The sequence below is a fragment of the Oryctolagus cuniculus genome, chromosome 18, assembly GCF_964237555.1.
Source record: "Oryctolagus cuniculus chromosome 18, mOryCun1.1, whole genome shotgun sequence".
In the NCBI taxonomy this organism is placed as follows: Eukaryota; Metazoa; Chordata; class Mammalia; order Lagomorpha; family Leporidae; genus Oryctolagus; species Oryctolagus cuniculus.
The window spans coordinates 30,340,907-30,412,995 of NC_091449.1; the positions used below are offsets into that span (position 1 = coordinate 30,340,907).

At 42.4% G+C, this 72,089-nt stretch overlaps 1 protein-coding gene and 1 long non-coding RNA gene across 5 annotated transcripts in view; both read right to left on the reverse strand.

The window, feature by feature from the left end:
- Positions 1–9,524: 9,524 nt before the first annotated feature.
- SHCBP1 (SHC binding and spindle associated 1) lies at positions 9,525–48,457 on the reverse strand. Its single transcript, XM_002721561.5, has 13 exons — positions 48,299–48,457; positions 43,196–43,363; positions 42,910–43,025; positions 40,674–40,882; positions 35,608–35,700; positions 30,934–31,167; positions 30,674–30,842; positions 30,246–30,366; positions 26,821–26,952; positions 26,130–26,248; positions 13,274–13,360; positions 12,761–12,902; positions 9,525–10,727 (listed from the first exon to the last, which is right to left on the reverse strand). The coding sequence occupies exons 1-13, from the start codon at positions 48,399–48,401 to the stop codon at positions 10,402–10,404; spliced, it is 2,019 nt and encodes a 672-aa protein (XP_002721607.1). The 5' UTR covers positions 48,402–48,457; the 3' UTR covers positions 9,525–10,401.
- A 23,112-nt stretch (positions 48,458–71,569) lies between these two features.
- The window catches only part of LOC108175510 (uncharacterized), a 23,444-nt gene continuing 22,924 nt past the window's right edge, over positions 71,570–72,089 (reverse strand). For 2 of the 4 annotated variants that reach the window (XR_007914676.2, XR_011384314.1), the window contains one exon: positions 71,570–71,674. This is a non-coding gene — a long non-coding RNA (uncharacterized lncRNA). The other 2 variants (XR_007914675.2, XR_001792258.3) reach the window with 1 other exon arrangement.

The window sequence follows — 72,089 nt, forward strand, 5'->3', positions numbered from 1 at the left end:
ACTTTAAGAAAGGAAATGTACAATCATATATGTCATACAAAACCTAAAATTTACCACCTGGTTCTTGACAGACAATTTTTCTGAGCCCTGCCCTCTAACAGGATTTCTCAACTTGGCACTGCTGATCTTTTGAACCAAATAACTCCCTATTATGGGAGGCTGTCCTGTGCATTGTAAGGTATGTGGTAGCACCCATCACCTCTACTTAACAGATGCCATTGGCTTCCCACCCATAGTTGTGACAACCACAAACATCACCAGATGTTGGCTAATGTCTGGGGGTCAGGAGAATAACTTCTCTCAGCTAAGAACTATTGCACTAGAGCACAACTAGGAAAGAAACTTAATCAGTAAAAGATATAGCTGATGAGCCAACAGTAGAGATAAGATTGATCCATTTAAAAAATGTTTTAAACTCAATTCAAAGGAAGTCAGGAAAAGAGAAATGGAGGAAAAAGAGTTCCCAGATAAGACATTAAAAAACACAAACCATAAAATAAAATATTGATAAACCAGGCTTGATCAAAATTTAAACTTCTGCTCCTCAAGACACTGCTAAGAAAATGGAAAATGAAACTACAGACAGAAAGAAAATATCTGTGAAACATATTTGATAAAGAACTTGAGTCTAAAATTTTTTTTAATTCTTACATTTTAAAAAAACAAGTGTTTCCACCACCACCCCCCTGCTTTGGGGAAAGGGAGAAAAAAGTAGGCAAAAGATCTGAGTAGACACTTGACCAGAAACATAGAAATGCCAACCAGCACATGAAAAATTGCTAAATATAGCAAATAAGGGAAATGTAGAATAAAACAATGAGCTATCACTACACACCTATAGAATATTTAAAACTTAAAAAACTAACAAGTATTGACAAGTATGTGGAACAACTAGAACTCTCATATATCGCAAATAATATATATAATAAATACAGCACTTTGCAAAACAATTTTGAACTTTTCAATACAATAAAACACACTTATTATCAAACCCAGCAATCCCACTCATAGATATTTACTCTTGGAGAAATGAAAACATATGTTCAAATATTTTTACCCAAATATTCTTAGCAACTCCATCTACAATAACCAAAAACTATGAACAATCCAAGAAGCCATCAACCAAGGGTTCCACATAAGTCACAGAAATCAATGACAAATCAAGAACATTTGGGGAAAAAATGCATTTGTATTGAATATGTACACTTTTTTCTTGTCAATATCCTCTTAACAATACAAAATAATTACTTACATCATTAACACTGTATTAAGTAGTATAAATAATTTAAGGCAATTTAAGGTATACTGGAAGATGTACATAGGTTATATGCAAACACCACACCATTTTATACAAAAGATTTGTGCATCCATAGATTTGGATGTCCATAGGGAGTCCTGACACCAATCCCTTGCAGATACTGTGGGATGGCTGTATTCTTTCATATATATATGTGTGTGTGTGTGTGTGTGTGTGTGTGTATACATATTTATGTATATACACACATCTTTAATATTAAGACATAAAAGCCACAATGTAAAAAATATATAAATCATTAATAATAAAGTCAAACAACAGAATAGGCAAGACAATTTTCAGAAAAATACATGAACACAGTAAATGAAAAAAAATCATAGCAAATAATAGTAACCAAATAAAAACAATTTTTTTCATTCATTAGAGAAGCACTTCCTAAATTCAGTGTTTTAAGATTATGGTAAACTGCCAATCCGACACACTTGATAGGAGTATATCCAATGCTCATATATTTTTTGGAGGACATTCTGACAACAGCTTTCAAAATTTAAAATCTACAACTTTAACCCAAAAAGTCTTCATTCAATAATCTAACCATAGAAAATCTTAATCAAGTCACAAAGTAGCACACTGAACATGCTTTTTAGGAATCTATTTGCAATAATGAAAAACCGAATACCCATCAATACAGTGAAACAGGTTAAGTTATGACTCATTCATATATAGCCAACATCCATGCTTTTGCCTGCAAAGCAGCCCTGCCACCTTCTTCTGGTAACAGAACTCCCCTCCTAGAAACTGCCCTCTGTCTTTTGGACATTCACAAAGCTGCATCCCCTCTCTACAAACTGGAAATGTGAATCAATGGGAACTGATGATTCCATTTCTCTGGTTCATAGTGACTCACCAAAGATCAAGCAAAACATATTGACAGGGTCAATCAGATGCTAGCAAAAAGGTCTCTCTCCCTCTTTCTTAGGGGCTGCTAGAGGCCATCTATGCCATCCCATGAGGTAACCCAATCTGAGAATGAAACTAACACTAAGGAAGACAGAATTAAAGGACACAGCCAACAATGACTAAAATCAGCCATCATCCTAGACTTCCAAATTCCAGAAAGCCCCATAAGCTGGTCTGAGTTGGGTTTTACCACTTATAACTGAAACAATTCCTGCAATGAAGTATGACACAACCATCAAAAGAATGTGATGGATCTGTATGTCCTGCCTGTTTTCCACATTTAAGGGAAAATAGCAACAGCAATCTCCAGAGCATTATACTCTGCCTTTTTTGTTGCTTTCAAAAGCTATGTAGTTTTCTGTTAATAACAAGAACCAAGACGAGAGAAGAAAGCTCACATTAACAGTTAGGAATTTTTTTTAAAAAAGTATATATTCAGATAGTTTTTTAAATCACAGAATAATACGAAATGTTACAGAATTAAGTGCTGTGCATAAAATTTACATCAAGCACTAATCATCAAATGTATCCAATTTAATTTCCATAGAAGCCTGTAGATTATTTTTTCTAGAACAGAAATAACAGCAAATTGAATTATAAAGAAATCTAAATGGGCTTATTCCCAGGTATTTATCAGCATTTTATATATAACTTCCTTTGGTCTCTTTCCAAAGGGCCAAATCTAGAATGCAGGTATTTCACCATCCTTTTAAAATCCCAGTAAAGCAGGGTATATATACTTGAAATCTAATGGATCTCTGGGCAGTTTTGAAAATACACTAAAGAAGAAAGATAATACTTTTAAAAAATGTATTTATTTGAGAGGCAGAGAGGGAGAGAGAGATAGAACTCTCATCCACTGGTTCACTCCCCAGATACCCACAAAGGACAGGGCTGGGTTGAGGCCAAAGCTCTGAGCTGGGAACTCAATCCACATCTCCCACATTGGTGGCATGAAACCCAGTTACCTGAGCCATCACCTGCTACCTCCCAGAGTCTACATTAGCAGGAGCCACAGCTGGGTATCAAACACAAGTGCTGTAATAAGGGATGCAGGAGTCTTAACCATTAGACTAAACATCTGCCCTGTAAGATACTTCAGAAGAAACTCAAAATAAAGGAAAAAAAAATCAAGACACAGAATTTTGCCTCCTTCCATAAACTCAGGATTATACCAAGAGTCTATAAGGACAGAACACTTGCTAACTCAATCAATGGAGAACTGGGGGCATGCATGCAATGTAGTAGTTAAGACGTTCTTACAACCCTGGCATCAGAGTGCCCGGCTTCAGAGCCCAACTCCACTTCCAATTCCAATTTTCTGCTAATGCACACTCTGGGATGCAGCAGATGACAGCCCCAAGTTCCTGGACCCCTGCCACCAATGTGGGAGACTTATACTGAGTTCCCAGCTCCTGGCTTCAACCTGGCCCAGCTTTGGCTGTTGTGGACATTTAAGGAGTGAACCAGTGGTTTCAAGATCTCCATCTCTATCTCTATCTCTCTGTCTTTTAATAAGTAAATAAAAGTAATAAATGAAGGGAAAAATATGTAAGATTGTCCTTTTCCACATCAGTGTCTTCATCTAAAATGTCAAATTCATTCCCCCACAGGGCTCTCTCTATACTCCATATATTAAGTCATGTAAGATATGTAACTATTCATGACTGAGGAAAAATGTACTTAAAACATATATAAATTAAATGAGAACACATTAGGCCTATTCACTAAAAACTGACCACGTGAACAAAAATCAGTATAAGCTTAGATTTAAACTCAAATAGAAATAAAGTGAAACCTGAAGAACGATCATGCTACAAAAAGAAACAATGAGGCATTAACATTAGTTACCTATTTTTTTAATAATGTATCATTCTATTGACACTACCAAGTTACAAGAGAATACACAAAACAAATATCACAAAATAAAGTGGAAATTCATTTAGAAAACTAACTTGATAAAGAATTGTTTTAAATCAGTATTTGACTGAAACTGATTCAGAATTAGCATTATTTTTAAAATCTTTTTCAGGACAAAATACAAAAAAAAAAAAGTACTGGGAGATTCCAAGATGGCAGAACAGAGAGGGCGCTTACTGCTCTTGTCGAGGGGAAAGACAGTTAATAAAAAGGTGGAGAGTGCAGTCTCAGTGAAGCTTTAGAGAGAAAACTGCAGTGGAAACTCCACGGAAGTTAGAGGGACACTATGGATCTATGTGGAGGGTATAGACGTGTACAACTCAGGACCCCAGCAGCCAAGAGACTCAGCATCAGCTTTGGAGAGAGGTGAGACCAGACCACAGCAGCCCAAGTCATTGGTGATAAAGCTGTGGGGACAACCTGTTTGAGTCTGGCCTGGAGCCCAGTGGGGGACAGTGTACCTGCCAACCTAGAGGGAAAAAAAGGGAGCACATTTCTCTCTCCCTGACCCCCCAGACAATAGCACCCTGCAACTAGCTTAGATAGGGTGGCCACTATTTTGGACATATGTAACAGCTGGGACAGGTTGTGTCCATGTGGACAGCAACCAGCCAAGAGGAGATGCCTGAGTCTGGGCAGGAGGATTGATAGGGTTTAGGCACCCACATAGGACTGTGAGGTGCCCCCAGCCTCCCAGCATGCCACGGGCTCTGGGGCTTAGGCTGCCTGGGCAGAGTACCCACAGGCAGCTCGCTCTGGGAGCATCTGTCTCTCTGGGGATGGGAATGATGGGTAGGGCAGAGTGGATCCTCAGTGCCCTGTGACAGTGGGAGTTTTGTGTACTGGGACTGTGGAAACACTGGCTGCATGGGAGGGCGCAGGGTGTGGCTGGGTCTCTGAGCCCCAAGTATGTGGGTAGCTCCACACACTTGGGGCTCCCTGATTGCCTGAGGTAAGTCATTGCTGGGGGATCTGTGCTCACATTGAGTACTGCATGGATCCTGTCTGTGGTCCTTATGGCAGTGTGGATGAATACTGTACACAATGGGGCTAGTGCCCAGGCATTGGTTGCCTTGGAGAGGAGATGAAGGTGAGACTGCCAATAGAGATGACCAAACCCTCCTCTCTGATTAAAAAAAGAAGAAGAAGAAAGAAAAATAAAAAGAAACTTACTACACCCAACTTGGTTGTCACCCTGGAACCCCTCTCCCTGGAGCACTGAACAGAACTCCCTGGCCACACCAAGCACACACCTCTGGGTATTCACAGAAAGAGCAGACACTCCACTGAACCACAGAGGCATAGTCCAAAGATAAACGCAATCAGAAGGGGGAAAAAAAATCTCCACAAATACCTAAAAACAAATGCAGCAATTCAAGAAACAAGAATAAGCAAGACAACACTTCAAGAGTAATCAGAAGGAAATCCACAAATTAAAGAAATTCATACATGACATGAATTTTTCCTGTGAAATTGAGATTTTAAAAGAAATCAAAATGAAATATTAGAAATGAAGAAGTTAACAGATCAAATAAAAATGCAGTGGAAAGCCTTAACAACAGACTCGGTGAGGAAGAAGAAACAATATCTGAGTTAGAAGACAAACATCAGGAAAGTTTATAGTCAAACGAAAAAAATAAAAAAGAAGAAGAAGAAATTACACAAATTAAAAGCAGTGTTGCGGATTTATGGAATAATGGGACACTATCAAATGACCCAACATATGGGAATTAGGAGTTTCTGAAGATGTGGAAAGAGAGAATGGATAAAAAGGTCTATTTAGTGAAAATTACAGAAACTTCCCCAATTTGGAGAAAGAAAGGGACAGGATGCACATTGAACTCCTAATAGACATGACCAGAAAATATCTTCACCATGACACATTGTAGTCAAACTCTCTATAGTAAAAAATAAAGATTCTAAAATGTACACAAGAGAAATGCCAGATTACTTTCAGAGGATCTCCAATTACTCACAGCTGACTTATTAGAAACCCTACAGGCTAAGAAAGAATGGCGAGATATAGTCCAAGTCTTAAGAGAAAAAAAAAAACAAAACTGTCAACCCAAAATACTGTAACCTGCAAAGCTCTCACTTATGAATGAAGGGGAAATAAAGACCTTCCATAACAAACAGAAATTGAAAGAATTTGCAACATAACCATCCAACCTTACAAAAGATGCTTAAGGTTGTGCTATACACAGAAACATAGAAACATGGTCATCACTATGAAAGAAAGTGAAGGCAGAAAATCGCCTAGTAAAAGTAAAAAGGAAATCCAAAGTAAACAATAGGAATATTTATGAAAAAATGGAAGGGCCAAGTCATTACTTGTCAATAGTCACCTTGAATGTAGATGGCCTCAACTCTCCAGTTAAAGAGATACAGACTGTCCAAATGAATTAAAAAACAGGACCCATCTATTTGCTGCCTACAAGAAACACAACTCGCCAACAAAGATATACACAGACTGAAAGTGAAAGGATGGAAACAGATATTCTATGATAACAGAAACCAAAAAAGAGCTTGTATAGCCATCCTAATATCAGAAAAAATAGACTTTAACACAAAAACTGTTAAAAGAGACAAAGAAGGGTACTATGTAATGATTAAGGGATCAATTCAATAGGAAGATGTGACTATAATAAACATATATGCACCCAATTATAGGGCACCTGGCTATTTAAAAGAAATATTAATGGATCTAAAGGGAGACATAGACTCCAATATAATAGTAATAGGAGACTTTAATACCCCACTTTCAGCAATGGACAAACCAACCAGACAGAAAATCAGCAAGGAAACAACAGAGTTAATTGACACATAGACCAAACAGACCTGATATCTACAAAACTTTTCACCCATAGTTGCAGAATACACAATCTTCTCAGCAGTGCATGGAACTTTCTCTAGGAAAGACCATATTCTAGGCCATAAAGCAATTCTCAGCAAATTCAAAAAATCAAAAATCATACCATGCATCTTCTCAGACCACAGTGGAAAGAAGCTGGAAATCAACAACTCAAGAATTGGTAGATCATATCCAAACTACACGGAGACTGAACAAAATGCTCCTGAATGAACAGTGAATCAATGAAGAAATAAAAAGAGAAATCAAAAAAATTCTGGAAATGAATTAAGATGACAATACAATATTATGGGATACAGCAAAAGCAGGGTTAAGAGGGAAGTTTATAGCAATTGGTGTCTACATCAAGAAATTGGAAAGGCACCAAATAAATGAGCTACCACTGCATCTCAAGGACCTAGAAAAACAACAACAAACCAAACCCCAAATTAGTAGGATAAAATAACTAATTAAAATTAGAGAAGAAATAAACAAAATTGAAACAAAAAATACAAAAGATCAGTGAAATTAAGAGCTGGTTTTTTTGAAAACAGTTAACAAAATTGACACACCATTGGCCCAGCTAGCAAAAAAAAAAAAAAAAAAAAGAGGGAGAAGACCAAAATAATAAAATCAGAGCTGAAAAAGGAAATGTAACAACAGACACCACAGAAATAAAAATAATCATCAGGAATTACTACAAAGAGCTGTATGCCAACAAATCAGGAAACCTAGAAGAAATGGATAGATTCCTGGACACATGCAACCTACCAAAATTGAGCCATGAAGACAGAAAATCTAAATAGACTAATAACCAAGACAGAGACTAAATCAGTAATGAAGACCCTTGCAACAAAGAAAAGCCCAGGACTAGATGGCTTCATTGCTGAATTCCATCAGATATTTAAGGAAGAACTGACTAGAATTCTTCTCAAGCTTTTCAAAATAATTGAAAGGGAGGAAATCATCCCAAATTCTTTCTAGGAAGCCAGCATCACCTTAATTCTAAACCTGAAAAAGATACAACAGAGAAAGAACTACAGACCAATCTCAATGTTGCAAAAATACATGCAAAAATCCTGAAAAAAAAAAAAAAAAAAAAAAAAGCTAATTGAATCCAAAAACGCATTAGAAAGATCATTCACCTGGACCAATGGGATTTATCCCTTATAAGTAGGGATGGTTCAACAACAGAATATAAATATATGTGATACCCTAATCTACTGTTGGTCGGAATGTAAACTGGTGCAACCACTGTGGAAGACAGTATGGAGATACCTCACAAATCTCAGAACAGACCTACCATATGACCCAGCCATCCCACCCTAGGAATCTACCCAAACATAAAGAAATCAGCATATGAAAGAGTTATCTGTACACCCGTGTTTATTGCAGCTCAATTCACCATAGCCAAGATATGGAATTAACCAAGATGTCCATCAACTGAACACTGAATAAAGAAATTATAGTATTTGTACACCATGGAATACTACACAACAATCAAAAAAAATGAAATCTTGTCATTTGCAGCAAAATGGATACAACTAAAAAACATCATATTTAGTGAAATAAACCAGTCCCAAAAAGACAAGTGCCATATGTGCTCCCTGATTGGTGGTAACTAACAGAGTGCCTAAAAAGTAATCTATAGAAGTGAAATTGACACTTTGAGGAGATGATTTTGAACAGCACTTGTCTTGTTTAGGAACAGTTTTTTTTTTTTTTTTTTTAATACTATTTGTTAAACTCTCTACTTAGTGTAGGGTTAATCTTATGTATATAAAGTTAATTTAAAATAGATCTTAGTTAAAAATAAGAATAGGAATAGGAGAGAGAGGAAGAAGAAGAATAGGAGAGAGAGAAGGAAGAAGGATGGAATGGGAGAGGGAAGAATCACTATGTTCCTAAATCTGTATATATGAAATACATGAGGTTTGTATACCTTAAATAAAGGTTTTTAGGGAAAAAATTAAAAGAAAAATGACTTTCAATGGTCAAACAATAAACCTAACATAAATTCACCATATTTAGTAGTGTCCAAAAATAAACTATTTATTCAATTTTTTTAAAAGATTTATTTTATTTATTTGAGAGGCAGAGTTACACAGAGAGAGAAGGAGAGACAGAGAGAGAGACCTTCCATCTGCTGGTTCACTCCCCAAATGGCCACAACGGCCGGAGCTGAGCTGATCTGAAGCCAGGAGCCAGGAGCTTCTTCCAGGTCTACCACATGCAAGTGCTTGAGCTATCTTCCACTGCTTTCCCAGGCCATTAGCCAGGAGCTGGATCAGAAGTAGAGTGTCAAGGACTCAAACCAGTGCCCATATGGGATGCCAGCACCGCAGGTGGGGGCTTAACCTACTATGCCACAGAGCCAGGCCCTATTTACTCAAATTTAAGAAATAAATATAATGACATTTAGGAAAGAAAATGTAGTACTCTTTCTAAAACAATAAAAAAAATACCAAGAAATTTTATGTTACATATGCTCCACCAGTACCCTGGCCTATAATGAGTTTGGGAAAAAATAACAGGCTCAAATTTTATTATTTTATCACTATAATTTTAATCAGTAGGCATATTAATATTATACATACTTTTTTAAATAAATATTTTTAAAAGCTGTGCTTTAAAATACACATATGATACCAAGAATGTGTAGCCAATATAGGCTGTACAGGTAATCTTTTGACCGTGTAAGAACTATGATCAGAATACTGTTATGGTGAAAGAAAAACACTTCTTTTTAATTATTCACAATCAGCAATAGTGAAAATGCTCTACACACACACTGGTTTTCAACAAAATATTTCACTTCTGTTTCAAACCTGTTACGTTATCTATTACTGTTTGGATGATTGCATAGTTCAACAGAAAAATGCATCCCACTCAGATTCTCAATAATAAGTCTGATTAGGCAGATAACTTCCCAATCATAAAAGCTTTTATTTTAAGACAAGTATTATGCAAATACAGAATGGGAATCAGATCTGCTGTAACTGGGATAAAAAAGACCACTCTACGAAGAACACTGCACACATGATACCTATTGCACTTCTGTGCACCCATCTGCATTTCCTGCTTTCCTTCCTCCTCTTTCAAGTGCTGGATTGAAGTGTATGCACACCAGAAAGTTACCACCAGGCTTAATAGGAGAAAACTCTATTTAAAAAAAGCAAGACTCTCTAGATGAAAAATCTCCAAAAATCTTCTGTTTCATATGTTTTTATAACCATTCTTTTAAAGAGGGAGTGTTTATGTGCAATACTTGCAGATAGAAATAAATCTACATTTCATTAAAATCCAATCAAATATATCAAATATAAAATGCAGATATGAAGCAAACTACAAGAGCAGCAGTGACTGTTAGGGCAACATGTGCAAATCCAGTATTTTGCTATTTATTATATCATAGCAGTCAGAAAAGAAACGTGCCAAAACTCCCTTTCCCGTTCCACTTGAACTGATTCCCCATAATTCCAACAAACATCTCCTGTGACATTAAGTTGTCATCAGCTTGCGTGATCCCTAGTTCACTCAACCTTTTCTTCTTCATCTGGCCCTTCTGTGTAGAGGCAGCTACTAGTTCATTTACAATTTCACAATTTCCTTCGACTTGCTCAGAAAGGTCAGATCTCGCATTATGTTCCATTTTACCAGTTGCACATTCAATCAGCTCTTCTAGATCCACTCTTTCAGCTGCATCTGCCTCTCCACTTGTCTGCATTTTAAGTGCTTTACATTCTGAGGAAGAAAGAAAAATTATATTAAATTCAATATTCTAGCTAACCCAACTAAAACAATATATTTCTACATAACCTGTCAGAACTTTCAAGTTTTTTCTGTGAAGGACTTTTTGTTGCCATTGTTGTTAAAGATTTATTTTGTTTATTTAAAAGGCAGAGTTACAGAGACAAGGAGAGATAGAGAGAGAGAGAGATCGATCTTCCATCCTCTGGTTTACTTCCCAAATGGCTGCAATAGTCAGGGCTGCTGGGTCAGGCTGAAGCCAGGAGCCTGGAATTCCACCCAGATCTCCCATGTGCATGGCAAGGGCACAAACAGCTGGGTCATCTTCTGCTGCTTTCCCAGGTGTTCCCAGGGATACAGCTGTTACTGTATTGGAAGTGGAGCAGCCAGGACTTGAACTGGCATTCATATGGGATGGCAGCATGCTAGGCAGTGGTATAACCCACTGTGCCACAATATGGGTGCATGCCTAGGGTTCTTGCGTCATCTGACTGGATTGTACAAATTCTTTGCCATGAGCATTTCAGCTGGCTCATTATGCCAAGGTTTCCTGTCTCTAAAACATATCAACTATCTTGAATTTTTTTGTTTACCCTCTTCACCCTAGAATCTCACTCACTCAATAATTTCCTGGATATTTAGTATTTGTTAAGCACTGTCAAAGATCAGACAGTGTTACTTTTCTTAAATGAACTCCCAATCGAGAAGCCAATTCTACATAGGCCTCATGATCCCCTAACCCCTGCCCCGTGTTATATTAATGATTGTTAAATGGCAAAAGGGTCTTGTACTGTAAGTTTTCAATGTAATTAAGGTTACTGGTCAGCATTCTCTAGTTGGTTACAAGGTGGGGAAGTCAGAAATATTCAAAGCATGGGATATTTGTCTTGAGGAGGTTCTCTTCACTGAGATGGAGGGGAATACTGGACAAGGAATTCAGAACGGCCTCTGGTAGTTGGGTATTCTCTCCAGCCAACAGCCAAGCAAGAAAATGGGGACCTCAGTCCTACATGATGACATGAATAAGCTTGAAAGTAGATGCCCGCACCAGAACTTTCAGATAAGAGTCCTGTCAATATGACACTTCAATTTCACCCTTGTGAGACCTGTCAGAAGTTAAAGACTTCACAGAGGTGTGACTGGAGTGGGTCCTGAAAGATGACAAGAACTCTTTAAACTGCTTTAGAGGCCAGAGTTGGGGCACAGCAGGCTAAACCGCCACTTGCAACACCAGGATCCCATTTTTTGAACACCAGTACAAATCTTGGCTGCTCCACTTCTGATCCAGCTCCCTGCTAATGTGCCTGGAAAGCAGTGGAGGATGGCCCAAGTGCTTGGGCACTGCACCCACATAGGAGACCCAGATGGAGTTCTGATTTCCTGGTTTCAGCTGGCCCAGCCTCAGCTGATGCAGGCATTTGAGGAGGGAACCAGCAGATGGAAAATCTCTCTCTCTCTCTCTTTCTGTAACTACCTTTCAAAAACAAAAACAAAACAAAAATGCTTTAAACTTTCCTCAGCCACATTAATCCTTCTCTGACTAAGATTTAACAGTTACCTGTGTCATAGATTGAAATTCATGAATTTCCATTGGGCTATCTCACCTTTGCTGCCAAGAAAGGCAGGTGACACAGAGGCACTTGTACCAATGCAAAATAGAGGCAAAGCCCACTATCCCCTCCAGTAGATGCAGCCTGCCACTTGGCACATTTATTGCACTGCCTCCACCCTTAATGGTAGTGGGAGTCACCACTGCCATCCTACACCCATCCTTATTCTATTCATATATAGAACACCAAGCATAAGAAGGAAACTGCATGATCCCAGAAACCAAACATCAAGGTTCTGAATGAACAGTTGAACTAGTTGACCTTGAAATTGTTTTTACCAGGACCTCCACACCCAAGCATATTCTGGTAATCTTTTTTAAGGAGGGGAGGAAGACTCAGATCTTAATCAAAGTTTAATGCTGAAATGAAGTAAATTAGGTCTGTTCTTATATTTAAAAATTACCAAATACAGCATACCTTCAGTTCCATCCTCAGCATCTTCTTGCAGGTCAGAGAAAATGGTAGGTTTCACCAAGACAACGCCATAACCTTCATTATTGTGTATTATATTATTCACCATGGATATCTTGGGAATGTCATAATGCTCATCCAAGAAGTCCTATGTGACAATGAAAACAAATGCTTTAAGGAACTGTCACATTCAACACTGCCTGCTCTTAAAATCTGCTGACTTTTTTCACACTATTCTAAAAACAAAGTAGAAGGTTCTGCTTACTAATATGTTGTAGCACATTCTGAGCTCTGAGTGACACAACATGCCTTGTCATTTCTGCAGATCTAAAGGCAGCAAAGCATTCACACAGAAAATTTTCAAACATCAAGTACTGACATTACTGAAATACATACACTTGTTTATGTTTATTAAAATGAGAAAACAAAACAGAACTTCACATGAAGATTAAATACAACATAATCTCTTGGGGGAACCAGCCTAATCTTTGGAAAGCATGTGTGATAGCCAGGGCTCACCTTAATGAGGATCCCTTCCTTGCAGTGATGAATCCCATTGTCACTCAGGGTACACTTACTCCCAGGATATATTTCTATACCAGCACCCTGTAAGTTACAATTTGAGATGATGACAATCAGTTGTTAAAAGGCATGACTATAAGAGGTTTCATATGTAAAATACAAAGACAGAGTTTTACAGCTTAGCTTTCTTAGGTATTTATAACCAACATTTCCATCTGCTCCATTTCCAGCAAGTTCAAAAACCACATATTATACTCACATTCACACACAAGCATTAGTTAAGAGTGTCAACACTTGACTCTCGTTTCACTCTCTTTCATTCTGGACAAATTTCTGGTTCTGCCTAAATAAATAAATCACCTAATTTTGTTGAGATTCAGTTACTCAAAAAAACTCAATTATTTGTACAGCTGTATCCAAAGCCTAGTAATTTAAGGATACAAACAAGATCCTATGTTTTTAAAAATATACAAATATTAAAATACCCCTACATACCCTAAAAACAGTTTTGCAATTTAAGCAATTAGTAGCTAATTCAAGTGATATTTATATAGAGTAATTGGAAAGATTCATGCATGATCCAATTATCTCACACTGTCCCTTGGCACCATATGATACCAATAAACACTATCAATAATAGGAATAATTTCCTAATGCAATGCTAGGCACTTTGGAAAGCAAATATGATTCATTCAACTCTCTATAGTTCTTTAAGAAGCCATCTGGGAATAACTCACTACAAAATATCATAGATGACTAAGTTGCTATAAACACAATGCATCTTCTGTATATATGTTGAGTCATTTTTCTAGGAGTAGTAGTATATCATGAGAAACATTATTACTTCCCCCATGTGTCTGAACCAGAATATGTACACATCTACCTAACTCTTCTATTAAGAGGTTAAAAAAAATCTGCTAAGAGATTTTCAGTTTTGGGTTAAGTGCAAGATTAAGTGGAGGGCCGGCGCCGCAGCTCAATAGGCTAATCCTTTGCCTTGCGGTGCCGGCACACCGGGTTCTAGTCCCGGTCGGGGCTCTGGATTCTGTCCCAGTTGCTCCTCTTCCAGTCTAGCTCTCTGCTGTGGCCCGGGAGTGCAGTGGAGGATGGCCCAAGTGCTTGGGCCCTGCACCGGCATGGGAGACCAAGAGAAGCACCTGGCTCCTGCCTTCGGATCAGCACAGTGTGCCGGCGCAGCGCGCCAGCTGCAGCGGCCATTGGAGGGTGAACCAACGGTAAAGGAAGACCTTTCTCTCTGTCTCTCTCTATCACTGTCCACTCTGCCTGTCAAAAAAAAAAAAAAAAAAAAAAAAAAGATGAAGGGAAGAATTGGCAGGCCGATTAATGACTGTTTTATACAGTAACCTGCCATCAAAGAGACCCAACAGGCCAGTCCACTGCATTGGTTTTCAATGTAGAAAGCCAGGGCTTCAGCAGAAGTCAGCTTAGGAAGAGCCCTGGCAGCTCTGCCAGCCAAGTTGGGTCACCGGAGTCAAAGGGCTCCAGGTCACAGCCACAGACCTTGTCCTCTCTAAGCTGAAAAGCCCTTCACTTAGCCCAGCTTCCAAAGTAACCACTGCTGTCGAAGGGATGGCCAAGTAGGGTCAACAACATTGCAGGCAGAGCTGTATACTAACTAAAAATGTTTTCCTTTTAGAAATGCCACCTACCTTCTCCTTGAGCCAGCTTTCCTCCCAGGCCACCTGGGTGGTGGTCAACAGGGTACCTCCCTTATGATGTACCACACGTGAAGAGATAGATAGGTCTAAGCCTCATAACTGACAAGGCCTTAAGCCTACCTGATTATTTTCAAACCCATTCTTTCAGTTTGTATTTGCCTCTCAATGAAATAGACTTGCTGATGGTTTAAACATTTTTCTTAGGGCTCTAATAATGACTCTGTCCTCGGTTTTATATCCTGTGAGTTTAAACTGCTGGTAGATTCATTTTCTCCAGACTCAAAAAGTAAAATTCTAGGTGGCCGTGCACATGAAACCTCAGATGGAAGCAGTTTCTGTAAGCTGGCACTGCATCCCCCTGGAGAGCCACCTCCTGCTGGAACCCTGTGTTGACACCCCCCTTCCCAGAGATACCCCCTTTCAGCAGGAAGCAGCCAGAGCACTCATGGATCATTGCCCAATTTTCCCCTAACAGATTTTAGGGTTTCCATCTTGGGAGGTGGGAATATGAGGAGTCAGATGGGTTAATAAATAGTCAGAAGATCCCAATGTAATTTGGAGTATAAAATATTTGTTTCCTTCCCAAATGTTATCTTTAGCAAGAACAAACAGGCCATCCACCTTCCTTCGGAATTTACCATAAGAATAGCAAGGGAGTTCTAGAACTTATCCCACGCGCGTAGCTGGCCAGTCAGGATGGAGAATTGTAAATAAAGTCTTTTGATAGTTTTTGTCCCTGCCTGGTCACTGAATGTCAATCTGATTTTCAAGTTTTTTTTTTTGTCTTTTGAAATTGTACTTAAAAAGCCCACCGCCACCAATCCCTTTGAGTTTATTCCTCTCTTAGAAGCCCCCCTCCATGCTGCTCTGGCTGGATGCCTTTGACTCTAATAAACACGTTTAAATCTTAAAAAAAAATAAATAAATAAGGGGAGATTGCACTAATAACACATGTACAGAATTTGTCATTAGGTGATTCTATTGTGAGAACATCAGACAGTATACTTACATGAACCTAGATGTTATAGTCTACTATACTCCCAAGCTACAATCTATATACTGTTGAACATGTGGTTCGTCATTGACTGAAACATTATGCAGTACATGGCTGTATAACAAAATAGTTAAAATATCAAACTATGAGGAATTGTATAAAATTTACAAAGAAGAAAAAAATTAAACCAGCAGCAACTTCACAAATGATAAAATCATATTCAAAATATGTTACAATGATACACAGATATTTGACAGCTAAAATGTAATTGAGGAGGGCAGTTTTGGCATGAGGTAAGATGCTGCTTGGGATACCTGCATGCCATATCCTAGTGCCTGGGTTCAAGTCCCAGCTCTGATTCTAACTTCCCGATAATATGTACCCTTGGAAGCACTGGTGATGGCTTAAGTACCTGAGTACCTGCCACCCATGTGGGAGACTCAGACCGAATTCCTGACTCCTGGCTTCAGCCTAGCCCAGGCCTGGCTATTGCAGGCATTTGGGGAGTAAATTAGCAGGTGAAAAATCTCTGTCTGCCTTTCAAATAAAAATGAAAACAAAATTTTAAAGATAATCATTGTAAAAGGTAATTGAGGATGGCCCGGGAGTGCAGCCCAGGTCCTTGGGCCCTGCACCTGCATGGGAGACCAGGAGAAGCACCTGGCTCCTGGCTTCGGATCAGCGCGGTGTGCCGGCCGTAGCGCGCCAGCTGCGGCGGCCATTGGGGTGAACCAACGGCAAAGGAAGACCTTTCTCTCTGTTTCTCTCTCTCACTGTCCACTCTGCCTGTCCAAAAAAAAAAAAAAAAAAAAAAAGGAAAGAAAGAAAGAAAAAAAAAAGAAAAGAGAAAAGGAAAAGGTAATTGAGGACACTGCCACTTCTGGGAAGGAAGAAATGACATTAACACAGTGATGAGTTCCCTGGGTTTTCTTTTTGTCTCATAATCCCCACAGTTGGAATTGAGGAAGTTGGCAATCCAGAAACATCAAAGAATACCAAAAAGCAAAAAAAGACTGCTCTGTCTAGCCAAAGGACCGGACAACCTAGAGAAACAGAAAACTTTCAGACATAAGAGCTCTACTGTAGCCAAACAACACAGGGAAAAAAAAAAACAAAACAAAACACACAAAAACCACAGCCTCACTCCCACTCATGCTGCAAAAGCAGAGAGGGGGATCCTAGATTTTTTATCTTCTTAAGGCTGTAACCAGCTATTGGTGGAGAATTAAGTACACAGATTAGTGAAACAGAATATGGAACCAAGGAATAGATGCATATGAACATTCTCAAGTGCAATGCAGGAAGTACAGGCTTTTCAAGAAATGGTACAGGAAAAACGGAGCATCAATAATCAAAAAAACAATCTTTGACCTAAACCTCACATCTTGTATCAAGATTAACTAAAAAACAGGATCACAACATTAAGTAAAACATAAAACTATAAACACTTTGGGAAAAAATAGTTGAAAATCTTTGGAATGTACTGGTAGGCAAAAAATTCTTAACACCCAAGTTTGATCTATAAAAGGAAAAAATCGATAAGCTGAACTTCATTAAAATTAAAAACTACTCTGTAGTAAAAGCCCATGTGAAGAAGGCAAAAACAAGCTAAAAAAGTGGCAGAATATAATTGCAAATCATATAACTGACAAAGGACTAGTAGCTAGAATACACAAAGAACTCTCAAAACTATATTAAAAATAATCCAAGGGCCAGCGCTGTGGCATAGCGGGTAAAGCTACCACCTGCAGTGCCAGCATCCCATATGGGCACCGGTTCAAGTCCCGGATGCTCCACTTCCACTCCAGCTCTCTGCTATGGCCTGGGAAAGCAGTGGAAGATGACCCAAGTCCTTGGGCCCTTGCACCTGTGTGGGAGACCTAGAGGAAGCGCCTGGCTCCTGGCTTCGGACTGGTGAAGCTCCAGCCATTGCAGCCAATTGGGGAGTGAACTAGCAGATGGAAGACCTCTCTTTCTCTCTCTCTCTCTCTCTGCCTCTCCTTCTCTCTCTGTGTAACTCTGGCTTTCAAATAAATAAAAATAAATCCTTAAAAAATAAATTTTAAAATAATTAAAAGAATCCAATCAGAAAATGGGAAAAGTCATGAATAGACACTTCACTGAAGAACACATAATGATGCAAATAAGCTTACAAAAAACAATCGACATCAGTATCCACTAGGGAAATGACAAATAAAGCCACAATTAAGCTGGTAGGCTCCAATCATAAAGAAAAACTAAGGAAATGAAAATGATAATTGCCTAATTTTACCAATTTAGACTGTATACATGTGTTAAAATATTGCATGGTACCCCAAAGAAAAAGGACAAGTACTACATGTTAATGAAAAAATTTTAATAAATAAAAACAAAAACCACAATGAGAAATTAACTACACTCCAATCAGAATCGCTAAAATTACAAATTGAGGGCCAGTGCTAAGGCACAGTGGGTTAAGCTGTGACCTGCAGTGCCAGCATCCCATATGAGCACCAGTATGATCCAGCTACATGGAGGATGGCTGAAGGCCCTGGGCTTCTGCACCCACGTGGGAGACCTGGAAGAAGCTACTGGCTCCTGGCCTTGCCTTGGCCCAGCCCCAGTCATTGTGGCCATTTGGGGAGTAAGCCAGCAGATGGAAGATCTCTCTCTCTCTTTCTCTAACTCTACATTTCAAATAAATCAATCTTAAAAAAAATAGTAAAAACGTTAAATGCTATTGAGCACATGATCACTCACACATTACTAGTAGGAATGTAAAATGTTGCATCTCCTCTGGAATGCTATGGCAATTTTTTTTTTTTTTTTGCACTTTTTTTTTTGGACAGGCAGAGTTAGACAGTGAGAGAGAGAGAGAGACAGAGAGAAAGCTCTTCCTTTTTTCCACTGGTTCACTCCCCAAATGGCTGCTCCAGCCGGCACACTGCGCCGATCCAAAGCCAGGAGCCAGGTGCTTCCTCCTGGTCTCCCATGCAGGTGCAGGGCCCAAGCACTTGGGCCATCCTCCACTGCCTTCCTGGGCCACAGCAGAGAGCTGGACTGGAAGAGGAGCAACCGGGACAGAATCTGGCACCCCAACCTGGGCTAGAACCCGGGGTGCTGGAGCTGCAGGCAGAGGATTAGCCTAGTGAGCCGCGGCGCCGGCGGCAATTTTTTAAAAACTAAACATTCAGCTAATGTATGACCCATACCTACATTCCTGGGAATTTATTCCTGAGAAATAAAAATTACATTGAACAAAAACCTGTACACCTATGTTTATAGCAACTTTCTTCACAACAGGCTAAACCGTAAAAAAAGCTAGATGTCTGGGGCCAACATTGTTGCGTTTAGTCCCAGCTGCTCCCCTTCTGATCTAGTTCCCTGCTCATAGCCCGGGAAAAGCAGAGAAAGATGGCCCAAATGTTTGGGCCCCTGCCACCTACAAGGGAGACCTAGAGGAACCTCCTGGCTCTTAGCTTCCTATTGCAGCCATCTGGTGAGTGAACTAGTGGATGGAAGACTCTCTCTCGCTCTCTCTAACTCTGACTTTCAAATAAATAAATAAATCTTAAAAGGAAAAAAGCTAGATGCCCTTCAACAAGTGAATAAACAAACTGAAATTACAACTGAAATACAAAAGAAACCACGGGGCGGGTATTTGATGCAGCAGTTAAGTCACCTGCTTGGGAAGCGTCACACAACATCGAAGCAGCTGGTCCACATCCAGCTTCCCACTAATTGATACCTTGAGAGGCAACAAATGGTGTCTCAAGTAACTGGGTTCCTGCCACCCACGTGGGAGACCTGGATGGAGTCCCAGGTGCCACAATCTTGCCTTTAGTCTGAGCCACCACCCTAGCTGTGGTGGCACTTGGGGAGCGAACCAGAAGATGGAAGATGTGTGTGTGGCATGCGTGCACACACATGCATGTGCACGTGTGTCTGTCTTAAAAGGGAAACAATAATAAAAATTTTTTAAACATTCTTGGTACATACATCAACCCGGATGAAGCTCAAAAAATTGTGCTAAGTGAAAAAAGCTAATCCCAAAGGCTGGGTGATTCCACATAACAATTTTGAAATGATGAAATAATAGAAATGAGAACAGATTAGTGTTTGCCAACAGTTAAGGAGGAGGTTAGTGGGAGAGGTCAAGTGGGTTTGGCTCTAAAAGGGATCTCTGTGGCGATGGAAATATTCTTTAACTTGACTGAATCAATGTCAAAATTCTGCTTATTATATTATCCTATAATTTTTCAAGACAGTTGCCACTTGGGGGGAACTAGTAAAGGGTATACTGACAGGATTTCTCTGTATAGTTTCTTAATATAACTTGTGAATCTATATTTGTCTTAAAATTTTTATTAAGAAAGAAAACAACTGGGGACTGGTATTGTGGCAGAGCAGGTTAATCTGCCATTTGTAATGCTGGCATCCTATTATCAGAGTTGTAGATTCAATTCTCAGCTATTCCGTTTCTGATTCAGTTCCCTACTAATATACCTAAGAAAGCACTAGATGGGTAGTTGAGTCCCTGCCACCAGTATGGAAGACCTGAATAGAGTTCCCAGCTCCTGACTTTGGCCTAGTCCAACTCCAGCTGTTGCAGCCATTTGGGGAGTGAACCAATGGATAAAAGATTTCTCTCTCTTTCAAGTAAATAAATCTTAAAAAAAAAAAAAAAGCTTCAATTGCTTACAGTTATAATTTTAAAGGTTTAAATATCTCTTAAAATCTCTAGGGAACCCTTCCAAACTCATTCTACAAAGCCAGCAGTAGCTTGACTCCAGAATCAAAGACACAACAATAAGAAACTATAGATCAATATCTCTGATGAACATACATGCAAAAATTTTCAATAAAACACTAGCAAATTAAATCCAAAAACACATCATAAAGATCATTCACCCTGAACAAATGGGTTTATTCCAGGAATGCAAGGATGGTTCAATATATGCAAACAATAAGTGCAATACATCACACCAACAGAATGAAGGTTAAAAAAAAAAAAATCAGTGGGGGCCGGAGCTGTGGCGTAGTAGGTTAAGCATCCGCCTACAGTGCTGGCATCCCATATGGGTGCTGGTTTGAGTCCCGCTAAATCACTTCAATCACTTTTTTTTTTTTCCACATTTATTTATTTACTTGAAAGTCAGAGTTACAGAGAGAGAAGGAGAGGCACAGAAAGAGAGAGAGGTCTTTCATCAGCTGGTTCACTCCCCAGCTGGCCACAACAGCCTGAGCTGTGCTGATCTGAAGCCTGAAGCCAGGAGCCAGGAACTTCTTCCAGGTCTCCTGCAGGGGACCAAGGACTTGGGCCATCTTCTACTGCTTTCCCAGGCCATAGCAGAGAGCTGGATCAGAAGTGGGGCAGCCAGGACTTGAACCAGTGCCCATATGGGATGCCCGCACTGCAGGTGGTGGTTTTACCCACTACGCCACAGCGCCAGCCCCTGCTAAATCACTTCTGATCCAGCTCCCTGCTGATGGTCTGAGAAAGCAGAGGAAGATGGCCCAAGTGCTTGTGTCTCTGCACCTCCATGGGAGACCAGGAGGAAGGTTCTGGCTCTTGGCTTCAGATCAGCCCATCTCTGGCCGTTGCAGCCATTTGTAGCCAACTGGGGAATGAACCAGCAGATGGAAGATTTCTCTTTCTGTCTCCCTCTCTCTGTCTGTAACTCTGTCCTCTGCCTCTCAAGTAAATAAATATCTTTGTTAAAAATCACATGACCATAAATAGACACAGAAAAAGATTTCAGTAAAATTCAATACCCATTCATGACAAAAATCTTGAAATACTTAGATAAGGAAGGAACATACCAGCTATATATGACAAATCACAGCCAGCATCATGCTGAATGGAAAAAAGTTGAAAGCATTTCATCTAAGATCTAGAATCAGACAAGGATATCTACTTCCACTGCTCTTATTCAATATAGTACTGGAAGTTTTATTCACAGCAATTGGGCAAAAGAAAACAATAAAAGACGTACAAATGCTAAAGGAAGAAGTCACACTATCCCTGTGTGCAGATGACATGACTCTTTACATAGAAACCTAAAGACCTTACCAAGTGATTGTTAGAACTAATAAATTAATTCAGTAAAGTTGTAATACACAAAATCAGCACACAGAAAAGCATAGCATTTTGATATACTAATACTTATAAAGGGGCCAGCATTATGGTACAGCAGATTAAGCCACAATTTGCAATGCCAGCATCCCATTCTAGAGCTCCAATTTGAATCCCAAGTCCCAGCTTCTCTGCTTCCAATCCAGCTTCTTGATAATGTGCCTAGGAAGGTAGCAGATGGAGTCTCAGATGAAGTTTCTGGCTCTCGGCTTTAACTTTGCCCGAACCTGGCTACTGTGGCCATTTGTGGAATAAACCTACAGATGAAAAATACCCATCCCGCCTCTCCCTCCCTCCCTTTCTCTCTCCCCCAACCCAAATTGGCTCTCCTCCATGCTGCTCAGCCTTTTAAATAAATAAATAAATATTTTTTAAAAGCAAAAAAAAGGGCCGGCGCCGTGGCTCAATAGGCTAATCTTCCACCTGCGACGCCGGCACACCAGGTTCTAGTCCCGGTTGCCCCTCTTCAAGGCCAGCACTCCGCTGTGCCCCAGGAAGGCAGTGGAGGATGGCCCAAGTCCTTGGGTTCTGCACCCACATGGGAGGCCAGGAGAAGCACCTGGTTCCTGGCTTCGGATCAGCACGGTGCGCCGGCCATAGCACACTGGCCGCAGCAGCCATTGGAGAGTGAACCAACGGTAAAGGAAGACCTTTCTCTCTGTCTCTCTCTCACTGTCGACTCTGTCTGTCAAAAAAATAAAAAATAAAAAAATAAAGAACTTATAAGAGAAATCCCATTCACAATAACAAAAATAAAACACCTTGAAATAAATTTAACCAAGGATGTGAAAAATCTCTATAATGAAAATAACAAAACAGTCGTGTAAGCCAGGGCTGTGGTAGCAGGTAAAGTCACCAACTGCAGTGCCAGAATCCCATTTGGGCACTGATTTGAGTCCTGGCTGCTCCACTTCCGATTCAGCTCTCTGCTATGGCCTGGGAAAACATTAGAAGATGGCCCAAGTCCTTGGGCCCCTGCACCCATGTGGGAGACCTAGAAGAAGCTCCTGGCTCCTGGATTCAGATCAGCCCAGCACCAGCCATTGCAGCTATTTGGGAAGTGAACCAGCAGATGGACGACTTCTTTCTCTGCCTCTGCACCTCTGTTACTCTGCCTTTCAAATAAATAAATAAATCTTTTTTTAAAAAAAACTGTGCAAGAAATTAAACGACACAAAAAGAAATACCTCCCATGTTCATGGATTATAAGAATTAATATTATTTATTAAGTTTTTAAAAAATGAACAAAAAAGGGAGAAAAGAAAAAAATTAATAAAAATGCCCATAATACTCAAAGTAATTTACAGATTGAACACAATCCCCATAAAAATACAAATGAACTGGCACAGCCATTTGGCCTAGCTTTTTTTTTTTTTTTTTTTTTTTTTGACAGGCAGAGTGGACAGTGAGAGAGAGAGACAGAGAGAAAGGTCTTCCTTTGCCGTTGGTTCACCCTCCAGTGGCCCAATGGCCGCCGCGCCGGCGCGCTACGGCCGGTGCACAGTGCTGATCCGATGGCAGGAGCCAGGAGCCAGGTGCTTTTCCTGGTCTCCCATGGGGTGCAGGGCCCAAGCACCTGGGCCATCCTCCACCACACTCCCTGGCCACAGCAGAGAGCTGGCCTGGAAGAGGGGCAACCGGGACAGAATCCGGCGCCCCGACCGGGACTAGAACCCGGTGTGCCGGCGCCGCTAGGCAGAGGATTAGCCTAGTGAGCCGCGGCGCCGGCCATGGCCTAGCTTTTAAGACACCACATGGAACATGCACACCCCACACCAGAGTACATGGATTCAACTCATGACTCTATTTCTGCTTCCTGCTAGTGAACACGCAAGGAGGCAGAAGTGACGGCCCAAGTACTTAGGTCCCTACCACCCAAATGGGATATCCAGACTCAGTTCCCAGCTCCCAGGTTTGACTTGGCCCAGCCCTGGCCATCACAGACATTTGTAGAGTGAACCAACAGATGGTAGCTCTCCCAGAGTATCTGTCTGTCTGTCACTCTCTCTCTCTGTCTCTCACTCTCAAAGTTTAAATTTAAAAAAAAAAAAATAGGTAACATTCTCCACAGAAGAAAAGCCACCCTAAAATTTATATGAGGGCCGGTGCTACGGCACAGTGGGTTAAAGACCCAGCCTGCTGCAACAGCATCCCATATGGGTGCTTGTTCTAGTCCCAGCTGCTCCACTTCCTATCCAACTCCCTGCTAATGCACCTGGGAAAGCAGCAGAGGATGGCCCAAGTCCTTGGGCCCCTGCACCCATGTGAGAGACACCGGAGGATGTTCCTGGCTGTTGGCTTTGGCCTGGCCCAGCCGCAGTCATTGCAGCCATTTGGGGAGTGAACCAGCAGATGGAAGACCTCTCTTTCTCTCTGTCTCTACCTCTCTCGTAACTCTACCTTTCAAATAAATATAATAAATCTTTAAAAAATAAAATAAAATTTATGTGAAAACCCCAAAGACCCCAAATAGCTAAAGCAGTTTTGAATTGGAAGCATCACCAAAACAGCATGGTACTAGCACAAAAAGTGAATGCACACACAACTTATCTTTTACAAAAAAGCCAAAATCATAGCCTAGAGAAAATATCATCTCTTCAATAAACGGTGCTAAGAAAACTGGCTAACCATAAGCAAAGATCTCTACCACTCACCCTACATAAAAACCAACTCAAAATGGTTCAAAGATCTAAATTTCAGACCTGGAACTATAAAACTATAAGAAAAAAAATAGTGGAAACACTTCTAGACATTGGATAAGCAACAATTACTTTGATAAGACCCCAAAAGCATAGGAAAAAAAGCAAAAATTGACAAATGGAATTGTATCACACTAAGAAGCAGAAAAAACAATTGAGAGTAACAGAGACAACCAACAAAATGGAACAGAGTATTTGCAAACTATTCATCTGACAAAGGATTAATATCCAGAATATATAGAAACTCGAAAAAAAATTAACAACCAATCCTGTTAAGAAATGGGCCAAGGATCTGAACTGACATTTCTCAAAAGAAAATACAAAAGGCCAGCCAACACAGGAAAAAATGCTTAACATTACTAGTCATCAGAGAAATGCAAATCAAATCCTCAATGAAGCATCATCTCACTCCAGTTAGAACAGCCGTTATCAAAATGACAAAAAATAACAAATTCTGACAAGGATATGGAGAAAAAAAGAACCCTTCTAAACTGCTGCCAGAAATTATGGAGAACAGTATGGAGATTCCTCAAAAAACTAAAAACAGATCTACTGTATGACCCAGCTATCCTTCTTCTAAGTATATATACCAAGGAAATGAAATCAGCATTTGAAAGAGATACCTGCATTCACACATTCATTGCAGCACTGTTCACAATAGCCAAGATATGGAATCAACCTAGGTGTCCATCAATGGATGAACAGACAAAGAAAATGTGGTGTATACATCCTATGGAATATTATTCTGCCACAAGAAAGAATGAAATCTTGACATCTGTAGCAGAACCAACAATCATTATATTAAGGGAAATAAGTCAGACACAGAAAGACAAATATGGCAAGTTCTCACATGCGGAAATCAAAATAATAAAATAATTATTTAACACACACATACATGTTTTCTCTGAATTTAAAAGGGTGATTACTAAGCCTGGGAAGGGTGGGGAGAAGACGGAGGGAGTTTGGATAATAGGTACCAAAACAAAATAGATAAACATAATGGGTTCTGGTATTTGGCAGCACAGTGGGGTTATTATGTATTATATTCCGAATAAAGAACTGGAAAGAGACGCTGGTAAGCTCCAAACACCAAGATAAGATAAGAAAATGGAAAAGAAATTGCCTATTGACAATGCAAGTATTTGTTAATCCAGAATTTTAAAAAGTTTACCACACACAGAGTAACTGTGAGATTTATTATTATTCTTTCTCATTTCTATTTTGAGAATGATTAATGGCTATATTTTTAAAAATGGGTACAACTGGCTTAGTAGATATGTGTCTGAACTTCTTTAAAAACAGAGAATAGGAGTATGCCTTTATTTTTTTTTCTATATGCTTCCCCCAAAATAAGAGATTATCATACCTTAGCACCATATAAATCCGAATTCTTCATTAAAAATTCTGCTGATGTTCGCACTGTGACTCCTGTAGTTTCACATTGCAATACACAGTTTTCCAATGTAGTCTTGCCACGGTGAATGACTATGATGAAGACAGTCAACTGCTTTAGGAGGTAATGTGCCTTTTCTATTGTTGGTACTAGCCTAGAGCTTACATTAGAAAGAGCCTATTTCTCAAAAGCTACCATTTAAACTTTGTTACCTGAATTACAAATTAATAAAATATGTAACAATGAATATTTTGAGCTATTTTATAAAATCTAAAAACAACATTCTTCACACAGGCCTGGCAGTTAGGACAATGGTCTAGACACCTGCATCCCCTACTAGAATACCTGAGTCTGAGACCTGATTCCACTCCTGATCCCAGCTCTTGCTAATGTACACCCTGGAAGACAGCAAGTTCCTGGCACCTACATAGGAGACCTGAATTGAATTCCCAGCTCCTGGCTTTGATATGGCCCTATCCCAGCTGTGGGAGCAATTAGGGAGTGAATCAGGGAATGGGAATGCTCTCACTCTCTCTCTCTCTCTCAAATAAATAAGAGAGATTAAACTCAAGAGTGATATTTCATCAAATTCTGTCTTCTATAGAAAGCAAAGTTTTCCTTCAAAATATAGAGCAAATCATATACCAAACATACAGATACTTACTTAAGATTCCTTCTACAGCATCATGCTGAACAAATTTTATGTTTGAGATTTTAATATCCACACCTGTACAATCCACAAAAGTATCTCCTTTGCCCCTGTTTTCTATCACAATATCATCTGGTAAACCATAACCTAAGGAAGAGAACAAGAACACCTAAGGTGGGTGAAGGGAAAGGTCTAAACAAAAATGTGATACCAGGTTTCTCTAGTTCAAATGACCCAAATAATAATTTGAAACCAACCAATCCAGATGCAGTTAAATAGAATATAGTTATCTTTCATACAGTTTGTTTAATTTAATAATAACTCTCCTAGTGTTGGGTTTTTGACCTAGCAGTTAAGACACCTGCCCACACCTCAAATCGGAGTACTTGGATTTGAGTCCTGACACCAGCTCCAAATTCCAGCTCCCTGCCAGCATAGACCCTGGAAGGTAGCAGATTATAGCTCAAGAAGTTGAGTCCCTGCTACCTATGTGGTAGACCTAGATCAAGTTCCTGGCTCTGGCCCCATCCCAGCCCTAGCCATTGTAGAAATTTGGCAAATGAACCAGTAGTTAGGAACTCTGTCTCTCTGTCTCCCTCTCCCTTCCTCTCAAATTTGTTTTTTTAAAGATTTTTTCTTTTTTTTCTCTTTCATTTATTTGACAGGTAGAGTTACAGACAGTGTGAGAGAGAGAGACAGAGAAAGGTTTTCCTTCCGTTGGTTCACTCCCCAAATGGCCGCAACATCCAGAGCTATGCCAATCTGAAGCCAGAAGCCAGGTGCTTCTTCCTGGTCTCCCATGCAAGTGCAGGGGCCCAAACACCTGGGCCATCCTCCAATGCCCTCCTGGGCCACAGCAGAGAGCTGGACTGGAAGAGGAGCAACTGGGACTAGAACCAGTGCCCATATGGGATGCTGGCACCGCAGGTGGAGGATTAACCTAGTGCACCACGGTGCCGGCCCATCAAATTTTTAAAAAAAGCAACTCCTCGGGCTGCCACTTGTGACAATAGCACCCCATATCAGAGTACTGGTTTGAGTCCCAGCTGTTGTGCTTCTGATATAGCTCCCTGCTAACATGCCTGGCAAAAGAAGATGGCGCAAGTATTTTGGCCCCCACAAGCCACATGGGAGACCTGGATGGAGTGAACCAGAGGATAGAAGGTCTGTTTCTCTTTCTGTGTCTCCTTCTCTGTGACTCTGCCTTTCATATAAATAAAATAAATCTCTAACAAAAATAATAATAATAACTCCCCAACTGGTTCTTATATCAAGAAAACTATCTTATCAACCACCTCAGACCAGCTCAGCACTGAATTCACTTACAAAACTGCTGTTAAAAAATACATAAATAATCCAAAGTACTCACACCTGGGTCAAAAGGCTTGACAGCATTCAGCCCTTCTGAATTTTTTTCTGACTCAAAAAGTCTATGACTTAAACATGAATTACATTTGAATAAACCTAAGCATTTTTCAAGATTATCTAATTTTACTATCTCTTAAACAGATTGATATAAAATAAGACTAACTTCAAAGTGTCTCAGCTATTGCAAAAAACAACCTATCTTGTTAACCAACCAATAACAATGGATCTCTATTAATCCTAATCAAACTAATAATGCAAGGTGAGATTCTCAGAGCTCACAAAAAATTAGAATATCTGAAAACTAGGGAACTTGCCTAACTTTCCTCCTAAAACAGAACCACAGAGATAAAGCTGTAAGAAATAACTCTCATTGTCTCAAGATGAGTCTGCTTGAGCAAATGAATGAAGTAACTGCATTAAACAGGCAAAGCCATTTATTGCCATGTGGCGAGTATAGGCAAGCACTTGGAAGCACCAGAGAATTCAGGACTTCATAAACCAAATGTTACCAGGGGTAGACTGTGTATGATTAGATTATGAGTAAGACAAATGGCTTTGCTTCCAATTTTTTGTACATGTCTGTTTGTACTTTGCAGATTTTATTTTATCATTGTATTTTATCATCGGAAAAATTTTTTAAATTTTAAATAACTGCATTCTGAGGAAAAGTTCTTCTTATATAAACATATTACAGATTCTTAGTAGTTTAAAACACAAAACCATCATCAAAGTAAATGGATTTTCTAAACACAAATGACCTACAGTAAGTACTGTTAAAACCCTGTAAACTGTGGGTACTCAATATATGTTATGTGTTAGCTATAGATCAGTATCAGATAAGCTTTAATCTTACTCTTGAACATGTTCTCCATATATTCACACTAGAGACACTATTTGATTCCTCAGTTCTCAGAAATGCCCTCTGTTAGTAAATTTATAGTCATTTTTATACTTAACTATCAGAATTCTATGTGGTTATTTATGACACCCTGGCAATTACATTATAATTTCTTCACCAATCTAGGAAGAATTCTTATCTACCACACAATCTACAAGATCATTGTTATTCTCACTATGCCAAAAAATAAAGTGTTTTTATTGCAGTGATTTATCCCCCAGATGTGTTATTTATACACATATATCTATTATAAATCAAATATGGGAGAAGAGAAAGAGCAAAAATTACACACATAAAACAAAAGAGGGTGAGACGAGGTACTAGTGAACAGCAGGAAATTAAACTCCCAGCCTTGCTCCCATTAAGAAGTTCTGACAAGATAAAGATAAAGAACATAGCTTATGCAGTTTGTGAACAGCTGCACAAGTCCCAAAATGATATACAATTTTTTGCATTACAACTTTTATTGCTAACTTAAAGCTGCTTGGGCAAATAGTTGAACAGGTGCATCTAAATTTGACACATTATGGAAATACACAGGACCAAGATAAACAACTATAAGGTAACCTACATTTAGGCATCCCTCTAAATGAATAACTGCTAAAAAGTTATTTCAATAGAATTTTTCAATACTCATATCCTCAAAAGTATACTTTGGTCAAGACACAAAGTGTAGCATTTGTGACATTAAGCAAGTTTTTAAAGAATTAAAACAATTTTTCATACCAATTTTAATTTAAATACATCCCTCATAAAAATAAATTAAAAAAAAACAAATATAACAAAAGAGAAAACAGACACTAAGATATTCACAACAGTTGTAACAGCAAGCAACAAACAGAAAAATACAAAATTTTGAAAAAATATTGCTGGAAATGTTTTTTATCATATAAATTAATTTCCATTCCATAAACCACCCATAATCTGGAAGGTCTGATTCTTCATAATGGTCTTTTTTTGTGTGTGCCTGTGAACATCTTTCCAATATACATACTGTCATAAACAGCTACAACTCAAGTTGTTCAACACTTGGTCAATTCCCTGCATGCTTTAAATACTCTTAATGTTTCCAGGCAGTTCACTTGAAATCATTCATAGAGCTTCAACAAGAGCCAAGATTTCTCCTTATAGGTATCATGCATGAGATTTTGGTTGTGAGCTCTTCCATACTCACCTTCTAACTCAACAGAGTCAGCAATGGAGAATGTGCCGTGCACCACGTAATGACCAGGACACACGATAACAGAGTCTCCTTCATAGCAGGCATTTATGGCAGACAACGGATCACTATGGAACTAGAAAACAACAACATATTGCAAATACATAGCCCCCAAATGCAACCTGAGAATTACTCCAAGTGCCTTCATGTCTCATTTTCAAAATGGAGTCAAAATTGCAGAATTAAGTATCTGCTCTGATAGATAGTTGCACTGAGTCAAGTCCTGTTTGGTAGGTGACTATTGATGACATACAGCACTCCCCCTACTCCCCATTTCAAGAAAACCAGCACTAGGAAGCTCCTAGGAACACTTGGTAGCATTCATGAAAATATGGGGTAAATCAAAAGAAAAAGTTACCTAGTGAGCAAGAAACTCTTTTTACCTGAATTTCTGTTTCTTCCTTACAAGGGTCCTCACAGAGCCTGTCCCTGAGTAGGGACCGCAACAGACCAGTCATCATGGTGGAAGAGACCACATGGGTGACCTTCTGACCGCCTGGACGGAGGCCCTTGGCTTGGATATTAGAATTCTTCTGATAACCAAACACATATCTTAAAGAAACCACACAGACCTATCAGTTCTCAGTAAGACAGATATTAACAAAAGATGCTAACTAGCTAAGAATAACAAAGACACACATACCTCAACAAAGGATTCTCAATAAGTTTTAGCTTTTGTTTCAACTGTTCGATCTCGGAATACAATTTTAACCCTTCCACCATGGAGATATTTTCCTGCTCAGAATCAGAGTTACAATTTGACAAACTGCTTCTCAGATTCAAAAATTTCCTGTAACTCTCCTCACATTGAGACAACAGATTTTGGTAGTCAACAATGAGTCCTGAAGGAACTCGGTCTTCAAGAATGTCATAATGCCTGAAAGTTTAAAAGCAAATTGAAATTCATTGCCTTTCAGGCACATTTTCCTATCATTAACACAGCCCATTTAGTCCTCAAAGACCCAGCAAGAAAATGTTTCATAGCATAAAACTCAGATACATGTTAAGTCTTTCTGAACAGCACTCTATTATAAGTAGAAGCTATTCAAAGTTTTGAAGCACCACTTCATTAAGGTCACTAATTCTCCTTTTGAAGAGTTATTTTTTTTTTCATAGATTCAAGCATTTATGCTTTAGAAACACTGAAAGTTCAAGTTGCGCAATTTGTAATCACTGTTTAATAAGAAACTATTTTCTTCTCATACATTAGATCCAAAATCTTCATAAGTGGGTGGCAGGGGACAATTTTGGAGCCAGGATAGGGAGGGAAGTATTTCAAATTGTTTCATAACAGTGTTTAAGATTACCATATGTATAGGATCAAAAATTAGAAATGATTCAAATAATCTAGTCCTTCCTTGCATTTAAACCACAACAGCACAAAATTATGCTGAATGTTTTCTCAGGAAGATTACTAGAGAACTTCAAAAACATAAGCCTTTAAGATTCTGGTGGGAGGCCGGTGTCACAGCTCAACAGACTAATCCTCCGCCTGAGGCGCTGGCACCCCAGGTTCTAGTCCTGGTCGGGGCGCCGGATTCTGTCCCGGTTGCCCCTCTTCCAGTCCAGCTCTCTGCTGTGGCCTGGGACTGCAGTGGAGGATGGTCCAAGTGCTTGGGCCCTGCACCTGCATGGGAGACCAGGAGAAGCACCTGGCTCCTGGCTTCGGATCAGCACGATGCACCGGCCACAGCTCGCTGGCCGCGGCGGCCAACAGCAAAAGGAACACCTTTCTCTCTGTCTCTCTCTCACTGTCCACTCTGCCTGTCAAAAAAAAAAAAAAAAAAAAAAAAAGATTCTGGGGGGAAAAAAATGAAGCTATCATTATTAAATGAGAGAGTATTATTTAATAGAGTGATCTTATACTAGGCAACCCTATTCGCACTTAAAATTTATTCATTTATATATCATGTAAAATGTATAGAACAAAAAAATTCTAGCTGCAATAACTTATCAATGTACAATCAAGTTAATGGGCATAAAAAAGGTTTAGAAATACAATATTATTGTCATTACTTGTGATTTTTTTTTTCAATTTATTTTTATTTATTTGAAAGAGAGTTAAGGAGAGAGGTAGAGACAGAGAAATAGAGGTCTTCCATCCACTGACTCACTCCCCAAACGGTCACAACAGCCGGAGCTGAGCTGATCCAAAGTCAGGAGCCAGGAGCTTCTTCTGGGTCTCCCACATGGGTGCAGGGGCCCAAGGACTTGGGCCATCTTGTACTGCTTTCCCAGGTCATAGCACAGAGCTAGATCAGAAGAGGAGCAGCCAAGACTTGAACTGGCGCCCATATGGGATGCTGGCGCCCCAGGCCAGGGCTTCAACCTGCTGCGCCACAGAGCTGGCCCCATTACTTATGATTTTTAATTTTATTTCTCAGTTAAAAGTATATTGACTAGGGTCTGGCACTGTGGCTTAGCAGGTAAAGCCAACAGCTGTAGTGCCAGCATCCCATATGGACACTGGCTCGAGTCCTGACTGTTCCACTTCTGATCCAGCTAATGTGTCTGGGAAAACAGTGGAGGATGGTCCAAGTCCTTGGGTCCATGCACCCATGTGAGAGACCCAATGGAAGCTCACGGCTCCTGGCTTCAGAGGGGCTCAGCTCTGGCCACTGCAGCCAATTAGGGAGTGAACCAGCAGTTGAAGATTTTCTTTCTCTCTCTCTTTCTGTGGTTGAAGATTTTCCTTCTCTCTTTCTCTCTCTGACTCTGCCTCTCAATAAATAAATAAATCTTTTTAAAAAAATGTATATTGACTAGCTATGCCTTAGGTCAGTACTTTGTAATCCTGGTTGGGGAACTTTTAAAACTACAGATGCTTAGACTTTTCAGCCGGACCAATTAAACTGATCTCTTGAAGCAGAGAGATTTTCTAAGTCCCCTGGAAATGTCATTGGGAAACAAAGTGTAAGAACCACTGCCTGGGGTGGGCACCAAGGCCCACCAGATTAAGCCATCAATTGGGATGCCCACATTTCATATCAGTGTGCTGGTTCAAGTCCTGCCTACTCTATTTCCAATCCAGCTTCCTGCTAATGTGCCTGGGAAGGCAGCAGGTAATGGCTCAAATACTTGGGCCTCTGCTACCCATGTGAGAGACCTGCATGGAGTTCCAGGCTCCTGGCTTCAGCCTGGTCCAGCCCTGGCTATTGCAGGCATTTGGGGAAGAGAACTAGGAGATGGAATATATATATCTTTCTCTCGCCCTCTCTTTTTCTCCCTCCCTCACTCTGTATTTCAAGTAGATGAAAAATAAACAAATAAGCACTTAAATAAAAGACATTACCTTAGATATCTTAGACTCTAAAGAAGATTGGAGGAGGCTAAAAAATAGAGCCACATCCTAAAGCAATTTACGTCAAATTATGGTAGACACTCAAAATACTATTTAAAACTAATAAAAAATATTTTTTCTGTTTTTCAAGTAAATGAATTAGGTGCAGTTTGAAAAGCAAGGATTTCATCTGCTTTGGCTAATCTATAGCCATTGAAAAATATTCTAGAAATCCACTTTGAAAATACGAAACTGAAGACCAAACCACTGACTGTTTGATTCAATCTAATGAGTTAAGGTTAAGGTCAAAGTTATTTTTAAATGTTTCCTCGCGTTATATAAGACCTACTCTCCCAGTACAGGCTGCTGTTCTCTCTGTGCACAGGGAGGCAGCCTGTCAGGTTTCCCCCACTCGACCATAAACCTTTTCCCTTTAAAAAAAATGTTTCCTAGCATTTCACATACCCAGGTCTATTAGCTATTTCTTCTCACTATATTGATGCTTCGTAGTCTGGAAACAATGAGTCAGTATCTGCATCTCAGATCCCTAAACTCTGAAGCAGTGTATTTTGAATTAGAAAATATTTACCACACAGTGAAAAATTAAGACAGTATGACCTGATTCCTTTTAAATCTTGCCTGTGAATAACTCCTATCTTATTAGCACAGGGACCTTTTTTGCCAATGTTTGATAACATCCAGTTTCTCCATCAAGAACCATTGTTTCCTCTCCACAACTAAAAACGTTTCCTCCCTTATGCTTTCCCATCTGTGCAAGGTATGTATGTAAATCGCTTCTTGTTGTTAGGACATGCAAAATGTCAAATCAGTACAATTCTTCTCCAGGTAAAGACTGAATTTGCCAGATACACGATATTCACCTACCATTACATTTCACTTCAATCAAACCAATCACTGATCTTTAAAAGCAAATATATCAAACCCCCCAAAAAATTCAAGTTTATTGAAATTCTGGCATTTTATTGAATATGGAAAAATAGAATATGCACAATGGTAACACTGGAAAGACTAAATAGAAATCACAGCCAAATTTATAAAGAGTTGAAATGGCTGAATTCTAAACCAAGTAGAACCATTTATCAGACTTTCATATTTTTTTTTATTATTTACTATTTAAACCAAGAAAAACTTACTAAAGCAAATTGAGTTCCACAAAAATGCAAAGGCTTACTATCTTATCTTATATAGTCAAATAATTCACACAGAGAAAAAAATTACCTTTTACAATTTTTTTTTTTTTGGTGTGCAAATTCTAATTTTATTCCCTGTGCTGCACTGTCTATTAAATTACTGCTCAGGAATGCAAGGAAAAATTGCTAGTCTTAGAGCACCATCTAGTGGAAAGATAAACACCACATGCAATAAGATTGATACAGAACTATTTGGGTTGCATAGTTAATTTCGGTATTTTTGTATAGCTTTTCTCTTCAAAATACAATAAATTAGAAGAATGTATTTTTGGAAAATTGTATTTATCACTAATATTAACTATTTAGTATTTTCCATAACTATTTAGTATTTATTTCCTTGTCAAATAAGACTTAAGGCAGGACCTCAACAAAATATACTTAGATAAATCCGTTAGTCTAACGTACTTTACTACAGGAACTTAGAGTAAAGTCATAATACTTTGAAAAGTGCTCCTTAAAAACTTAAAGCAACAAAAAGTCTTCTATAATTCAAATCATTTCACTGTTTTCCAAACAATAGTGTTTGAATTTAGTAAAGGGCTTTTAACACACTAACTTGATAGGATTTTATTCAGATTTACAGAATATTGAGCTATTACCGTAGATGTTTTTCAACTCCCTAGTATTAAATTCCATTTATAAACAATAACTGCATTTTTCTTTGTACTTTTACAACTTTCATTTAATGATATGTCAAGAGGTTGCACTGTTTGTATATCATTCTGTTTCTGTAGGCCCCTTAAGTATACACATACACACATCACACAGGTAAAATAAAACCATGGATAACTTTTCCAACATGTGCAAGGTCAGTAATAATACTTACAATCTCAATCGAGGTTCAACACATCTGACAAAATAATCATACTCATCTTCCTCCTCTTCATCCCAACTCCTCCAAATGTTTTGGTAGAAAAACCTGAAAAGGAATTTAGTATCATTCAAATTCAATCACTGGCTCAAAACATTGGAGTTTTGGAGGGGTGAGAGCTAAGGAGTAAAATAAAATAATTCTATCATCTATAGCAAACAGTATGAGTCACACAAAAAAGACCTTCTTTGTATCAGCTACAGAAGTTTCTCTACAACATTGATTTTGTTAGGACTTTCTCTTTTCAGAACTATTTATTGACCATCAGAACTGTGAGGATAACAGTATCATTTGTTGAAAAATCAAAGACTGGAAGAGAAATAGGTTTGGGGTTGAAAATAGAATTCTCCTTTAGCCATGCTCAGATTGAACATTTGACATCCACATGGATGATGTCAAGTACGCAGATGAATATGTAAGCCCAGAGCTCAAGAGATAGGTCAGAGCCAAAGATAACTATGTGGGAGTTATCAGCGTATTGATGGTAGTAAAGCAATAGATGAGATCATCTAGGGATATAATATAAAGCAGTTCTCAACCCTGGCTGTACAATAGGGTCTCCTTGCACATTGTTAAAAAATGATCCCTTATGGCAGACCAATAAATCAGAATCCCAAAAAGGGATAGGAGAGAGGTCTCTTCAGCATCCATTTATTTTTAGTTTCCTAAGTGATTTAACAAATTTATTACGAAAGATTTCAAACACATAAAAAGAATAGAGAAACAGGATCATGAATACAGGTATCCATCACTCACTTTCAAGAGTTACAAACTCATAGGCAGTTTTATTTCACTTCTGCTCTACCTACTCACCCCTTTGCTTCTCTCTCCCCACAATCCTGATGAATTATTTTAAAGCAACTCTCAAATATATGGTATTGTTCATAAATTTTTAATATATATCTCTAAAATAAATCATTATATTAAAAGAATATTTAGATTCTTTAATATTACTAAATATAGTTAGTATTCAAATTTCCCTAATTGTCTCTTTTGATGTTGACTGTTCAAATAGGATCAAACAAGGATCAGCTGGTGCATTTAATTGATGTCTTAAATCACTTTCATTCCATAGATTATTCCTCTTTTTCTCTGCAATTTTTAATAGTTTCCCACGCTCTAAATTTTGTTGACTATATCCCCATGAGCTCATTTAACATGTTATTTCCTTTATGTCTAATAAACTCAATCAGCTTAAGATTTGGCTGGGGGAGGCAGTGAAGAGTACATCAAGAGGGGTGTACCACTTCCATCAGAAAGCACAAAATGTCTGCACACCACTCCTTGTGAGGTAAATATTGATCAGTGGATCAGGTGGTAACCTGATCCACCCATTACAAATTCCCCTATCAGTTTTCACCTAATGACTGTAGCAACCATTAATGACCATTACCCAGAAACTTTATTTCATTAGTGGGTACAAAATAATTGATATTTTGACTCTATCATTCATTCTTCATGTAACAGTTGGAATACTTCTATAAAGAAAATCCCCAACTGATTCTTTTTTTTTTTTTTAAGATTTATTTATTTATTTGGAAGTCAGAGTTACACAGAGAGAGGAGAGGCAGAGAGAGAGGTCTTCCATGCGCTGGTTCACTCCCCAGTTGGCCACAACAGCCACAGCTGTGCTGATCCAAAGCCAGGAGCCAGGAGCTTCTCCCGGGTTTCCCATGTGGTGCAGGGGCCCAAGGACTTGGGCCATCTTTCACTGCTTTCCCAGGCCATAGCAGAGAGCTGGATCATAAGTGGAGCAGCCAGGATTCATACTGGAGCCCATATGGACTGCCAGCACTGCAGGTGGCAGCTTTACCCGCAACACTCCATGCTGGCCCCTCCAACTGATTCTAATGTCTTCCAAATTTAACTAAAGAAAAGATGGTTGCTATGGCTTGAATGTCCCTTCCAAAAATGCATGCTGACATTTAACTGCCATTGCAACAGTACTATGAGGTGGGACTTTCAAGAGATGATTTGGTTATGAGGGCTCAACCATGCTCTTGGATTTCCCAGGCTCCAAAAACATGAGCTAAATAAGTCTATTATCTATAAATCACCCAGTCTAGAAACAGAAAATATACTACGATGATGGCATATGACTGCTCTTGAGTAACTCCCAACATTCTAAAGTTTGAGCGTAAGAAGAGCTGGCCAAAATGACATCAACTGAACAGTGATACCCCAAAGGCTGAAAGGAGAGTGCATTAAGAAGATGGGGGGCGGGGATTGACACTGTGGCACAATGGGTTAAAGCCCCGGCCTGAAGCATCAGCATCCCATATGGGCGCCGGTTCTAGTCCTTTCTGCTCCACTTCCGATCCAGCTCCCTGCTATGGCCTGGGAAAGCAGTAAAAGATGGCACAATTTTTGGGCCCCTACATCCACGTGGGAGACCCGAAAGAAGCTCCTGGCTCCTGGCTTCAGATTAGCACAGCTCCAGCTGTTGCAGCTCCAGCTGTTGGGGAGTGAACCAGCAGATGGAAGATCTCTCTCTCTACCTCTCTCTCAATTCTTCCAAGTAAATGAAATAAATCTTAAAAAAAAAAAAAAGATAGGAATTGTGATGGACATTAGCCTAGCAGTTAAGACATCCATGTCCCTCAACAGAGTGCTGGGTTCGATCCCCAGCTCTGGCTCCTGATTCTAACTTTCCACTAATGCAAACCCTGGGATGCAGTGGTAATGGCTTAAGTAATTGGGTTCCTACCACCAATGTGGGAGAACCAGATTGAGTTCCCAGCTACCAGCTTCATTCTGGTCTAAGGCTAGCTGTTGCAGACATTTGGGGAGTGAACCAGCACATGGGAGGTTTCCATCTCTGTCTCTAAATAAATAAAAATGAAAAAAAAAAAAAAAACTCTGTTAATAGCTTCCTTTTTACAAACATAACAAAAAGTAAAAGACAGGAATGACTAAATATATAGGATATAGCTAAGAAGTCAAGCAAGATGAGATCAGAGAAGCACCAGCTGGACATGGATGTCTGTGGTGACCTTGACCACCATTTCAGGGGTAAAGTAGAAACAGAAGTGTCATTGGATGTCAGAAGTACAGGCTGTGACCATGTGTAACTCAAGAAGTTCTACTGTAAAATAGAAAGAACACTGAAAATGAAGCCATCTTTTAATTTTTGTAGATTGGGCTTTCAGTTTCTTCACCCTGTCACAGTCTATCTTAAAAAGAAAAAGAAAAGCTTCTGCTGGCTCCCTGTTGCCCACAGAAAGAAGTCCTGAATGAGGTGCTGTTCCATGGATTCATATTCTAGCTCTCAGGCATCTCTCCTGCCTCAGAGCTTGCGCATATAAACTCCCAATTTCATAAGCTCTTTCAAAGCTCACGTAAATGCCAGTCAGAAGCCTTCTACTTCTTCTACCTGATAAACTTATACTGATATTTCACAACTCAAATCTCATCCTTACCAGCATACTATCAGACATGTACCTATCATTGCCATCTAAGTCTCCTCCAGTGCTTATTCTTACAACCCAGAGACCTGGGCGTCAGCCTTGACTCCCCCCATCTGCTCACATCTCCTCAACTCCCACATGCACCAAGTTGTAGCCATTCTACTGCCTCAAACTTCCATCTGTTCTCTCCACATTCCACCTTAGTCTTATCTTACCTCTTAACTGGTCTCAGTATTCTATCTCCCTCCATTTTCAACACAGCGGCCAGAATGAACATTTTAAAACACAAAGTTGAGCATATTTCCCAAGAATGAAAGCCTTTCAATGGCTTCCAACTGCACTTAAAGAAAAAAATGATTTATTGGCTGACAAAGCCCTGTACTTTCTGACCCTGCCAATCTCCAATCTAATTCCCTAGGTCTCACCACGTACTGTCTATGCTCTGGCCACCATGGCCTTTCAGCTTCTGAAACTCACTGAGATCCTGAACCTGCTCTCTCATCACTCTTTCACCTAACTAGCCCTTCAGACCCAAGTTCAAATGTCATTTCCTCAGGAAATAATCACAGAACAGCACCCTGACCTAGTTTAGGATACTAATTCTTCATAGCTCTCACTCCTATTTCCAATCATATAGAGACAGAGACAGAGACAGAGACAGAGATAGAGATCTCTTTGGGTGATTATCTCATAAAGGTTCATCTCCCTCCTTTAGAGTGACAACTCTCCAAAGATGGCAACTGTGTCTATTGTGTACCTCAGTCATACCCCACATTCCACCGAGAGCTGGGCACAAAAATATCTATTAATTCAATGAGCAGATGAAAACTCTCATAGTTTGCTCTTCTCCGAGCACTGACTGGAATCTGAGCCCTCAAAATGAAGAGCAAATTTAGCCAGGCTCCTCTATCACCAACCCCAAATACCTGTCTTTCTACCAAGTTCCATACCTACAAAAATTTGAAAATTTTTAAAAGCATATCTATGAATCTAGGTCTGATAGGCTTTCTTTCTCACTTTAGGGACAAAATGTACACTGTGCAAATGAAAATCAACTATGCCAAAAAAAAAATGTAAAAAACTGAAAGGTATAAATATGTCCCCTAAGGATCCAAGAGAGTAGACTAAAAACCACCTTCTTTGACAAGACACATCCTTGAAAAAAATGTTTATTAGTCTTATCTGTGCAGAAAGCATAATAATATCCAATTCTCTCTTTCTTTCCTTTCCTCTTTCCTTCTGCCCTCTCATATTTGAATACATCAACAATATCCAAAGCATCTACAACTTTTCAGGCAATTTCTAAATACATACAAACCAAATTAAGAATTTCAATCTTTTCTTAACATCTGGGGAAACTGGATAAAGGATACAGAGGAATTCCTTGTACTCAACTCTTCTGTAAATTTGGAATTATCAAAAAATAAACACTTAAAATATTTAAAAAATTTTTTCACTTAAAAAAGATTCTCCAATCTTTCAATATTCTAAATTATTGCAATGACCAAGTTTACAGTTTGAAGTTTAAATCTGGATTTAACGCTGACCAGAAATCACTTCATTTCCTCCAGAATTTCTGGCCGTGAGGTTATTTTTATCAACTTCTTTTCCTACCGGACATGCTCAATTGCAAGTGCTGTCTGGTCAAATGCTCCAGAATCATCAAACACCACCCACAGCTCCTGCAGGGGCAACCGGTGTTCCTTGAGATCAAGGAGCTCCTTCATACACTCCAAGGTAAAAGTGTCCACTTGAGAGTCACAGAGGTATGGTTCTGCAAGCTGCACCACTGCCTTCAAGGCTAAAAAGTCCACGGCTGTGACCTGAAATTTTTAAATGCAACAATATATGGAAATCAAATACATACATACATATAAAATACTAAACTTGAAAATTAAAACTTGAAATGAGGACAGGGAGCCTTCTTCTACAATATAAAGAATAAATAAGACAGGCCTGCCTCTAACATTATAATCAAAAAAATAAATAAAATGTTTAATAAACAAGTATGTGACAGACAATAACTAGTAGGGGTGGGGGTCTTGTTTTGCTGGGATGCCAAGAAAAGTCACCTCTGAGTTGAGCAGAGCAGGATGAAAAACAAAAGCCTCTCTGGCAGAAACAAGCAGATGGAGGAATCAAAAGGGGAAAATAGAGGGGGGTGGGGCAGGGGAGCAGGCAGGAGCAGGACATGAGGCTACACAGAGGCAAGGAGGGCATCAGGAGTTTGCATTGTACATGTTCTCTAGCACAAGGTGAGGCCATACAGCAAACACTAGGCCCTTGGTAAATGCAATGCATTAGATATTTCAAGCAGAGAAATGGCGCACTTCTATTTCTCTTTAAAAGCTTAATTATTTATTTATTTGAAAGCCATATCAAAAGAGAGTGAGGTAGAGACAGAAGAGCTGAAGCCACAAGCTAGGAAATTCATTGGCAGAGGCCCAAGACTGGGATGGAGTTTCTGGTTCCTAGCTTCGGTCTTACCCAGTCCTGGCCATTGTAGCCAACTGGGGAGTGAACCAGAAAGACCTCTCCCTCTATCTCCCTCCCTCTCTCTCTCTCTCTCTCTGTCACTCTGCCTTTCAAGTAAACAAATAAATAAATCTTTTTTTAACTTTTTATTTTAACTTGTCACTTTCTACTTATTTATTTTGCTATTTATCTGAAAGGCAACAACACAACACAGGCCCTAATAAATAAAGCTTTTTAAAAAAGACTTTTGAGACTGGCATTGTGGTATAGCAGGTTAAGCCACCACCTGCCAACACCAGCATCCCATATGGGTGCTGTTTCAAGTCCCGGCTATCCACTTCCAATACAGCTCCCTGCTAATGCGCCTGGGAAAGCAGCAGAAGATGAACCAAATGCTTGGGCCCCTGCACCCACATGGAAGACCTAGATGAAGCGCCTGGCTCCTGGCTTCAGTGTGGCCCAGCCCTGCCATTGCAGCCATTTGGGCAGTGAACCAGCAGATAGAAGCTCGCTTGCTTGCTCGCTCTCTCTCTCTCCATAATTCTGCCTTTCAAATAAATAAATCTATTAAAAAAAAAAAAAAAGACTTTCATTTCAGAGAACTAACTGGGGGTAGACAGTACTATCTTAATCAAACAGAACTGAATTTCAACCAGACTTTAACACAATCCAAAATTTAAAAACCCATACAGAGCAGCTATAACCACAGCCTTGCACGTAACCACTGCAGAATGTGTGATGTCATTTTCTAAAGGAGCTGCAGCAACAACTTGCATTCACACTTCCTGGTTTAATGTTCTAGCTTAACAGGGCTTTTTGTGGTCCAGTTAACAAACACTGAGAAAAATTCACAGCTGTAATTAGAGTTTAAATTTAATGAAAAAGGCCCAGGCAGTTGAAAAATAAGATTGTTTTTACTTTCTGCAATGGAGCATGTTACCAAGAGATTACCACATATCTACAAATTTGTTAGGCAAAAAATCAGCTAGTTTTAGAAGTACCTGTTTGGTTTGAACCAATTAATGGACTACAACTAAGGAGGTAAAAACTTAATTGAAACTCCATTTACTTCATAATTAGGACTCTGTGTTTTTTGACTGATATAAAGTAACTCCTCCACCTCCCAGGTTTATAATCTGCTTCCCCTTGTCAAAGGACACTGAAACTTAAACCACCTTAATCTCCAAGTAGCTCCTCCTTGGTTGTCTTTAAAATTTGCCGAACACTTCATACACCACAGCAATTAGATGTGAAAAACATGCTATTTTCAATCAGCTCATAAACTTTAATTAAAAATAAGCACTCTGGCTATAACAGTCTAAAGTAAAGTGCTTCTAGCTAGAGACAAATGTCTTAACAACAGAATTAAATTTACCTCCACCAGCACCCTGAACACATTAGTGTGCCAGACTGCCCGCCATCCAGATGGTTCAAGGACCTTCTCCAAGAACTCAGCTGTGAATTCCCTTACCTCGGAGGCCTTGCAGTCAGCTACAAACAAAGGAAGAACAGTAAGAACTGAGCATGCACAAAGCACAGAGAAGTTAATAAATCCATTTACATCTACTCTCTCAGAACCAAAAACTGGTAATTGCAGAGACTGAGACAGACATCTGTGTATGAACTAAAAAGATAAAAGCAGCAAAAAAGAACCTACTCACCTAAAATGTAATCTTGATAGGCGCTGAATCGCTCATAGAACAAAAGTTGAGTGGTTTGGAAAATTTCTGGGAAAAGAGTTTTTCCTTCTGGCACAAAACTTTTTAAACTAGAGCCTGGCTTATCTTGACTGCTACAGCTGCTGCATGAATCTTCATCTTGGAACAAACCTAAAAGAAAAACAAAATAAGTAGGCTCGACTACCCCAAGTACTTCCAGTGACTTTAAAATACTTCTATTTATACACTCTTGCTTTGAAACTCCAAAACAAGGTTTAGGATGAATACTCTACTTATCTCTATCATTGTCAAAAGAAATTAGTCTTCCAAACATAAACATATCTCAAACTCCAAGTTCTTCTTATAACCTAATTTACTAATATAAAGAGAACAGACTTCATGTAGCTCATTGGTACAATTCTAAAAATATGATACTTTCCTCCCTCCCTCCTGCTCCTTGTTTTCTCTCTTAATTTTTGCAATAACATGTTTTTAAGTTACTTGCTAATCACAAATTAATCCTCCACTAACTAAAGAGTCCAACAAGTTAAAAGTAAAAAGACCACTCTTCCACAGGAATATAGACAAAGCTATAAATAATAATCAAATCCTAAGATGTTAATTTAGCTCATATACACTGTTGTTGTTGTTGTTGTTTTGTACTCTATATATTAGCTACCACCAATCACAAAAAACATATTTATCTTTTTGGGTCTGATTTATTTCACTCAGCAAAATGGTCTCCAGTTGTATCCATTTTGCTGCAAAAGACAGGATTTCATTCTTTTTTATGGCTGAGTAGTATTCCATTACGTATATATACCACATTTTCTTTATAGAATCATTAGTTGATGGACATCTGGGTTGACTCCATATCTTAGCTATTGTTAATTGAGCTGCTATTATAAACATGAGGGTAACTCTTTCATATGTGGATTTCATTTCCTTTGGGTATAAAATCCAAGTTCTACCTCAAAACAAAAGAGCTTAAGTATTTTTTTTATGGAGTGTGTGTGTGTGTGTGTGTGTTTAAGATATATTTATTTGAAAGTCAGAGTTACAAAGAGAGGTGGAGACAGAGGGAGAGAGTTCTTTCATCCACTCCCCAAATGGCCGTGATGGCCAGAGCTGAGCAGATCCAAAGCCAAGAGACAGGAGCTTCTTCCAGGTCTCCCACATGGGTGCAGGAGCCCAAGCACTCAGGCTATTCTCTACTACTTCCCCAGGCCATAAGCAGAGAGCTGGATCAGAAGAGGAGCAGCCAGGAATCAAATTGGCACCCATATGGGATGTCAGCACTGAAGGCCACGGCTTTAACTGGTTTTGCCACCACACTGGCCCAGAGCTTAAGATCTTTCACGGGTTAGGTTTTGTAGTTCTGTGAGGTTCTTCAGGGAAACACAGGAAGCGGATTGTTTTAATAGAAACAACCAAAGTTTTCATTAAAGGATACAGCTATAATTTTTACTACAATGGTTAGCAAGTTGTTGAAACCGAGCCCCTACACAATGCCTTTGATACAGATACTACATCCCATTAGGTCCTCATCTCCATGGTCTCCTAGCCTCCCTCCCTTAGAGTTTCCCTGCCCTGATTTTTCTAAAATGAACTTACTAAATCAAGGGAGTGGTGCAACGGGCCCTACAAGGTACCCAATCATCAGACTCATGAAGTCACTTACCTCCCCTAGAGATAACATCTTGACATTTGTCTTGAGAGATTTGTTTTCCAAGAACTCCAGACTCTGAGTAAAAAGCAATTCCCACCTGCAAATAGCCTCTGGTACCCACTTGGCCACCATCAAAATGCCCTAAAGGATGGGATGAGTGTTGTGGCGCAATGGGTTAAGTCGCTGATTGTGACAATGGCATTCCATTCTAGAGAGTGAAATCAAGTGCCGATCCACTTCCAATCCAGCTTCGTGCTAATACATGGGAAGCAGAAGATGATGGCCCAAGTACTTGGGTTCCTACCATCCACATGGGAGACCTGAATGGAGTTCCTGGTGCTCTCTCTCTCTCTCTCTTTTTCCCTTACCCTGCCACTCTGCCTTTCAAATAAATAATTTTTCTAATTCCCTAAAGGACACAATCTTGCTGACCAATCAAAGGAGAAGCATGAGCACTCAGACCAACCAGGAACATGAACATGAGCCAAACACACACCTCTCAACCCCAACTTCAATCTGCGAGAATTTTTTACTCCTACCCTTCAGGGAACCCAAAACTTAAGCAATAGCTCCTGGCACCTCGCTTTGTGCTTTGCAATCAAGGTCTTTCTTCCACCAGCCTGATGTCAGTAACTGGCTTCCAGTACATCAGGTGAATAGGCCCAGTTTTGGGGGTCTATACCAATTCCTCCAGCCAGATGGTCTATGACAATCTATCTTATAGGGCTTTTTTTTTTTTTTTTTTTTTTTCCAAAATAAGTTCGCAGGTGCAGGCATTTGTACAGCAATCATGATGCCGCTTGGGAAACCTACATCCCACACCAGAGTACCTGGGTTCAATCCCAGCTCTGTCCCTGGTTCCAGCTTCTTGCTAATGAACATCCTGGGAGGCAACAGATAACGGCTCAAGTGACTGGGCTCCTACCACCCAAGAAACAGACCTGGACCAAGTTCCTGGCTCCTGGCTCCTGGCTTCAGGATAACTCAATCCCAACCATTGTGGGTATTTAGGGAATGAACCAGTGGATGAGAGACAGATACCTCTCAAATACAGATACATTTTTAAAAATAGTAATTCCACATAGCTGCCTTAAAGGCAGCTCGTTTCTTATTCTCGCTCGCTCTCTCAAGTGCCTTAAATGACTTAAACTCTTATTTTATTTTCTACAGGATCAGTCTGCCGATGGTACCTCAATAAGCAGGAATGAGAGGTTCTTTTTTATTTATTTAGAAAGGCAGAGTTACAAAGAGGCAGAGGCAGATAGAGAGGTCTTCCATCCACTGGTTCACTCCCCAAATGGTCAGAGAGCTGGGCCAATCTGAAGCCAGGAGCCAGGAGCTTCCTCTGGGCCTCCCACAGGGGTTCAGGGGCCCAAGGTCCTGGGCCATCCTCCACTGGTTTCTCAGGCACATCAGCAGGGAGCTGGATTGGAAATGGAGCAGCCAGGGCTTGAATCAGCACCCATACTGGATGCCAGCACTGAAGGCTGCAGCTTTATCTGCTACACCACACGACTGGCCCCAGTGAGAGCTTCTCAATAATGTATAAGGTTTACTTCACTAAAGCTACTAGGTTCCTCCTCACTAATTTCAATGACTGTGTCTAAGAAAAGATCAAAAAATGCAAATCACACCAGGTTCGAGCTGAATGTAATTATGCTTCATACTGCATGATTCAGCCAGTGACCTAGCTAACTCTGTATAATAAGATGTTTTTAATAGACAAAAAAAACTACTAAATAAACAATGCTAGGGGCAACATGTAGAGAGGTTTCAAGGAAAATATCTGAGACTATTATTAGCAGGAGGCTTTCTTCCCCCATCTCTTCCTTCCATTTCTTGCCTCTGTTCAGGCCACCGAAATTACTTCAGGCCAGAGATGACTAAAGTATACTTGAGTCTGTTGCTCACAAACACTGCTGTATATGAGTCAGAGGGAACTGATACCTTACTATCTGTGACCATCTCTGTGCTGCTGTTTCCTCACCTATAAAGAGAAGGCAAAAATAGTACGCCTACTTCAACAATACGTACGTTTATTGGAGAAATGATACTTTAGAGCTGGCACTGTGGCAGAGTGAGTTAACCAGGCTACTCTGCTTCCAATCCAGCTTCCTGTTAATGTGCCTGGGGGGCAGTGCATGATGGCCCAAGGGCTTGAACCGCTGCCATCCATGTGGGAGAACAGGATGGAGTTGGCCCAGAACGCATTGTTACAGCCACTTGCTGAGTCAGTCTGTTTCTTTCTCTTTCTCTCTTTCTCTCTCTCTCTCTCTCTCCTCCGTCTGTTGCTATGTCTTTCAAATAAATAAATAAATCATTTAAAAAAAAAAGAAATTATACTTTATTTCGGCATTCTTTCCAGCTAATTTTTTGTTTTTCCAATTTATTGAGGTATAACTGACAAATAACTTACAATGAAGCTGTACGATGTGAATCTTTGAAACACATATACGTTAAGAAATGATTACCACAATAAAGCTAATCAACACTTCTGTGAGCTCACATAGTCATCGTGTGTGCATGCAGTAAATCTCGAGCACACCACAGGGCATCAGGAACCACAGTCACTACACTGTAGGTCTCCAGATCCTATAGGTCCCCACTCCGTCTTCTTGGACCAATATCTCCCTTCCTCCAGCCCTTGGCAGCCACTGTTCTGTTCCTCTGAGCTTGGGTTTTCTGCACTCACAAATAAATGACATCATGCAGTATTTGTCTTTCCTTACAGCAGCTTCGAGAATGAGTCGTCACACGGCATTTCCTTCATCTTCACCTCCCAGTGAAGCCGCTGGCTCCGTTTTTCTAACAGGAAAACTAAAGCTGAGCAAGTCTGGCCAGTTCGCAAGGTGGGTTAGTAGTGGAATTAAGTCACACTCCACCAGGTCTCTATCCATACAAGACACATTGGAAACGTTCAAGGAAAAACTTGAACCAGCTTACAAATGTCAGAAAATGTATTCGTGGCATCTCCAAGAACGTAGAACGGAGACACAGGTCCCGTTTCTGGACTCTGTTAGCCCCCTAGCGTTGGGCAGGTCACCTGCCCTCAGAACTCAGGGGCGCTATCCCCAGCTTTCCTCTTTCCGAAAAGCAGTGGCTCCGACCCCCAAGATGCGAATGACCCAAACGTGCCCACTCTACCGACAAACGCGCGCGGAGCTCCCCGAAGCCCACCGCGGTAAGGAATTCCCGGCCCACTCCAGCTGCCTGCTGTCTCGGGGAAGCGGAGGCCAGAGAGGTCGGGCCGAGGGGAAGCTGTCCCCAGGAACCTCGAGTCCTTGACGCGCGGAGTGGGGGTCCCGCCCTGGCCGCCCGCGTCCGGAAGGCCTGAGACCCAGGCGCCCTCCCCGGTGTCCACTCGGAGGCCCCGGGCCGCCGCAGGAACTGCCCGCCACTAGGAGGCGGCTCCTCGAGCTAGGCCGGCGGATGCTCACCTTTCTCCATGGACGCCGGCTCCTCCTCGGCCACCCAGTCGGTGAACTCCTGCGCCATGGCCTCAGACCCCAGAAAGCCACCCGTCAGCAAACCCTCAGCCATTTCAAATTTCCGCGGGAGGCAGCCCCAGACCCGCGACGTGATGACGCAGGCGCTTCTGATTGGATAGCCGGCCGAGGTTCTTGGACCAATTAAAGAAAGGTTGCGCTCCCCGCCGCCCCACCTCCGTTCCTCCGGAGCCGGGTCTCCTCCGGCCTCCGCCCTCCCCGCCGGCAGCGCCTCAACGCCATCTAGTGGCGGATCGGGCGGCTGTTCCCAGCCGGGTTCTCGGTCTTGGGCTTACTGGACGAATCTGGATAGCGACAAAATTTGGGATGATTTCCGAAAAACTAATGAGCCATTCCTAGCTGGAAATGAGGTACAGAAAGAATCAAAAAGCATAATATTTAGACTCGTTTCTGCCATTATCAGTGGCATTACTTTGGACAAGCCACCTCTCGGAACTCACCACAAAGAATCATTCGGTCCCCACTCCCTCTGGCTCTCTCTCGCGCTCGCTCTCTCTCTCTCGCTTTCTCGCTCTGTCCCCCTCGCGCTCTTCCTCCATCGATACAGATACACAATAAGGTATTTTCAAAGGCCGTAAAGTTAGATATGTAAATCTATTTTTATTAATTAAACGCAACTGTACCTCCAGGAACAGCAACATTCAGTTAGTACCTGACTGTATGTTTTCCCTGTAAAGTCTTATTTAATCTTCAAAGACTTATTTAATCCTATGAGACAGGAAGTATTATACCCATTTTGCAGAAGGGGAAATGGAGTCACCGAGGTAAGTTGTCCTGTCCAGCCCAGTAGAGTCAGGATTTGAAGCCAGACTCCAGAAGCCACACTTGAATGCTTCTGCCAAGCTGAGTCAGCCCGAAGCAGCACAGGCTGCGGGGACACCTGTGTAGGCTATTTCAGGGACCCCGTTTCTACTGACTGCCTTGGGGGTAAACCCTGGCCTAATGTCTCTCAGATTCCTCGCTGCTGAAACCCAACACAGCCCAGAGAGGCGACGGTGGAAGATGGCACCTAATTCACCCAGCTTCCCTAGGAAACAAGATTTCTCTGGCTCCTGTGTGCAGAGTCTGACCTTACACTTGTTCATTCACTGAACAAATGTTTATTGAGCACCACAAGGTGGAAACACACACACACACACACAAAAAAAAAAAACAATAAAGCCAAGGCTAACAACAGGTCTTGAGCACCGTTAGCTTTCTCTTAACCCTCGCCTTCAACTCTCCCACCCAAAATCTGTGTTTCTCCTCACCTGTTTTCCTCCCTACTGGGGACAGCTCCGCTGTCTGCTCATTCAACTATCAAATATTTTATCAGCCATCAAGATGATACCCAAAACAGTGCTTCTAGAAAAGTCCTGAAAAGGAACGGGAGGAAACCAGGTCAGAGACAAAATATGGGTGCAGTTGCAAACTCTAGGAAGGACAAATTATTTATTTAACTGGATACATTTGCTGGATCACTCCTCCAAATGGCTACAAAGGCTGGAGATGGGCAGATCTGAAGCCAGGAGCCAGGAGCTTCATCCGGGTCTCCCACATGGGTGCAGGCACCCAAGTACATGGGCCATCTTCTACTGCTTTCTCAGGCCATTAACAGAGAGCTGGATCAAAGAGAAGCAGCGGGGACATGAACCAGCGCCCATGTGAGATGCCAGTGCCACAGGCAGAGGCTTAGCCTCCTACACCACAGTGCCTGCCCCGCAGTCCTTCGCCTTTCCAAATTTATGTCAACATTAATTCATTACTTGCTCAGATTACAGATATGTGTCACTTAATGTCAGGAAACACCCTAAGAACTGCATTGCTAGCTGATTTCATCACTACACAAATATCAGTCAGTGTGCTTATATTGTGGGCAAGGAGCCTCCCACCACCACCCCCAAGCCCCATCACTCCCCTCCCTGCTGGGCTTATTCAAGACACGTCCCTCCAAGTGTGAAATATTCAAGGTGGGAGCATAAAGCTGTATGGGAAAGCAGAATTTGTCCAAAGACAAAAGGATAGTGCACAATCAAGAGGTAAGTGATGGTGAGCTCAAGAGAAAAAAGAGAATGGACAAAAAGCCAAAACACACACACACACACACACACACACCTCTCTGCAAGGTTTGGGTCATCTGTTTATACTACAGGGAAGCACAGGGGGTGGTGCTTGGAGTGAGGCTTAATTGAAGATTCAGGGTGAAGTTCAGGGCTGAGAACCGCCCGTTTCCATGACCATTTTTGGAAATACCGTGTCAGGGAGTCAAATGCATCTAGGATCAAGATTTTCCTAGGAAAGCTGACTGAGTGAAGTGCAGGTTTCCACTGTCACCTCCGGCATCAGGTGTCCCTCCCCTATGGTTATTTTATTGTAATTATGTTATAATGACTTCAGGTCATCCCAACCATCTATGGTATTTCCAGCTGCTGCTGTTTCTCCATTTGCACCACTGTGGAACCTGTGGTTTCTGCTATGGGACAAGGCAGGGAGCAGGGGCTTGGTGGTGCAGGTTTGGGTAGCACACTGGATGGTGCAGTCTGGGCTGTCACACAGGCCGGGCCAGGCTGTCAGGAGGATCTAACAGATAGGCTGTGGCTGCTCTCCTGCTGCAGACGGTGCTGCCCCAGGGGTGGGTGGGGTGGGATGGTCCAGCTGCAGGTCAGTTGGGCTGTCAGACCTCAGCTCCTCTTGCTAACACTTACCTACCTGCCCATATGACTTACACAAACTAAGATGGCTGTGAGGTTAGCAGGTGACATAATCTTATGGGGCCATCTTTGCATGTACAGTCCATCATTGACCAAAATGCTGTGCAGGGGCAGGCATTTAGGCTAGCAGTTAAGATAGTGCATCCAGTGTTGCAGTGTAGGGGTTAAGCCACTGCTTGCGACAACAGTAGCCCATGTGAGTATCGATTACAGTCCCTGTTGCTCGTCTTCTGACCTAGCTCCCTGCTAGGAAGGCAGTGGAAGATGACCCAAGGGCTTGGGCCCTGCCACCCACATCAGACACCTGGAAGAAGCTCCTGGCTTGGGCCCCTGCACCCATGTGGGAGACCTGAAGAATCTCCGGTTCCTGGCTTTGGCCTGGCCTAACCCTGGAGTTGCAGCCGTTTGGAGATTATTTTTATTTATTTATTTATTTATTTATTTTTGACAGGCAGAGTGGACAGTGAGAGAGAGAGACAGAGAGAAAGGTCTTCCTTTGCCGTTGGTTCACCCTCCAATGGCCGCCGCTGCAGCCGGCGCACCGCGCTGATCCGATGGCAGGAGCCAGGATCCAGGTGCTTTTCCTGGTCTCCCATGGGGTGCAGGGCCCAAGCACCTGGGCCATCCTCCACTGCACTCCCTGGCCATAGCAGAGAGCTGGCCTGGAAGAGGGGCAACCGGGACAGAATCCGGTGCCCCAACCGGGACTAGAACCCGGTGTGCCGGCGCCGCAAGGTGGAGGATTAGCCTATTGAGCCACGGCGCCGGCTCGTTTGGAGATTAAACCAGCAGATGGAAGATCAATCTCTCTCTCTCTCTCTCTCTCTCCTTCCCTCTATCTTTCTCTCTCTCTAATTTTGCCTTTCAACTAAATAGATAAATTTTAACTGAAAAAAAAAAAAAAGACACTGCATCCTGCATTGGAGTGCCTGGATTTAATCCAAGCTCTGATTCCTGACTCCAGCTTTCTGCTAATGCAGACCCTGGGAGGCAGTGATGATGACTCAAGTAACTGGGTCCCTGCCACGCATGTGGGAGACCTGGATTGAGTTCCTGGTTCCCAGCTTTGATACCCTGCCATTGCAGACATTTGGGAAGTGAACCAGCTGTTGGTAGTGCGTGCTCTCTCTCTCTCCCTCTGCCTCTTTGCCTCTCAAACAAATAAATTTTTAAAATTTAATAAAAAGCAACTGACCAGGGCCGGTGCTGTGGTGTAGTAGGCTAAGCCCCCGCCTGCGGCCCCAACATCCCATATGGGTGCCAGTTCATGTCCTGGCTGCTCCTCTTCCAGTCCAGGTCTCTGTTATGGCCTGGGAAAGCAGCATAAGATGGCTCAAGTGCTAAGGCCCCTGCACTCACATAAGAGGCCCAGAAGAAGCTCCTGGCTCCTGGCTTTGGATCAACTCAGGTCCAGCCATTGTGGCCATTTGGGGAGTGAATCAGTGGATGGAAGACCTTCCTCTCTGTCTCTCCCTCCCTCTGTCGGTAACTCTACCTCTCAAATAAATAAATGAATAAATAAAATATTTAAAAAGAAAAAAAGTAACTGACCTTTCTCCTGAGGTTATTTCCATTTTCGTATTCTTTATGGAAAGTCTGACCTGGGGTTCTTGCCTGTGATTCACACTCACCATGCTGCAAAGCCAATCCTGAGGGCAGCCCATCTTCCAGCTCACATTCTGCCCACCGCTGGCCTAGCCAACCACCATCTCCCACCAGGGCGGCTGAGACCTCACTGGGTGTCCTCCTTCCAAGATGCCAGCACCACCCTGGCCCTGCTTCTGGAATTAGTCTCTCCCCTCGTGCTGCTCCTATACAGGGGTCTCACACTTCCCTGCCCAGGTGGGCCAGGCAGGACACATAGTGAGGAGAAGTGGGCACCAGGCCTGGTCCAGTGGAAAGTGGTGAGCATGGCCGCCCACTGAGAAATCTCCCTTATAAAATGTTGGCAACTAGTTTTTTGTTTTTTGGTTTTTTTTTTTTTTTTTTAAGATTAATTTATTTGAAACAGAGAACAGAGGCAGAGAGAGAGAGAGAGAGAGAGAGAGGGGTCTTTCATCTGCATGCTCACTCCCCAAATGACTGCAACGGCTGGAGCTGGGCCAGTCCAAAGCCAGGAGCCAGGAGCTTCTTCCAGGTCTCCCACGTGGGTGCAAGGGTCCAAGGACTCGGACCATCTTCCACTGCTTTCCCAGGCTTCCAGTCAAGCATCCAGGGGCCTGGGCTTTGCCAGCTGCTGCCACCCAGTGACTTCCCAGAGCCACTGGCTCATCGCTGGCATTGTCACCTGGGTCAAGGTCAGTGAAAGTTGTCTGCATTTGAGGTTTTCTGCCCCCACTTCAGAACACCAGCTTCCCCAAGTACAGGAACTCCCCCTAGGAGGGGCTCTGAGTTTCTGGGGGATGCGGACCCACTGTAAGTCATTCCTGAGAGCAGCTGTGAACCAAAACAGGTGTTCCACGTGCCGAGCAGCAGAGGGAGGCCCCCCAGCCTGAGGTGGGGTCCCTGCGGGCAGAGGCCTGTCTCTCCATCTGCAGTCACACGGCGCACCAGGTGACCCAGAGTGCACCTGAGCGTCTTCCGTGGGAAAGAAAGCTCAGCCACAGGGTCTGCGGCTGCAGGGGAGAAGACAGACAGGTCCCTGCCCTGGGACGTGAAGTCTGGGGCTCCGTTCACAAAAACAACAGAGCCAGGCCAGGCTCCGTGTTTGACTTGTGTTTGCCACTAGAGGGCAGCTCGCACTTCCCAGAGAAAACAAATCGACACTTGGCAAAAGACTGAGAGGCCCTCTGCAGATTAGAAAGGAACGCATTTAGCCCTGGCCTGCGGGGCGCACAGTCCTCAGGGAACACGTTACACAAGGGAACACCCTGTGGATGGACAATGAGAACCTGGCACGGTCGCTGCCCAGGGGCCTGCGAAAGACCTCAGCGGGCTAAAACCTTCAGGACAGAGACAGCCACTGGCAAGAACCACTGGAGATTCAGGAAGAAGCGGGGTTGGAATCCTGGCCAGAGGGTGGGAGTGTCCAGGAAGAGGGGAACCCCAGCTCCAGAGGCCCCAAGGCAGGAAGGGAGGGTGGTGTGTCCCTGAAACACGGACAAGTCCTTGAGACCTCAGCGTGGAGTACGAGGGGACAAGTGGCCCGAGATGAGGTTCTGAGGCCTCATAATCAGTTCAGGTTTTAATGTGCACACCATGGGAACCTTGATGGGCTTCGAGGAAGAAAAGAGGGGGCTGGGCTGATGCTCATGGAAGAGCACGCTCAGTGCTGCACGGAGAACCATTACAGAAGGGCTTTAGCACTTGGGCACCACGTAGAGTATGTAAAACTAACAGGAACACCCCGTGTTTTCTCAGTGCTCTCTGGTCTACAAAGGAAATTTCTTACGACGCCCTGCCCTCCCCCTGCCCCTTTCCCAACTTTACTATGATGTTTTCTCATTTTATCCAACTCACTGAGTCCTCACGAAGTGCCCGAAGTCAGAGGATCATCAGTCAGTAGCGGAGTCTGGATTCCAACTAACCTCAACCCGACTTCCAGTCCAGGGCATTTTAAATTTTACTGTGGCAATATGGTTAAGCCCACGTGTGTGTGTGTGTGTGTGCATGCACACACACACACACGAGTACTTCAAAAAGATCGTGTGAAAATGGAATGAAAAGATAAATTTATCTTGGTGCCAACAAATTTTGAAATCCACATGTAGTTTTTTTCTAATATGCATTTTCAAAAGAAAACTCCTATTTGTCAGCACACATCATGTAAATTGTCATGTAAAATTGTCCCCATATCCTAGTCTTTGAAATTCTTCAGAAGGAGACCAGGCATTTTTCTGGGGAATAAACCAGAGGATGGAAGACTTTTCTCTCTGTCTCTCCCTCTGTTTGTAACTCTACCTAAAAATTAAATAAATAAAATATTTTTTTAAAAAAGGAAAAATTCAAACCGTCAATTATCAAATGGACAAAATACATAAACACGCATCTCACAGGTGGCAAATAAACCCATGAAAAAATATTGATCATCATTAAGCACTGGAGAAAGAATGAGACACCACCACACACCCAACAGAATGGCTAAAATTTCTTAAAATGAGGGCCGGTGTTGTGGTGCAGAAGGTTAAGCCACCACCTATAATGCCAGCATCTTATATGACCACCAGTTTGAGTCCCAGGTGCTCCACTTCCAATTCACCTCTCTGCTAATCTGCCCACAAAGGCCATGGATGATGGCCCAAGTGCTGGGACTCCTGGCACTCTTGTGGGAAACCTGGACAGAGTTCCTGGCTCCTGATTTAGCCAGGCCCAGCCTCAGCTGTCACTGCCATTTGGGGAGTAAACCAGTGGATGGAACGTCAATCTTTCTCTCTCCCTGACTCTGTCTCTCTCTCTCTCTCTCCCTGACTCTCTCTCTCTCTCTCTCTCTGATTTTTCAAATAAATAAATCTTTTTAAAAAATATTTAAGTGAAAACACCAAAATGCCAGTGAGGATACAGAGGAATTCAGATCACTTAGACTTTTGGTGGGACTATAAAATGATATGGCTACTCTGGAAATCAGTTGGGCACTTTCTTGAAAAAAGTGAAACACACAGGGGCTGGCATTGTGGCATATCAGGTTAAGCCTCTTCCTGCAGCACCTGCAATTCTATATGGGCACCAGTTCTAGTCCCAGCTGCTCCTCTTCCAGTCCAGCTCTCTGCTTTGGCCTGGGAAAGCAGCAGAAGATGGCCTAAGTGCTTGGGCCCCTGCGCCTTCACGGGAGACCCAGAAGAAGCTCCTGGCTCCTAGCTCCTAGCTCCTGGCTCCTGGCTCATGGCTTTGGATCGGCCCAGCTCCAGCCATTGTGCCATCTGGGGAGTGAACCAGTAGATAAAAGACCTTTCTCTCCCTCTGTCTGTAACTCTACTTCTCAAATAAATAAAATAAAATCTTAAACACACACACACACACACACACACACACAACTACCATATGACCTCCAGCCTCAGTCCTGGGCTTTTATCCCTGAGAGGTGAAAATTATGTCCATGTGATCACCATTCATAAATGTTTTTGGGCACTTTTTTCATAACAGCCCAAAGCTGGAAAGAATCCAGATGACCTTCAACAAGTGAATGGTTAAATTAGCTTTGAGGGGCTGGTGCTGTGGCACAGTGGGTTAAAGCCCTGGCCTGCAGCACCAGCATCCCATATGGGCACCAGTTCGAGTCCTGGCTGCTCCACTTCTGATCCAGCTCCATGCTAATGCTCCTGGGAAAGCAGTGGAAGATGACCAAGTGCTTGGGCCCTTGCACCAAGGCCCTTGGACCTAGAAGAAGCTCCTGGCTCCTGGCTTCAGATCGCCTCAGCTCCAGCCATTGCAACCATTTGGGAAATGAACCTGTGGATAGAAGACCTCTCTCTCTCTCTCTCTCTCTCCCCCCACCTCCCTCCCTCCCCCTCCCCCTCCCCCTCCCTCTCCTTCTCTCTGTAACTGTCTTTCAAATAAATAAAATAAATCTTAGAAAAAAAATCTGGATACCCCCATACTGTGGGACAGAGTTCTCCAGAGCAGTATCTTCCAACTCAAATCTACTCTGTGAAGATGTTAACCATAACTACAAAATACTGTGCTTTCACAGCAATACCTAGGTTAGTGTTTAATTGAATAACTGAGTACTAAAGCCTAACCATGTTGACACTTAACACTAACCATCCCACCTACCACACTCAGCAATTCAAAGGTGCAAAGAACTGATCTACTATGTGTAACATCTGGGGTGACTCTCCAGAGAATCTTGTTAGCTTGGAAAAAAGTGAATCCCAAAAGACCTTGGGCCCCTTCACCCATGTTGGAGACCTGGAGGAAGCTCCTGGCTTCAGATCAGCCCAGCTCCAGGCATTGCAGCCATTTGGGGAATGAACCAACAGAGAGAAGACCTCTCTCTCTCTCTTTCTCTCTCTCTCTCCTCTCTCTCTCTTTCTCTCTGCCTATGCCTCTCTATAACTCTTCCTTTCAAATAAATAAAAAAAAATCTTTAAAAAAATCTCAACAGGAGGGATCCTTGTGATATTGGAACTGACCAGTGTCTGAACAGTGGTGTTGGATATGAAAATGAAATTGTGGAGGACTTAATATACACATGAACAATGAGCACAAATGGGATTAGAGAAATCTAACTTGGGTAGTCAATATCACAGGATGACATATACCAAATTATACTATATATGAAATATATAGTAGTATATATTAGTGTATACTATACTATATATATACCATGTTATATATGGGTACTATATATAAAGTATAATATATATATACCTATCCAATCTCACAATTCCAAAAACATACAGACTGTTATTCTCAGTACTAGCCCAGCACCCAATTTCCTGCTATGTATTTCAAGATCAGTAGGTCTAAATCTGAGTTTGTCAATCTCCCAAACTTGACCTTCAACCAGGATTCTCCACTAGAATAACTAACATGACTATCTATCTGGTTTCTAAAGAAAGAAACAGAAATGTTACCTGTCTCCATCCAATCCATCAGCAAGTCATGTCAATCCATCCTCCAAAGCATACGCCAAATTCTTGACTCTCACTGCTTCTCCACAACCATCACCCTAATCCAAGCTACAAGCATCTTTTGAGTGGGCAATTGCAATCACTTCCTGACGGTCTCTCTCCTTTAACTCTCCCTTTGCCCACAATCCAATCTTCCTAAAGAATCACCTTCCATGAGTTGTACTGCGCTTAGGTTACAACCCTAGAACCCATCGTTTGGCCCAGTCTGAGTCCCACTGTCCCAGACCCCTGTGGACCTCTTGCTTACCAACCATGCTCTGTCCCTCCAATGTGCTAAGCTCCTGCTCCTTGGAATCCTCATCCACATGCTGTTCCATCTGCCTGCTATGCCCTTCCCACCAAATGTTTCTGAGAAGTCTTTCCTTGCTCACGGCAGAATAGGCATCTCTGCCTCCCCAGTCTAAAGCAAGGGTGTGCCGTTGTGCTGTCATAGCCCCTGCGTTTTTCCTAAGTAGCACATCTTAGAATTAGTGCTTCTCTCAGATATTCCTGCCTCCCTTTAAACTGTGAGTTCCATCATGTCTGCTTTCTTATTCTATGTCCCAGTGCCTCACACAGCATCTGACACACACTGAGTGCTCACAGAATGTTTGTAGAAGTCATCAGTAAAACGATCAGGATGCAGGTATTCATGCCACCAGCACCAGACCCTCAGCCACGCCTTCATAGCAATTTCCTGTCCCCCCTTGCACCTCTCGTGTTCTCTGATTTCCAAGGCTTTCAATGACCACTGCCTCATCAGTGCCTGGAACCTGGCTGGAATCTAATGCGTATTTACTGAGCGGATGAAAGATTGTGACAGTTATGACAGTTATGACATTGCCAGGGCAGGTAACAGCATCTTGGCCCTGCTGCCCAATGGCTCTGCCCTTGAGTTCCCATTTGTATTCCTGGGCACTCTGCTGAGAGCCTGGGGGCTGGAGGTTGGTGACAGGGGCAGGAACCATAGTCTCCTCCAAGCTGGAAGTAGGACAGGCACAGCTTCCTCTCAATCAGAGACTGAGTTCATGGGTACCATTAGTCCAGTCCACCTCCCTGTAATACGGTCTCTGTTCTTAGTCATTAGGTCATTACCTCCACCCTGACCCATTAATTCCAACAGGCCCGTTACCAGGGCAACCAGAATCTTCATGTCCAGGGAAGGGTTGGGGTGGAAGTGGGCCAGAGAAAGGGAGAGGGGTCCTGGATATTTCTCTGATTTTCCATAAGTTTTGTCTGATTGCAAGAAAATAACACTCACACCTCAGACAGGTCACTTTCACAAGGTCATGGGCCTCAGTTTCCAAGTGAAAAATGAAGAGTTTGAACTAAATGAGGGTCTCTCAAAATCAGCTCCAAACATCCCAACAAGAAATCCCAGGAGTAATTGAGGGCTATGGGGCGCTGTACCCCCATTCCTCCTTCACCCAGAGCAAATCTACTGTTATCTGCCTTTAATTTTGTCTTTAATTTCCTTAGAAACATAGACAGGCCTCTCTATTGTCAAGTACGCAGTCAATACCTCTCCTAATTTCAGTTTCCTTCCCCTACCGCCAGAGTAACCTCTTGGTTAGAAAGGGTTTTTTCCTTATGCACTATCAGTGCATATTCACATACACTATATATAGCATCGATGCCTGTGTGTAGGCTAGATCCTTGAAAGCAGACAGTACTCATGTGTGTGAGTTCTTTTAGCTTTTTAAGTAAGTACAGTTTTGACAACCTACTCATCAGCTCTCTATTTCAGCATATATCTTGGAGATTGCCCATCTTAGTGTCTACAATTCTAGCTCAGCCTTTTATATCTGTTAAAAATGTCTTTCTCAGGCTGGTACTGTAGCGTAGCAGGTAAAGCCACTGTCTGCAGTGCCGGCATCCTGTATGAGTGCCGGTTCAAGTCCTGGCTGCTCCATTTCCGATCCAGCTCTCTGCTGTAGAAGATGGCCCAAGTGCTTGGACCCTGCACCTGTGTGGAAGACCTGAAAGAAGCTCTGGGCTCCTGGTTTCCACCTGGCCCAGCTCCAGCCGTTGAGGCAATTTGGGGAGTGAACCGGCAGATAGAAATCCGTAAGTCTCTCTCTCCCTCTCTCTCTCTCTCTGTAACTCTGCCTTTCAAAGAAAAACATAAATCTTAAAAAAAAAAAGTCCTTCTCTATCTCTCTGTCTTGCTCTCTCTCCCCACCTCCACCATCCCTTTCAAAAAATAGATAACATCTTTAAAAATAGCAGAGAATAGGCATTTGCAGTGCAGCAGGTTAAACCACTGCTTGTGTGGAAGATGGCCTAAACACTTGGGCTCCTGCACTTGCGTGGGAGACCATGTGGAATCTCCTGGCTCCTAGCTTCAACCTGGCCCAGCTTCAGCCACTGTGGCCACTTGAGGAGTAAATCAGCAGTTGGAAGACCTTTCTGTCTCTCCCTCTCACTATCTGTAACTCTATCTCTCAAATAAATAAAATATTTTTAAAAGATTTATTTTATTTATTTGAAAGTCAGAGTTACAGAGAGAGGAGAGACAGAGAGAAAAGCCCACTGGTTTACTTCCCAGATGGCCACAATGGCTGGAGCTGCGCCGATCTGAAGCCAGAAGCCAGGAGCTTCTTCTGGGTCTCCCACATGGTGCAGGGGCCCAAGGACCTGGGCCACCTTCTACTGCTATCCCAGGCCATAGCAGAGAGCTGGATCAGAAGAGGAGCAGCTGGGACTAGAACTGGCGCCCATATGGGATACCACTGCTTCAGGCCGGGGTGTTAGCCTGCTGCGCCACAGCGCCCGCTCCTAAATAAAATATTTTTTAAAAAACACACACACACTGCTTGTAAGGCCTGAATCCCATAGTAGAAGGCCTGGTTTGAGTCCCAGCCATGCTGCTTCTAATCCAGATCTTTGCTAACATGCTTGGGAAGCAGCAAACAATGGTTCAAGTACCTGAGTCCATGTGTATGGAGTTCCTGGCTTCTGGCTTCTGGCTTCAGCCTGGCCCAGTCCAGCTATTGTGACCATTTGGGGAAGGAACCAGCAGACAGACCTCTTTTCTGATGTCTCTCCTCTCTGTGTCACTCTGCATTTCCAATAAATAAGTAAAATCCTTTTAAAAAGTGTCTTTATTGAGGTACAACACACCATAAAGTACACTAATCTTTCTTTTTTTGCTATTTGCCTTTCATTATTTTTAACGGTCACTTTTACAAGTGACTTTATTGCCAATGCTCTGAAATAAATCAATAAAACATTTCCCACTTCCCTGTAGTTGCTAGCTTTTCCTTCATGGGTTTCCAAACCAGAAAACCACAGCAATCACATGTGAAGATTTAATAGATAATAAAAGGAATCACTCATTCAAGGTGAATGTCATTGTTACATGCTGACTCAGACTCAGAATTTCATCTGACTTTTGAGTGTGTATCTCAAAAACACCAACAAAAAAAAGAAAAAGAAAAGAAAAGAAAAGAAAAGAAAAGAAAAGAAAAGAAAAGAAATCCAAGCAGAGAGTGTTTCGGTCATCCTCAGAGGGTGAGGTGTCCCCCTCCGCAGTGCAGTGTCCATTTGCTTCCTGCCAGCGCTGCACAGTTCTTCCTGTGGAGACCTGAGCTCTCTGGCCTCGTATTTCCCCTCTGGATTGGCAGCTGTCTTGATGATTTGCCCCTTAATCTGGCCCCAGATCGAATTTCATGGATAAAAAGATAAGAGGAGGCATCAAAGAGAAAAATCATTCACTGATTGGACAAAGTGGTGGCCAAAATAGCAACATTTTCCTAAATCTGCAAACAAGATCCACAGTTCAAGGCTGCAGGATCCGGGACAGCCCAGTGAGAAGAGGATGAGAGAGACTTACGCTCTTTGTATATCTCACCCAGGTTGCTGAGATTCTGGAAACATCCACAGAGTCAACCTCTTTGCTATCGAGTGGTAAGCAACAAGAACAAAAAGCATCTTGGAGGTATGTGGTGGTACCTGCACAAGAAAACAACAGAACAGGGCTCTAGAGAGACAGGACCCAGGGAAGCTCTGGGTTTTAAGGGTGCAGTCTCTTTGATCATTCCTTCAGGGTGATATCATTCTCCATCCTTGGTTCACAAGATCAAGATTCAGACTCCTAGTGGATTTCAACCAGCCAAGGTCAGATGTCACACAGCTGGGAGCAAGCCAGCACTTTGATAGCCCCCCTGGCTCCCATGGATAGACAGAGTTTGCAAAACATTCCTTGTGACTAATAATTTAAATTCGTTCTTTCAGGAGCCTCCATTTGCATAGCTTCGAAGTTAGGCAGAGTTGTGTATTCACGGCAATACTAAAACAGTTACAGAAAAGAGAGAAATAAAGGCTGTGTTGTTATCATCAGTAGGGAAAATGTGTGCTGGAAAGCAAAAAAAAAAAAAAAAAAAAAAAAAAAAAAAAAAAAAGACAACCAGTGCTCATGCTCATTCTGTTAATCAACTGTTTGACAAATATTAACTGACATCAGTGCCCAGTAAGCATTGAGTAGAGGAAGAAAAAGGAGGTGTTGGGGAGAGAAAGGAGAAGGGGGTGGTGCTATGGCATAGTAGGTTAGGCCTCGGCTTGCAGTGCCTGCATCCCATATGGTTACCAGTTCGAGTCCCAGCTGCTCCACTTCCAATCCAGCTCCCTGCTGATGGCCTGGGAAGGCAGTGGAGGATGATCCAGGTGCTTGGGCCCCTGCATCCACCTGGGGGACCTGGAGAAGCTCCTGGCTCCTGGCTTTGTAACAGCCCAGCTCCAGACATTGCGGCATTTTGGGGAGTGAAGCAGCAAATGGAAGTCCTCTCTCCGTGTCTCCCTCTCTCTGTCTGTAACTCTGCCTCTCAAATAAATAAATAAATCTAAAGAAGAAGGAGGAGGAAGAGGAGAGGAAGAGGGAGAAGAAGGAAAAGGAGGAGGAGGGAGAGCCACGGAAGGCCTGGTGGACCGGGCGGGAGGGGCTGTGTGGGAGTGCAGGCTTCTCCATGCTGTCTTCTGCCTCAATGATCCTATGTCAGCTGGAAACAGTCCCAGTGGTGAGCCTGGCCTCTGCCCCAGCACGTGTGGAAGATCTCTCTGCTACTGGACATTCCCTTGGGTTTTCTCTGATCTTAAGAAAATAACATTGCCATAAAATAGTCTCATATTACCCATGCACACAACGTCAGACCTGTGATGTAGGACTGCCCTTTTTCCAGGTTCCACTTGTTTTGCTCCAAACATACAAACCTCTTCTTGTGTTTCCCCGTTCTTGTCCTGAAAGTTTCCCCATATCATACCCTAACAGTGGCTCTGATCATACTTCTTTAAGCCTCTGCTTTCTTAGGACATGGCGGAGCATGCACACAGGGAACCCACAGCAAAGAACTTCATGTTGTGCAAGCCAAGCATGTGGTAAGCAAGGGAGATCTAACTGGCAGGATCGAAGAAACCAGAGCAACACCAGAACTTGGGTTAATAAGAGCCCTTTTGGAAGCAAGAGGTCCCACAGACACTGAAATCTGGAATTAAAATTAAAATTAAAATCTGGCCTGATTTCAAGCCTCTCCAATCAAGATCTGCCTTGCCTCAGCAAGCATTTGGTGCGATGGTTAAGATGTCCAGTTGGGGCGCTCTCTTCTCATGTTCAAGTGTCTGGTTCCGGCCCTGCAGTGCTCCCAACTCCAGCTTGCTGTTAATGCACACCCTGGGATGCACAGCAGGTGATGGTTCAAGTACTTGGGTTCACACACATGAGAGATCCGGTACGGCACTTGGGGAGTGAACCAGTAGATCTAAAATTTCTCTCTCTACCTTTCAAATAAATAAACAAAACTGTGAATAAAGATTTGCTTTGCCTGGCATTTCTGCATACCAGCTTTTTCCTACTTAATCATAAGGTTTCCCCCCAGCCAGTCAAGGAGGCAGATTTAAGGCCCATTCCTCTGCCTTCTTATCCACAAGGAATAGTAACCAAGCCTCTGTCTCCCAGGGGCCTGGCCTCCCAGAGCATCTACATGCTGGGCAGACTCCCTAGGACATCTGCACAGAACAGACTTAAAACAAAAAACATGAAACTATAGAAAAGCAGAATGGAGAATACTTTAAAACTCAGAATATTCCTCCTGTCTTTCTTGTTTGAAATATATTTGAAAAACAACCTAAGGGGGCCGGCACTGTGGCTCACTTGGTTAATCCTCCGCTTACGGCGCCAGCATCCCATATGGGCACCAGTTCTAGTCCCAGTTGCTCCTCTTCCAGTCCAGCTTTCTGCTGTGGCCTGGGAGGGCAGTGGAGGATGGCCCAAGTGCTTGGGCGCCTGCACCCGCATGGGAAACCAGAAGGAGGTACCTGGTTCCTGGCTTCAAATCGACGTAGCTCCAGCCATAGCAGCCATTTGGGGGGTGAACCAACGGAAGGAAGACCTTTATCTCTGTCTCTCTCACTTTCTATCTGTAAAAAACAAAAAACAAACAAACAAACAAACAAAAAACCTAGGGACTGGTGCTGCGGGGTAGCAGGTTAAGCTGCCATCTTCAATGCCCACATCCCATATGAGCACTGATTCAAGTCCCAGGTTTCTCCACTTCTGATCCAGCTCCCTGATAATGCACCTGGGAAAGCAGCAGAGGATGGCCCCAGTGCTTGGGCCCCTGCACACACATAGGAAACCTAGAAGAAGCTCTGGGCTCTTGGTTTCGACCTTACTCAGCTCTAGCCATTGTGGCCATTTGAGAAGTGAACTGGTGGATGAAGATCTGTCTCCACTCTATAATTCTGCCTTTCAAATAAATAAATAAATCTTTTTAAAAAAAATTAACATAGCTTAAATTATGCAACATACAGGTTTTATGGCCTGTTTTTCTTACTTACAATAAACACTTTTCCTATGTCAAGAAAATTCTTCAAAAACATAATTTTGTACACTATTTCATCTTATAACCACATTAAAACTCATTAATGGTTAAGAGTTGGGGGTTGCCAAACTCAGAAGAATTTGGGTTCAACTCTTGGGTCAGCCAGTTAGCTATTGATTCTAGGCAAGTATCATCAATGGGTCTCGGATTCCCCAACCACATGGAGATAATATTGTCCCCACTCTCCTGGGCTGTAAGGAGGATTAAATGAGAAGATAACTTAAAGTGCTTGGCAGAGGGCATGCCCAAAATTAGCATCCCTAAATTTTCACTGGTGTTACCTAATTTTTTTTTCTTTCACATTTTTTCAAATGTAAATGGCAATCTGCTGCCTGCAAAGCCAGCTTTCCATATGGGCATTGGTTCAAGTCCTGGCTGTTCCACTTCCCATCCAGCTCCCTGCTGATGCACCTGGGAAAACCAGAGGAAGATGGCCTAAGTCCTTGAACTCCTGCACACACGTGGGAGACTTGGATGAAACTCCTGGCTTCATGCTGTCTCAGCCCCGGCCATTGCGGCCATCTGGGGAATGAACCAGTGGATGGAAGATCTCTCTATATTTCCCTCTCTCTCTCTCTCTGTAACTCTGTCTTGCAAATAAATAGAAATAAATCTGTAAAATAAAAGAAAATCCCCCCAAGATTTTCCTTTGATTAGAATTCCCAGGTATATAAAATGGATGCAACTGGAAATTATACTTAGTAAAATAAGCCAGTCCCAAAGAGACAGATACCATATGTTTTCCCTAATGTGGTAACTAACAGAATATCTAAAATGTACTATATAGGAGTGAAATTGACATTTTGAGTTCAATGATTGTTTATAGCCCTTGTCTCTACTGTCATATTTTTTGTTGAACTCTTTATTAGTGTAGGGTTAATCTTATCAGTGTAGGGGCCAGTGCTGTGGTGTAGTGGGTAAAGTTGCTGTCTGAAGTGCCGGCATCCCATATGGGCGCCGGTTCAAGTCCCGGCTGCTCCACTTCTCATCCAGCTCTGCTATGGCCTGGGAAAGCAGTGGAAGATGGCCCAAGGCCTTGGACCCCTGCACCTGTATGGGAGACCTGGAAGAAGCTCTTGGTTCCTGGCTTCAGGTTGGCACAGCTCCAGTCGTTGGGGCCAATTGAGGAGTGAACCAGCAAGTGGAAGACCTCTCTCTTTCTCTGCCTCTCCTGCTCTGTGTAACTCTGATTTTCAAGTAAATAAATAAATATTTAAAAAATATCTATGAGTGTAAACTGAAAATAGATCTTTGTAAAAATTAAGAGTGGGAATAGGAGAGTGAGGAGGAAGAAGGGTGGGAGCATGGTTGGGAGGGAGGGTAGGGTGGGAAGTATCACTATGTTCCTAAATCTGTATGTGAAATTTGTGTACCTTTAACAAAATCTAAAATAATTAATTAATTAAAATAAAAAACAAAGAATTCCCAGATATAAACTTTTTCAAGGTTCTCAGTAGACTCCTTTATCCAGAAGACTCAATTATTAGCAATAAGGTCTCTCCCCACCCCCCACCCGCCATCCTCTTACCATGGTATTTAAGATCTTTCATGGTGCCCTCTCCCCGGCCCCAAGATGGCCCACTCACCCACAATCCCAGAATCACAAAGCAAGAGCCCCAAAGGTACGGACACCCACCGTGTTTCTTCTGCATCTGGAGGCCTCTCAATCAGCCACATTAGATTCGTGCATTTTACCCTGTTATCTGCACGCCCTCATTTATTCGCCCACATAGAGCAATGTCAGGAACACGCATTGCCATTCTGGGCTATCATTTTAATTTCGTCTTAAAAAAAAAAGTGTGCCTGGCCCCATTAGTGTCTTTTTCAGAGAGGCCACTTTGTTTCTATGGCAACTAAGGGGTCTACTGTAATCAAATATTGAGCCCCATTAAACTGCAACCTTCACAGCCCGCCATGCCGTGTTTGCTCTGACTCCTGTTCTGTATTGTGCTGCTTTTCCTTTTATCCTGTCTCAGGCAGTCACCATTCATTTCCCCGTGAGGGGCAGAGGCTGCTCATAATGCCACTCTGGAGGGCTGAAGAATAACCGTTAAAAAAAATTATGTCCACCTCAAATGCCAAAATCAAAATGCAGGTGCCCAATTGCCCTTTTAAAAGAGCAAGCACCTCTGAGAATATTTCCCTCGATGACATTCTCATGTCATAATTGCCTCTGGTCTGACTCCAAGTTGGACTAGATCTTTCTAAGCCAATCATAACACTGTAATAACCAGCTACCGGGTAATACTATGTGCCAAGCACTGTGCTAAGTCGTTTTTGTTATTATCCATCGTCATTTAATTTTTTAATTAAATAATACACTACAAGGATCTAAGTATTTTTAAATTTTTATTTATTTATTTGAGAAGCAGAAAGACAGAAAAACAGAGACACAGAGAGCTCCCATCCCTGATTCACTCCCCCAAATCCCTAATAGCCAGGTCTGGGTCAAGCCAAAACTAGGAGCCAGGAACTCAATCCAGGTCTGCCACGTGGGTGTTAGGAACCCTACTACTTGGCCATCACTGTTATAGAACACTCCCAAAAATGGTGGGAGGAATTACTATGGAACCCTCATAACTGGGACCGGGGGCCGACGCTGTGGCATAGCAGGTAGAGCTGCCGCCTTCGGTGCTGGCATCCCATGTGGGCACCGGTTTGAGTCCCGGTTGCTCCGCTGCTGATCCAGCTCTCTGCTATGGCCTAGGAAAGGAGTAGAAGATGGCCCCTGCACCCACATGAGAGACCTGGCTCCTGGCTTCAGATTGGCACAGCTCTGGCCATTGCAGCCAGGGGAGTGAACCAGCGGATGGAAGACTCTCTCTCTCTCTCTCTCTTTCTCTCTCTCTCTCTTCCTCTCCTTCTCTCTGTGTGTAACTCTGACTTTGAAATAAATAAATAGGAGTTGGCTCCATGGCGCAGTAGGTTAATCCTCCACCTGCAGCGCCAGCATCCTATATGGCCACCAGTTCTAGACCCAGCTGCCCCTCTTCCAATCCAGCTCTCTACTATGGCCTGGGAAAGCAGTAGAAGATGGCCCACGTCCTTGGGCCTCTGCACCCGTGTGGGAGACCCAGAAGAAGCTCCTGGCTCCTGGCTCCTGGCTTCTGATCAGCACCGTTGCAGCCATTTGGGGAATGAACCAACGGAAGGAAGACCTCTCTTTCTGTCTCTCCCTCTCACTGTCTGTAACTCTACCTGTCAAATGAATAAATAAAATCTAAAAATAAATAAATAAATCTTTAAAGAAAAAAAAAGCTAGGCCCACCTGCCCAATCTGCAGCAAGCCTGTTAGTGACACCAGGGTAACTTGCAATGCACAGAGCGAAGAGTCAGGCAGCTATTGCACAATTCGCAGGCTCCCTGACAGGTCAGAGACCATGGATCTTGCAGTTTAAAGCAGGGGTTGAGTGGAACCTGACCAGCTCATGCATGGGCCTCTGATTGGTCCACAGCATGTGTGACCTTCCTTGGATTGGTTGGTGATGGGGGTCAACATGTTTCCATTGAAATGGCAAAGGTGGGCTCTGGTCTGTCTGGGCCTCTGGACATAGAGGGTATGACTCTGATCAGGGCCTCTGAGTCCCCAAAAAGTTCTCAAAGCAGAGGCTTCTCTGAGACTGCTGACTCTGAGGGTATCTGGGTATTTGTTTTCAGGGTTTTGACTCTGGCCTTTCCTTTGTGTCACTCTGCATTTATTGAGTTATTCATTACTTATTCTTTATTTATTTGAAAGGTAAAGTTACAGAGAGGCAGAGAGAGAGAGGTGGCGGGGTGGGGGCCGGAAGAGAGGTCTTCCATCCACTGGTTCACTCCCCTAGATGGCTGCATGGCCAGAGCTGCACCAATCTGAAGCCAGGAGCCAGGAACTTCTTCCAGGTCTCCCATGACAATTTGGGTCATCTTCTACTGCCTTCCCAGGCCATAGCAGAGAGCTGGATAGGATCAGAAATGGAGCAGCCGAGACTCGAACCCATGCCCACCTGGGATGCTGGTACTGCAATTGGCAACTTTACCCACTATGCCACAGTGCCAGCTCCTTCATGTCATTTTATATTCTTCCACAGATAGCTTATGCATATACAAATACATGTGGGAATAGCCCAAATCTTGCTGCTTTCGTATCTCTTGGAAATCATTCTATCGTATTTCATTCTTTCTGGGTCAGATATTATTTCACTATCTTGAAGTGCCACAGTTTGTTTAAACATGTCTGTACTACTGAACGCTGTGGGTTGTTTTTAATCTTTGGAATGATCTTGTGCAATTTTCATTTCATACGTGTACACATATGAATGCAAGATAAGCCTTAGAAGTGAAATTGCTGGGCAAAGCATAAGTTCATGTTAAATTTAAATAGCTATTGCAGAATTGTTCCCTGAGACGTCTTACCAATGCTCCTTCTCAGCAAAGACAAATGACAGTGCCCATCTGCTTATACCTTCATGTATGAGCATGAGAGAGGGGTTGCCTTGCTGAGATGAGGATTGTGCCACGGAGAGGGAGAGAAGCCCCCAGTGAGACCTGGGAAGACCCCTTGGGACCTGCAAACCTTCAGTAGACTCTTTTAAACTTATAACTGCCTCATGGCAGTGGGTTTATCCTGAAAGTGGATGAGAAGCTTCCTCTTGTTTCTAGATGATGTTAGGTGAAGTAGGGGCAGATTGTGGGAAGGAAGCGTGGGTGTGGGAGCGGCAGTCAGACAGAAACGGGAGAGAGGCTTTGGGCTCTGAGGATGGCCATTTGTGGTTCTAGTCAACTTCAGCCGCTTTCCAGGGACCAGAGGGCTACTGAGGACACCATACAGGTACAGAGCTGATGCTCTCCGGAAGACGCCTTCAGGAGGGAACTGACAGAAGTCCTCCTCTCTCCTCTTCCTAGTGATAGTTGTCGCTCCCCGTCTTCGTGGAGGAACGACACAGGACCCTGAGCTGTTTTTTTGTCTGCTCGGCCCTCCCTGGGTTTGCTGCTGGTTCTTCCCGGGTTGGCTACCGTCCCTTCCACCTCCGTGGAAGGGCGGTTCCCCCTGCCACATTCCCCACTTCCGCGGGGGAGCGGCACACCGCCGGCCGGCTCTCTCGGGGGCTGCACAGGTGTTCCCTCAGATGTTCCCCTTAGATGTTCCTGGTGCATGCCATCTCTCTCCTCCTTTATAGTCCTCCTCCGCCAATCCCAACTCGGCTGCCCACACGCCGAGTACGCTGCTCTCCTCCAATCAGGAGCAGGATCAGCTCCTGGAGGTCAGCACTCAAGTTGGCAAGAGGCAGCTGCGTAGAAGCTGTTTTCTCCTCTCCCAGCGCCATATTGTGGGAGAGCAGATGCATAGAATAAGTCTTAATTCCAGTAACTCAGTCCAGTCCGGGTTGCTCCCCACAATAGTCTCTCTAAAAAGACAGCTCAGCCTTCTTCCTGCACAAACAGTTGGTCACTGCCTTCATAAAGTCTTTGTGCCAAACGTGATATCACTTCTTTATTTTTTTAAAAAAAGATTTATTTAATTATTTGAAAGTCAGAGTTAGAAAGGGAGAGATGAGAGATCGTCCATCCACTGGTTCACTCCCCTGATGGCCACCAAAGGCTAGGAGCTGGCCAGGCCAGAGCCAGGAGCTTTATCTGAGTCTCCCACATGAGTGCAGGGGCCCATACTCTAAAGCCATCTTCTGCTGCTTTTCCCAGGCCATTACCAGAGAGCTGGATCAGAACTGGAACAGCAGGGACTTGAACCGGCGACCATATTGGATGCCGGCACTATAGGCAGCGGCTTTACCCTCTACTCCACAGAACATGCCCCATAATATCACCTCTTATTCCTAACAACTGCCCTTGCCTGAGCTGTCATGCCGTGCTACCTGCTTTGTTTTTCACTGTCACTAACATTTATTGAGTATTTATCATGGCCAGCACTACCTGGAGAGTTTCACACAGGTGATATCTTTATCACAAACCTGTTAAGTAGGCACTATTCTTCTCTCCATTTTACAGATGAAAAAACTGAGGCAGAGAACTTAAGTCATGTGCCACCATCTTCCTCACATACTGAATAACAGTAAGGGCCAGTACTGTGGCATAGTCGGTAAAGCTGCAACACCAGCATCCCATATGGACGTGGGTTCGAGTCCTGGCTGTTCCTGTTCCAATCTAGCTCCCTGCTAATGCACCTGGAAAAGCAGTGGAGGATGGCCCAAGTTCTTGGGCCCCAGCACCCACTTGGGAGACCCTGAAGAAGCTCCTGGCTTCAGATTGTCCCAGCCCTGACTGTTGTGGCCATTTGGGGAGTAAACTAAAGAATGGAAGATCTCTCACTCGCTCATACTTTCTGTAACTGTCTTTCAAATAAATCTTTTTTAATTTTTTAAAATATTAAATCTAGCGGCTGGCGCCATGGCTCACTAGGCTAATCCTCTGCCTGCAGCGCCAGCACCCCGGGTTCTAGTCTCGGTCAGGGCGCCGGATTCTGTCCCGGTTGCTCCTCTTCCAGTCCAGCTCTCTGCTGTGGCCCGGGAAGGCAGTGGAGGATGGCCCAAGTGCTTGGGCCCTGCACCCTCATGGGAGACCAGGAGGAAGCACCTGGCTCCTGGCTTTGGATCAGCATAGCGCACCGGCCACAGCAGCCATTTAGGGGGTGAACCAACAAAAGGAAGGCCTTTCTGTCTCACTCTCTAACTGTCTAACTCTGCCTGTCAAAAAAAAATATTAAATCTAGCACTTACAGTCTTTGAAAAGATCTCTAGAGTTACAGACAGTGAGAGGAAGAGACAGAGAGAAAGGTCTTCCTTCCATTGGTTCACTCCCCAGATGGCCACAATGGCTGGAGCTGCACCGATCTGAAGCCAGGAGCCAGGAGCTTCCTCCCAGTCTCCCACGCCATTCAGGGGCCCAAGCACTTGGGCCATCTTCTACTGCTTCCCCAGGCCACAGCAGAGAGCTGGATTGGAAGAGAGGCAGCCAGGATTAGAACCGGCACTCCTATGGGATGCCGGTGCCACAGGTGGCTCCATGGCGCCAGCCCCAATAAATCTTTAAAAAAAAAAAAAAAAAAAAAAAAAAAAAACACAATAATAACTGAAATCTTAAAGTATTTTAGGATTTGTGAAAGTTGGTGGGCAGGAAGGGCAGGAGTGGTAAGAGGGAAGGAGTTGATGATTTTTAAACACTTGCAACATGTCAAACTTTGCAGTACACTCTGTACGGATCCTAGAACAAAAGATCAAACAAAATCTATTAAGTAAATGTGCAACAAAATGAGCATACTTAATACTAATGAACTATGCATTTTTAAATGGCTAGAATAGTCAATGTTGTGTTAAATTTATCTTACCACAAAAACCATCCCATCTGGTACTATAATACTCTGCAAGCATTAGTTCATTTAAACCCTCTAGAGGTCTTATGAGGCAGACATCACTGTTAACCCAGGTTAACAAATAAAGAAATTTAGAGTTAGGGCTGGTGTCTTGGCTGAGCTGGTAATGCCACTGCCTGAGACGCTGGCATCCCATATGGTGCCAGTTCGTGTCCCAGTACACCACCTGCTTTGCACAGGTTCTCACACTCCCAGCCAACCTCCAGTACAGTGGCTCCACTATCTTGCTACTGTTTAGAACCATCT

Excerpts from the sequence above, each read along its gene's own strand:
- SHCBP1 (XM_002721561.5), bottom strand. The coding sequence starts at position 48,401 with ATGGCTGAGGGTTTGCTGACGGGTGGCTTTCTGGGGTCTGAGGCCATG. Across the intron at positions 26,953-30,245 it reads TGACTCTGTTGAGTTAGAAG|GTTATGGTTTACCAGATGAT; the intron begins GTGAGTATGGAA and ends TCTCTTCCTTAG. Across the intron at positions 10,728-12,760 it reads TGCTGAGGATGGAACTGAAG|AATGTAAAGCACTTAAAATG; the intron begins GTATGCTGTATT and ends TTTCTTCCTCAG.